Here is a 65821-nt window from a genome sequence, read left to right as displayed (position 1 = left end):
CCCGCACCCGAGCCGGCCCTCCCCCATGGTGAGCTCCCTCCCTCCCTCTCTGTAGCAATTTTTTTGTCAATTTAGTTGTTGTTCATAGTTATCTAATTAGATGGATGGTTAGATAGATGGATGCATTATGTATGATGATAGTTAGATGGTAGATGATTTGATGATAGTTATAAATGTGAGAAATGCAAAAAAATTAGATGATAGATGATGATGTTGATGATGATATATTATGATGTTAATGACGATAGATGATGATGTTGATGATAGATGATAATGCTTTTTTTATGGCTTGATAATTTTTAGATGATGATAATGATAGATTTCCATTTTTTTGCGGAGGAGATGATAAATGATGATGATTGTTGGATCATGGTATATGACGATGATGATGATGATTTTTTTATGCTTCGATGATTGTTACATGATGATAGATGATGAATATATTGTGATGTACTTAATTATTGTCACGGTGTAGGTTCTGTGGTGTTCCATCTCGGTGAAGTGATCGGCGTAGGAGCTGTTGGTCCTCGGTCGTCCGTCTGCTATTCGAATACTTCCTCTACAGCCGAGGGTGAGCTACGAATCATGTGACTAGATTTCATTCTCAAGTCAACTGGCGTAACCTAGGCGTCTCCCGTCCGAAAGGGTTGCATCGCTAAATATGCATTCAATTGCATATTTATCACCGCAGCTCTTTCGGATTGTCCAGCGTTTTCCACGGACAGCCCGAGGATGTGTAGATTGGGTATGTTCTACCCCGTTCTGAGACAGGATTTCGGCGGCGCCTCCCCATTGTTCTCCGGAGCACATTCTCTCGGCTATTTGCCGAGACGTGTATCTGGAGAACAGCGGGGAGGTGCTGTCGAAATTTTTTCTCGGAACGGGGTAGAATGGAGAATGTACTCAATCTACACATCCTCGGGTGGGATTAGGACCCATCTTTACCTATTAGAGATGTAGGTGGATTAAACGCGATAGAAACTGAAAATTTGATGTGATTAATTTAAATGAATCCTTAATTATGTTCTGTGGCTTGCAAAAAAGCAAAGGATGGCAGATAATCAGTGGATGTACAGTGGTTTTATCCGTCGGAATCAAGTAACATCAGAGTGGATCGCGAAAACCGATGTCTATTTGAAGGAGATATTCCGTCGTCCAATGAGAATTATCCCACCATGCCCCTGTGCGAGATGTGCCAGACGTCACCGTAGAAATCAGACGGACATGAGTGAGCACCTTCGCACGCACGGATATATGCCAAACTTTGACATGGCGCCGATAAACATAGCCGAGCAGGACCGTGGTAGAGAGGAGGTGATGCGACAACGCATCGATGGATATGAGGACGATAGGGTCAGGGACATGCTAGATGATGTCATTGTTGCAGAAAAGGGAAATGCGACACCTTCAGAGAATGAACCGAAGGAGCCGGAGGCAACCGCAAAGGCCTTCTTGGAGGTCTTGGCCTCGTCGAAGAAACCTCTTTATGCGGGGGCGAAAATATCTTAGCTGGATGCCATCTCGCAACTGATTGCAGTCAAGGCTGAGTACGGCTGTAGCCAGAAATGCTTCGAAGCATTCTTGGGAGTATGGGCTAACAGCCTCCCTGAGGGTCATGAACTGCCGAAAAGCATGTACGATACAAAGAAAATCATGAAGGCACTCTCTATGGATTATGAGAAAATAGATGTTTGCCCGAAGAATTGCCTTTTGTTTAGGCACGAGTATGCGGATGACAAGTACTGTAGGCAGTGCGGTTCGTCTCGGTACATTGAGGTGGTCGGTGAGGATGGTGAGAAAAAGCAGCTAACCATCCCCGTTAAGGTTCTTCGGTATCTTGATTTTATAAAAAGATTGCGGCGCCTTTTCATCACGAAGGAGTCTGCCAAAATGATGAAGTGGCACAAGGAAGGTATAAGGTACAATCCAAAAAAAATCGTACATCCATCGGAAGGGGAAGCATGGAAGTCGTTCGATGAAGAATACCCCGAGGAAGCAGCCGAGGCTGGGAATGTCAGAATAGCCATATCAGGTGAATCCATATGGTATGTCGTCCAATCCATACAGCTGCTGGTCCGTGTTTGTAATTCCGCTCAATCTTCCTCCCGGTGCCCTAATGCAACGCAAGACCATGTTCTTGTCGCTCATCATTCCGGGGCCTGATTATCCCGGGAAGCAATTGGGTGTGTTTATGTAGCCGCTGGTGGATGCTTTGCACCATTCTTGGTACATTCCGACGTTGACATACGACCGGGATCTGCAGAGAAATTTCTTGATGAAAGTTTGGTTGCACTATTGCATGCATGACTTTCCCGGCTATGCTCTATTCTGCGGATGGTGTACAGGTGGGAAGATGCCATGCCCAGTGTGCATGCAGGCTCTGCGAATGATTTGGCTGAGTAAGGGTGGCAAGTATGTAGCCTTTGACCTGCATCGACAGTTCCTCCCTCCAGACAGGGAAGACAAGAAGAACTTCACGAAAGGCCGGGTTGTTCATGAAGTAACCGAGATTCCAACATTTTCGGGAGCAGATGTTCTTGCTCAGCTAAAAGCTCTCCAGCCTAAAGTCAAAGGCAAAGGCAAAGCCAAAGCCAAAGGCTTCGAGGGATATGGTGAGACGCACAACTGGACTCACATTACCCCCTTCTCACAGCTTCCCTATTTCAAGGACCTCAAACTTCCTTACAATATCGATGTGATGCACACCGAAAAGAATGTGGCAGAGTCCCTTTTCCACATGATCCTCAATATTCCTGATAAGACGAAGGATAACGTTGAAGCTAGAGCCGATCAACAGAGAATTTGTGATAGACCACGTCTGAACATGAAGCTCCCACAGGCGGTCGAAAAAACTGGTTCAAGCCAGATGCTGACTTTGTCCTTAAACCGCCAGAAAAAAAGGAAGTACTTATCTGGCTGAAACACATTTTGAAGTTCACCGATGGTTATGCATCGAATATAAGTAAGGGAGTCAATCTTTCAACGGGCAAAGTGACCGGCCTGAAGAGTCATGACTACCATGTATGGATTGAGCGGATAATGCCGGTGATGGTTCGAGGCTATGTCCCCGAGCATGTCTGGCGAGTGCTTGCCGAGCTAAGCCATTTCTTCCGCACGGCCTGTGCTAAAGAAGTAAGTAAAGACGTGATTGAAAAATTGCATAAGAAGGCACCGGAGTAGATAGTCAAGCTAGAGAAGATCTTTCTGCCAGGCTTCTTTACACCAATGACACATCTCATTCCGCACCTCGCGAATGAGGTATTGTTGGGGGGGGGGGGCTGTGCAGAATCGCTGGCAGTACGGCCCTGAGAGACAGAACAAGCATCTCCGACAGAAATGTGGAAACAAAGCTAAGATTGAAGCTTCCATAGCTGAGGCAGTTATCCTAGAGGAGGTGTCAGACCTCAGGACATCATACTATCCAGACCACGTTCCCCATCTGCATAACAAGGTGCCTCGATACAATATAGAAGAGCCGAAGTATCAACCCAAGCTCCATCTATTCAACGCGCAAGGTGGGAGGGCTGGGGCCTCGAAACCTTATAACATGCCACGACAAGAGTGGGAGGACCTCATGTTCTATATCTTGCACAACATCAGGGAAGTTCAGGAAGTGTGGATGAGGTAATACCACTACACCATTCCTTTATGTCTTCCACATCATCATGTTTTATGTTCACTTAGTCCCGGTCTAACACCGGTTTTCTTTTTTTTAGTGATTTCGTTCAAGAGGAATGGACGGGAATGAATCCTCCTACTGAGGCGGAGGCACTTACTCTTCTCCGTCATGGAAACCCTGGAAGTAAAAATTTTGTTGCTTGGTTCATGGAGAAAGTAATTTTCCACACTCCCCTATTAAATACCTAGTTCAACATTTATTAGTTAACTAATGCACGCAACAATTTCAATTATACTTGTAGGGAAAAGATCCGAACATATCTATGGATGATGAATTGAGATGGGTTTCCATGGGTTTTGACCCTGCCGTCATGACATGTAAAAAGTATGATGTGAATGGGTATCGCTTCCATACAGAGGAGCACCAGAACAGCCGGCCTGATCCCAAAACTATAAATACCGGAGTGTACACCCCCGGTCAAAATTCAGTAGACTACTACAGAAGGGTACAAAATATATACGAGATTAAATTCCACCAGGGGCGCGAGACCCTAAGTCTGCTTGTGTTCAAATGTCGATGGTTCGATCCGCGGGAGGGGGTAAAACATACGCCTTCCATTGGTTTGGTCGAAGTTAAACCATCAACCGTCTATGCCGGAGCCGATCTCTTCATTGCGGCTACCCAAGCTACACAAGTATATTATCTGCCTTACCCATGCCAGAAAGAGTACCTAAAGGGTTGGGAAGTTGTGTTCAAGGTGTCGCCACATGGTAAGCTACCGAACCCGAATGAAGACGATTACTACAACATTAACCCCATGACATATGAGGGAGTGTTCTATCAAGAGCAACCTGATGATGATGATGTGGTTAGAAACGATGACGCTAGACCATTGGGTGATGATGATGTGGATCCAAACGACGACGAAGCACGGAATGATGGTGAGACCATTGTCAATGAAAATGACATACTTATGCTAGAAAAGTTAAACGAAGACGCTGATGACGAGGAAGAGCCTCCACCTCCGTCAGACAGCGAAGATGATATGATTGATAGTGATGATGAGACGGACCGAGAAAGAGGTTACAACAGTGATGATTCATATGGTTTCTAGCAGATGTACGTGTCAAGTCTTTTTTTCTATAGTTTAGGAATATGCCTTTTATGCATTTTTATTAATGTGTTTATTATCATGCCTTTTCCTTCATTTCATTAATTTACTAATTGCTTATTCACTTTTCAATGCAGGTTCGTGGAACATGGGCAAGGGGAAGGCCGACGGCGTGGGTTTCCTACGCAAGGTCGTTGGCCTGCCTAGTCGGAGTGGTCGAGCACGTAATCCTCCCCCCGGCTACTTGACGATGACTCCTCACAGGGAGGTCGAGGGAGAGGTGCCCCTAGAGGAGGAGGGTGCGGGGGGAGAGCCCCTAGAGGGCGATGTGGTGGGGGGAGAGCCACTACAGGGGGTCGCGGCCAGAAAGAGCGCACCCTCACCGACTTAGGGGTGTTGTCTTCGAGGCCATCCTCTAGTGAGGTACCCTCCTCTAGTGAGGTACCCTCCTCTGGTGAGGAGGAGGAGGACGAGGACGAGGCAGGCGAGGAGGAGGAGGTTCGGGATGGGGCCGAGGAGGAGGTGGAGGAGGAGGACGAGGAGGAGGAGGATGAGGAGGAGGTTGGGGAGGGGGAGGCAGGCGAGGAGGAGGGTGGTGGCGGGGATGATGGTGCTGGCTGGGAGGTGGTTGACAACAAGGGGTGGCTGTGTGGTAACGCAAAGCTACCAAAGCAGGTTCCTGCTACTGAGGAGCAGAAGTGGCTCATTGAGCCCACGGGGAAAGAGTAAGTGGCACTTTATAATAATTTCATTATTTTGCTTGTCACATGCTCATTCCGGTTGTTATTTATTTTGCTTGTCACATGCTAATAGTTCATTCTTTTGCAGCAACTGGATATATTCTAAAGGGGTCCGTATTCCCAACGGCCTCATCACCGTCTTGCTGAAGTTACACTGGCCGGGGTTGTACTGTCCGGATCCAGTCAGGCACCCGGACAATCGGGTCTTGGCCACGAGCTGGGAGCACTGGGAAGCGGCCCTCCACGCGGACCATGGGACCCATGCCAAGGCCGTGATCACCACTTTCTGGGTGAGTTCTCTTCAGAAGCACAAGTCCATTCTAGTTTCATGAATGATTTAACTCATGGCTTCTTCCATTCTTGTTTCATGCATGATTGTAGAAATTCTATCGAGTTCTTCCGGAGCACAGGGCCAGAACGGACCAGATCGTGTTGCGCCAATGCAAGAAGAAGGCCCGCCAGATGCAGTACGAGGTGCGCTATGTGGCCATCTCGACATACCATCACGACTATCTTGGTGTGAAGATGACCAAGGAAGACGCGCGGAGGATGGGCATTACCTTGGAGAGGGACGAGTTCTTGAAGGTAAGTATAAAAGATTTTTCATTATGCTTTCATTACCTTGTGGTACATTTTACCGTTTCATGTTGACATGCCATTATGCTTTCATTATGTAGGTGTTACCAAATTGGTGTTATGGAAAAGACGAGTCCTGGGCGGCATTGGTGGATCTTTGGTGTGATGAGGCTGGAGCCTGGGCGGCTATGAGAGTCAAAAACAAGGCTAACCGAGGGAAGGAGGGAGTACATGCTCAGGGAAACCGAAACCACTATCTCCACAAGGCAGTTAATGTATGACTAACCCCATTAAACATTCTTCTTCTTCTATTTACCATCACTTTCTTATGTATGACTAACCTCTGTTTGGTGGTGCAGGAGGAGAAACTGAAGCGGACGCTCTCACACATGCAGACATGGGAGATCGCCCATACGCGGAAGGACCCCAAGCCTGGCGAGCCCAAGTACTACGGCAAGAAGACCGCGCATAGGAAGAAGGCCTAGTCCGATGGGTATCTACCGTTACATCCTGACACACCTGACCCCATTGCGGCGGATCTGGACGAAGGGTGGTGGTGGGCATGGGGCCGAAGGAGCACGGTTGGGAGGCGGTTCTCGATGCTGTGATCACTCCTACTATCTCCTACACACAGCTCCGTCGGATTGACCCGACCCTGAGCCAGCGCATGAGCACGCGCATGAGCAGTGCACCGTCACTGTCCCTCTTTCAGGAGCAGCAAACTGTAAGTATTTTCCCTTTTATCTTCATTGCTCCCTTTATTTTCTGCATTTAGTAGTTTTATGAGTCTCATCATGTCATACTGTAGGCCTACATGGAGTACACACGCCGGGAGACCAAGGCGTGGCACGACCGCCTTCATGCATACCATCAGTAGAGGGATCGCGAGATGCAGCACGCTTTTCAGGAAATGGCGGCCGGCAGGTGTCCTCAATGGCCATCAGCAGAGGGTCCTCCAGCACAACCAGTGCTGCTGACCTTTGAGGAGTTTGTGGCACAGAACGCTGGCCCCTCGCCGGTTAGTTCATCCCCAATCAATTCACCCAAAGCATGTCATGCCTTTCAACACAGTCTTATATCCCGTTAATATATCTTTTCAACATCCAGGGAACATGTGCATCTACCGTTGGCGGTGGTCTTCGCAGCACTCCCGAGACACGGAGCCCGACCACTCCGATCCACGGAGACGGAGGCGGACGTGGAGGCGGTCTTGGCGGTAGCGCTGCCGCTAGCAGTGACGACCTGGGCTTCGGCGGTCTTGGCGGTGACGACCTCCGCGGTGCTCGACGTCCTGGCGCTTAAGCCTTTCGGGCACATTGTGGCGGTTCTCGATGCTATGATACTTATATGCTTGTGATGTTTCTTATCTTATTGTTGTTTGTGAGATTCTTATATGCTTGGTGGTGATGATACTTATATGTTTATGCTTTGCGATGCTTCTTATGATGTGTGATGATGAATTTGTTGTGTGATGCTGCTCCTTATTGTTACGTGATGCTGCTTCTTATATATGTTGTTTGTTATATATGCTGTGTATATTCAAATGAATTGAGTTGAAAAGAAACAGAAAAAAGAAAAAAAAAACTGGACAGAAACTATGCCGACGGCTTAGCCGTCGGCATAGGCCTGGCGTGAGCTCCCAGTGGCCGACACGTGGCACGTCTATGCCGACGGCCTAGCTGTCGGCTTCGTCTGAAACTATGCCGACGGCTAGGCCGTCGGCATAGACGTGCCCCAGGAGCGCCCAGTTTCTGACACGTGGCATGTCTATGCCGACGGCTCGGCCTAGCCGTCGGCATAGTTTCAAACTAAGCCGACGGCTAGGCCGTCGGCATAGACATGCCCCATGCTGAACGGCGTCTCGCCACGTGGCGAGAAGCCATTGGGCAGCACTTGACGGCGGCCGCCGTTAGGCGATGACTTTGCCGATGGCCAGGGCCGTCGGCATAGATGTACGGCCACCGTCGGGATAGGGTCTATGCCGACGGCTTTTCTATGCCGACGGTCATCCTGGCTACGCCGACGGATATTTTGCCGACGGCACTATGCCGACGGGTGCCGTCGGCATAGGCCTGCCCCAACGGCTAGTCATGGCTATGCCGACGGCCCTGGCCGTTGGCATAGGGTGCGATTCCGGTAGTGTACAACAGTCTCCTAGGCTTCGTCGTGGCCTACTTCGGATGTCTCTGCACCAAGCAACAGGCCGCCCGCTACCTCTGCTGGACCGACGCCAATCTCAGCCTCGCCGTCATGCTCCTCCAACACGATCTCTACTATGCGGAGGCGGAGGAACTGGACCCTGAATCCGACAGGACGCAGGCCGCCCTTGAGTGGGCAGCCACCATGGCCGCTCACCCTTCCCCTGGCGTTTTGACTAAGCTCATGTCCTCCCGGCTCAAAGAGGACGACTTTAACCTTCTCAAGAAGCAACTCTTTTCAGCAGCAGATGCCCCTCTCAAGGTTGATGATGTCGGATCAATCGACCGCATATTGCGCGTGATGATGAGCCCGCCCTGTCTTGCCACCATAATCCATACCAGAAAAGGGCCGATTCTCCATGTCCGTAAGAACCTCGACGCCGTGTGCTCGACCGCCCCCGCCACTACAGAGGACGCCAGTATCACCTCCACCGCCCGAAAATGTTTTACGGAACCATGGTTCAGCCGAACCTATACTCGACACCATTGATTTCTAGACACTATTCATAAGGATCCATGCATGGTTGATTAAAAAATGCAATTGGCATGCATGTCTATTTATAAGGATCCATGCATAGTTGATTAAAAAATGCAGTTGGCATGCATGTCACAGATCCACATGTAGTATGATGTTAAATCGTACGGCATAGACCATAGGTTCGGGTGAACCATGGTCCTGAATAAAAGCCGACGGAAAACCCATACGTCTCTCCTCCACCGCCCTCTCCTGGGACGGAAAACCCATCTCGTCGCTGCAGTGCGGACTGCCTGACAAGCTGCAACGTTGCCTGGGAAGAGCAGATGGCCTGGAACAATATTTGAAGAAGACCCCGTGCAGCGTTCACGCCTGCGATTACCTGCAAACTCTAAAGATGCGCCTCCAAGGTATGATTCACAACTTCTGCATCAAGGCGATCAACCTGCTGCCCACACCATCCGGCTCGCTCATGCGCGGCTTCCTCATGGCCGGCCACTGCTACGGCTCCATGGACCGTGTCTCCAACATCATCGTCAACTCCATTTGGTACAGCAGCCACGGCTGCCCTCTCCCAGAGTCTGAACGCAGCAAGATTGAGAAATACAATGACATCCTGGACCCCCATTCTCTGCTCCGCACACAGGTTCACTCCCTCAAGGGCCTTATGGAGCTTGCCGCATTCGCCGGACCCCAGTTCTCAACAGAGGCTTGTGCTCTAGAGTTGCTCTGCGGTGCAAGATGTGACATCGTTGACATGTTGCCATCATCCCCAGAGATACTAGAAAAGAACCCATTCCATGAAGCTGCCAAGGCCGCTGGACACCCTCTACCGCTTCAGCTGGGTGAACTGCACTGGCTGCTGCTGCTGATGCCCGATGAGCGAAGCGCGCTGCTCTCCTTGATGACTGAGGCTCGAACTGGCCGTACTGTGTTGCGCCTCGGTGACATGACAAATCGTGTGAGGCACATGTGGCTCAGATGCTCGGCTGCTAAAACTGGTGGCATTGTGCGAGCTCCTGAACTTTTTCCAGAGTCTCGGAAGTTGGTGTCAAGCATAAGACCAAAGTATGAGGAGCGGAGGAGCTGGTTCCGTTCAAAGATTGAACAGGTGCTGAAGGATTACACGACCCAGCATTTTTGGGTAGGTATATCCTTAGCTAGCTGCTACGTACATTTGCTTTAATTACCTTCATTTGGCCTACTCTCTTACTCGACTTGCTTGCTTTGTTGTAGGAACCAAAATATAAACTTGATATTATCTCTGGCGTGGAGGCAATCAACCAGGGCCGCCCCCCCTTGGGTGAGATGTGCTACCTCGTGAACTTCACTGCTACTTCTGATTTGCAGCTTGAGAGGATGCTATTCTTCGCCGAGTTTTTGTTCTCGGGTGGGCCACAGCCAGAGACCTGCTGCCCTCTACCCTATGAGTATGCGGGTAAGCCCCCTCCAGTTTCTCTGCGCCACAGCTAATTGGCTTCTTATTATTGTGTGTTGTAGTAGTCTCACTGAACCATACATGGTCGGCTTTTATTTTGTTGATAGGCCGTTGCTACTATGGCGAGCAAACCGCGAGAAAAATTGTGTATCCTGATAACTCCAAATACATCCCGCATGATATCACCCATTACGGAACCCGCCGCGTGGATGACATGCTAGAGATGGACGTCGTCTACTTCAGTTCTGAGATGGACGTGGAGCTCGCGGAGAAACTCAACAAGATGCATGCCTATTGAAAGCCTCTACGGACGTCGTCTACTTCAGTTCAGATCGTAATGACTAAACCCTAGCTGCCTAGCCTATGAGAATTATGATAGCCTCTACGGACTAAACCCTCCAGTTTATATAACACTAGAGGGACCTAGGGTTACACAGAGTCGGTTTGTAAAAGAAGGAAATAACATGTCTGGACACCAAGCTTGCCTTCCACGCATATGGTAGTCCTACCCGGATACGGCGGAAAACCCTCTGATTTTTATCTTCACGGCCCATCAGTCCAGTCCATATCCCATACACCGGACGCCCGAGGACCCCCTAATCCAGGACTCCCTCAGTGACCTCAAGAACAAAAGTAACTACTCACAAATGATAACAAGATCAGAGGGGTATTAAATAGCATAATTGATCTGAACATATAATCTTTCACCAAATAAACCATATAGTAATCAACTACAAGATGTAATCAACACTATTAGTCACCCACATGTACAAATCTGAGGTTCCAGTACAAAGATTGAACACAAGAGATGAACTAGGGTTTGAGTGGAGATGTTGTTGTGTCTTAGCGGAGATGGTGCTGTTGAATATGTTGATGGAGATGGCCCTCCCAAATATGAGAGGGTTGTTGGTGATGACGATGATGATGATTTCCCCCTCCGGGAGGGAAGTTCCCCAAACGGAATCGCTCCGCCGGAGGACAAAAGTCGTCCTGCCCAAGTTCCGCCTCGAGACGGCGACGCTTCGTCCCGAAAGTAGTCTCCTTATTTTTTTCTAGGTCAAAATGAACTATATACCAGAAGATGGGCATAGGAGGTGGACCGTGGAGGGCACAACCCACCAGGACGCGCCCTGGTGTCTTGTGCCCACCAGTGTGGCCCCTTCCGGTAGTTATTTGCTCTAGTATTTTTCATATGTTCCCAAATAATTCTCCGTAAATTTTCAGCTCATTTTGAGATGTGCAGAATAGGTAACTCTGACGTAGCTTTTTCAGATCCATAATTTCAGCTGCCAGCATTCTCCCTCTATGTGTAAACCTGGCATATTATGATAGAAAAGGCATTAGAATTACTCCATAAAGCATTATTATGTAAAAAACACTCGTTCAACATTTTTAAAATACTTGTTCAACAGTTTTTAAATGCTTGATTAACATTTTTGTATACACCATTAATATTTTTATAAACATGATTACGAAATTTCATCATTTTTTAATACATTATCAACATTTTTTGTATACACATTCAATATTTTGAAAGCATGATTAACATTTTAAAAATATATTATGTGAAGTAAAGCTTTTTAATATATATGTTTAGGATATTTAAATGTGTAAATAGTACTAAAAAGGAATTAAAAACGAAATAAAAACACGAAAAACAGAAAGAAAAGGAGGCAGTGTACACCTACCACGAACTGGGCCGGCTCATATCCTCGTGCGCTGCAGCGAGGAGCCCAAAGCCACCCGTGGGTCGGATTCGTAGATATAGGATTTTCGCCAGTTTTATTACGCCCTTCCCCTTCGTAGCCTCCTCCTGGCCGTCCCCCGCCCCAAAAAACGCTCCGGCCGCCAGATCGCCGCTGATGGCTTCTGGATCCACTTCTTCCGGCTCTGGGAGGAGGGGGCTGGTGTCTTGCGCGCACAGCCTCAACTGCCGCGCCGAGGATGCGCCTCTGCCTCTTTACCCCGACCTCGAAAAGGCCGTCTACGAGCTCATCGTCGGCTTCTACGACCAGGCGTTCGACCGGCTGCCCTGCGACAGGATTCCGGGCCTCCGCGACCTGCTCACCACCGCCGGCACCTGCCTCGGCCTCCTCGACCCCGTCTCCAACATCATCCTCAACACCCTCGCCCTCCTCCCCGAAGGCGCTGCCGCCGCAGCTTCCACCGCTCCACCCGCCACAAAGAAGTCCAAAAGACTAGTGCGCAAGGCCTGGGCCTGGCACGACATTGCAAACAGGTCCTACAACAGTCTCCTGGGCTTCCTCATGGCGTACTTCGGATGTCTCTGCACCAAGGAACAGGTCGCCCGCTACATCTACTGGGCGGGCGCCAATCTCAGCCTCGCCGTCATGCTCGTCGAATACGATCTCTACTATAGGGTGGAGGATACACTGGACCCTGAATCCGGCAGGACGCAGGCCACCCTCGAGTGGGCGGCCACCATCGCAGGTCACCCTTCCCCCACCGTTTTGACTAAGCTCATGTCATCCCAGCTCAAAGACGACGACTTTCACCTTCTGGAGAAGCAACTCTTTTCAGCAGCAGATACCCCTCTCAAGGCTGATGATGTCGGAGAAATCGACAGCATATTGCGCATGATGATGAGCCCGCCCTGTGTTGCCAGCGTAAGCCATACCACAAAAGGGCTGGTTGTCCATGTTCGTCAGAACCTCGACACCGTGTGGTCGACCACCCCCTCCGCTACAGAGGACACCAGGACCACCTCCACCGCTCTCTGCTGGGACGGAAAACCCATCTCGTCGCTGCAGTGCGGACTGCCTGACAAGCTAGAACGTTGCCTGGAAAGAGCAGGTGGCCTGGAACAATATTTGAAGAACCTGTGCAGCAGCGATGCCTGCGATTACCTGCAGACTCTCAAGATGCACCTCCACGGTATGATTCACATGTACTGCGTCAAGGTGCTCAAGCTGCTGCCCAAACCATCCGGCTCGCTCATGCGCGCCTTCCTCATGGCCGGCCACTGCTACGGCTCCATGGACCCCGTCTCCAACATCATCGTCAACTCCATCTGGTACAACAGCCACGGCTGCCCTCTCCCAGAGTCTGAACGTAGCAAGATTGAGCAATACAATGACATCCTGGACCCCCTATCTCTGCTCCGCACACAGGTTCACTCCCTCAAGGGCCTTGTGGAGCTCGCCAAATTCGCCATCCCCCAGTTCTCAACAGAGGGTTGTGCTCTGGGGTTGCTCTGCAGTGCAAGATGCGACGTTTTTGACAGGTTTCCATCATCGGCAGAGACGTTTAAAGAGAAGAACCTCTTCCATGAAGTTGCCAAGGCCGCTGGACACCCTCTACCGCTTCAGCTGGGTGAACTGCACAAGATGCTGATGGTAGCACCCGAGGGAGAAGCGCTGCTCTCCTTGACGTCCGAGGCTCAAAGTCAATGTAGTGTGTTGCGCATCGAGGACATGACAAATCATATAAGTCGCATGTGGCGCGGTTGGGTGGCTGCTAAAACTGGCGGCGTTGTGCAAGCTCCTAAACTTTTTCCAAAGTCCTTGATGTTCGTGTCAAGCATGAGATCAAAGTATGAGGAGCGGAGGAGTTGGTTCCGCTCAAAGATTGAACAGGTGCTGAAGGATTACACGACCCAGCATTTTTGGGTAGGTATCCTTATCTGCTACGTACATTTGCTTTAATTACCTTCATTTGGCCTGCTCTCTTACTCGACTTGCTTGCTTGTTGTAGGAGCAGCAGTATAAACTTGATATTATCTGTGGCGTGGAGGCAATCAACCAAGGTCGCCCCCCCTTGGGTGAGATGTGCTACCGCGTGAACTTCACTGCTACTTCTCATTTGGAGCGTGAGAGGAGGCTATTCTTCGCTGAGTTTTTGTTCTCAGGTGGGCCAAGGCCAGAGACCTGCTGCCCTCTACCCTATGACTATGCAGGTAAGCCCCACTAGTTTCTCTGCGGCACGGCTGATTGACTTCTTATTATCGTGTGTTGTAGTAGTCTCACTGAACCATGCATGGTCGGGTTTTATTTTGTTAGGCCGTTGCTACTATGGCGAGCAAACTGCGAGGAAAATTGTGTATCCTGATGACGCCAAATACATCCCGCACGATATCACCCATCCTGGAACCCGACGCGTGGATGACATGCTAGAGATGGACGTCGTCCACTTCAGTTCCGAGATGGACGTGGAGCTCACGGAGAAACTCAACAAGATGCATGCCAATTGAAGAGTGTCTGAGTGAATCTTCTATCGCAGCGGTCGTGCGTGTGATGCTATCAGCTGTGAAGTCAGACCATAGTACTATATATGCTTCCTGCTGTGTGTTATGATGTCCTAATTAATGCACATTCTGCTATGTATTATCTAGACTGGATGAGATTCTTAATTGAGTAGTACTCTTATGCATGTGTCCGTTCCTAGTTTGCTTGCTTGGCCTGTGTGCAAATCAGGCTGCTATGGTTGTGATGAACTGTGATCTAAGTTGTCCAGAAAACATCATAGGTCATGTCAAATTACTTGACACTCTTGCAGATTGCCCTGGCTAGCTAGTTTTCTTTTCTTACAGGGAATTTTTTAAAAGAAAAGAGATGGACCAAAATGGATCACACGGCAACTGCACATGCACGTTTTAGTCAGCTACTGTAGTTCCAGTTGCAGCGCATTCTAGTGAGTGAACCGATCGAGAGCAGGTAGCTGGCTTTTAAGTGTGTTGATTCCAAAGGCAATCATGGTAAATGTGCATGAAACTCACTAACCATAATGTATGACGGTATGAGTGGAACACGAGTCACTGGCCTGAAGAAATCAAGGTTAGCTGATTCCCTAAACTAAAACAGTACATGCAGCATGTTCAATCATGTGGAACTATAGTGATCTAAATGCTCTTGAGTTTTCGCATAAGATAAAGAATGGTCTAATAAAACGCTACAGAGTGTTTCAACCAGTCAGTAGGCTACTCGTGGCTCCAATGGCAGCAACACACAAGCCCTGTGCTACTATTCAAGGGGGAAAAGAAACTCATGATTAGAGTGATCAATCTATCAAAAGTCGGATCACAGATCAACAGCAGCCGAATCACATTGGATTGCCACAAGATGAGTACGCGTTTGCCAATAATATGATGAGCAGGTTCATATTCCGATGGTGAACTGATTCAACAACATCGATCCATCATAGCAAGATTCTTTCTTTACAAGTTAGAATAAGATGGGGCCCTGAACCTGGAGCATCACAAGAACGATGCTACCACCATGTGCAACGACTACTTGACATTACCAGGACCAAAACATTATATAGGCCACAGCCAAAGCAGCAGCAGCAGCTGCGGCTGCGAGAACTTGGACCCCCAAGCAGCCGGAGGCGATGAGACGCATAGACAGTAGGCGAGCGAGGCATGTCAAGCCCTTGTTCCTTTTAGTCCTCACAACCATCTCATTCTCCAAAAGCACCGACTTGATCCAAAAACGAACCTGTAATAAAACAGTAGCATCACCCGCCAAAAAAAAAAGTAGCATAGCAGATCAAATCTCAATAATCTGGAGATACTCTATCTAGAGATGAACACAAGGAACATTACTGGTTCAGATAAGCACTTGCTGAAGCAATTTGCAGGAGCACAAACGCTACCAGGCTGATGGATTTAAAGCTGTTTACATGCCAACGTGGCACCATAAACAAACTAGCTAGCTAGATAAATAAGCAGCAGCACATACATTTCAAACAGCCAACACCAGAAATTTATTGTGTTGAATCGCAAAAGATTAATCACTTTTATCTACTAGACCAACAAGTGCAACCAGTAAATAGAAGCTCAACACTAAATAGAAATCTGGTTTAAGAAACAAGTCAAGCTCCAGATTCAGCCCACATTGAATACAAGCCAGGTTTAAGGTTGAGGTTGATTAAGTCGACCAAACCAAGCACACAAGTTAACTTGAAAGACACATCTTACAATCTATTTCAGCCCTCAAAGCCAACGCTCAGCACATAGCCCAGCCGAGACAAAAACCCAATGGGCATACCAAAAATAAAGCAACATGTGGATAACATTGACTAAGAAGTGACAGCTAGTATAAACACCAAGTAAATCAGAAACCAGCATCAAGAACCATATCCTGGCCACATGATCAAGTCATAGAATCAGATTGCATAGACAATGTAAATCACTTAACTACTTGTTCATTTAATTTAAAGGTCAAGTTTAGGGTTGGTTTCAGTGGTGATACACAGTTCCCAAGTCAGGCAACAAGTAGGCAATGGTTTAGAGCACTACAAAAAAAAAAAGGAAATGCATCTTTCGATAAGCATCAGCATATGCATCTCATACAAGGCAACAGAGCAGAATTCTTCTTAGCCAGCATTGTGTCGAATCACAAAAGAGCTTACAGCAACACCAAAATCAGCTAATAGAAGTGCAACCGGCCACAACCTTACAGCAACACCAAAATCTTTATACTAATATATTGGAGTTGGTGATGGTGGTACGTCGTCGTTCAACACTCAACACTTATCATCGGACGCATTCAGACCGTTCGATCTACATCCAATGTCACAGGTCCCATCACACAAAAATGGTAAGGTCCAAACCTAACCACCGCACAAACACAAAAATTGGGGAATTGCACAATTAATACGATAATTAATTACCCTTTCCTACCCAACATTACAGAAGGCAATAAAAAAATCCGGATACATTTCAATTAAATGCTCCCAATTAGCACCGTCCTTTTAAATTTTATAGACCAAATCTGGATTTAAAAGGTTGCCTATTATGGCACGTTACTTGTGCCTCAGCATATGGTAGCCCACGGAAGGCACCAATCAATTAGCTAGGGCTGATTAGCCTCGGAAGAAAAAGCTAGATACAATGCTGTTTTTAAATTAAGAAAGCTAGCTAAGTGGCCCTAAAAGAATGTCATGGTGATCAGCTATGCTGCAGATTCTAAAAGAATAACTAAGCTGCTCTAACAAAATCTAGATACACGTACCTAAGAAAATCTAGCTATACCTATACAACGAGTTCTTTGATACTCCTACGATATGATTTTTAACATTCATAAAAATCCAGTGTGTATCTACATAAATAAAATTGAATTCACAGAATTAGAGTGAACAAAAGTTTTGGGGATGGGAATGTTTTTTAGCAACAGATGAACAATTATGTGACCAACAGTGAACAAACTTTTTCTTAGGCAATGTGAATATGTTTTAGAAGTATTTGAATAAATATAGCAACCTTTACTATCAGTTTTTTTTTTCAAAAGAGGAATAGCGTGATAAAGATAAATTAATACCATGAATATCATTCTTGGCAATGTGAGCAATTTTGCACAAAAATGAACATTTTTAGAGATTACTTAGAAATGAGAAAAGGATATTTTTATAAACAATTCCCCTTGATAGAACAATTTTATGAGCAGCATTGAAGAAAAATGATTTCTTAGTTTATGAATAATGAACAAAGTAAAAAGTATAAGAAATAAATCCATGGCTAAAGAAATAAATCTCAGGAGGGAAAATAAACGAATTAACACATGTAAGTTTCCATGTCAAAAAAAGCCGGCCGAGTAATGCTATGATGTAAGGGATACCACCATATTGTCGACTTTAAACGTTTAGTACCATATGAATTTTTTTCTGTATTGAAATTTGTATACCAGTGAAATTGATGTTGGTGGCTATTTCGTACCACGCTTCTTGAAAAGCACATGTGCCCAGACTGGGACGAGTGTGCCATAGGATCGCAACAGTCGAAGGCTGTGGGTGAAGACGACTATGTGAACTTCGACATAGATATAACCGCCAACAATCATTTTTTGCAACAGCTAAGAGTTGGGAGAACAAAAGACGAACACCCTAGGTGGAAAATGGGGATGGCAAGAAATCAAAAAAATGGAGAGGCAGAAGGTCATGTGTTGGTTGCCGACAAAGAAGTTATCGGAGAAAGAACACCAACCATTATCTTGATAGTCGAGAACTACATATATCACGTTTCACGCGCATCTTCATGAAGTGAAATTGTTTGTTTTTCCGTAGCAGCGCACGGGTATTTAGGTAGTACTATTAAATATGAAGGACTCAATCTCCAGGTTAAGCCACATTAAATGAAATTCTGGTTAAGGTTGGGATTAATAAACTCAACCAAAACCAGAGCCATATAGTCAAGCACATGATCAATATGCAGTCAAGTTTGAGCAAAATGACCATCGACTAACTCAAAACCTACCAAGGACCGGTATTTGAGAAAATCATCATGTTATGCTACCAATTGATCAGTTCAGCCTACCAATGATTCTAATAAATAAATAAAAATAAAACAGTAGCCAATCACCGGTAGAGAAAGAGGCTTCCATACGCCCCCATTAGTCTCCAAAACAATCGAACCGCGACCAAAGGGGTCTTTAGTCGCGGTTCGGGAGGAGACCCGCGACCATATATCTGGGCCCAGCGCGCTCGGTCGACAGCTGGCGGACGGGAGGGGCTTTAGTCCCGGTTGGCCTGGCCAACCGGGACTAAAGGTCCCCGAAGGCCTTTAGTCGCGGTTGGCCAGGCCAACCGGGACTAAAGGCCCATCCAGCTGGCGGACGGGAGGGGCTTTAGTCCCGGTTGGCCTGGCCAACCGCGAATAAAGGTCCCCGAAGGCCTTTAGTTGCGGTTGGCCAGGCCAACCAGGACTAAAGGCCCATCCCTATATATAGGACTCAGCTCACTTCACTTCACTCAGCTCACTTCACAATTTTCAGAAGGGGGTGGTGGGTTTGCTTTTGGTTCCTCCTATGCACACAAGGTGTTTGATGAAATGCCCGAGAGACTGAAACAAACATGATATGAAGTGTCCGAGCCACACTTGAGCTTTCTCATTTATTTTTCCTCCGCGATCGCGGTTAGCAACTTGAACCTTTCATGTGTCATTGATAAAATATGCATGTGTGTAGTTCATTGTTTAATTTGTATTATTTCTAGCTAGTTAGTTTAACAAATGCATGATGGTTAATTATATACTTTATATAATAATAATGCAGATGAATCGGCAATGGATGTACGGTCCCCGACTCTCCGGCGAGTTCACTACGGGTTTGAAAGATTTCCTCGTAGTGGCAAATGCGAACAAGCAGCAAGGTTTTATTATTTGTCCATGTGTTGTCTGTAAGAATCAGAAGGGTTACTCCTCCTCAAGAGACGTTCACATGCACCTGCTTCGGCACGGTTTCATGCCAAGCTATAATTGTTGGACCAAGCATGGAGAAAGAGGGGTTAGAATGGAAGAAGATGAAGAAGGGGATGATATCGATGACAACTATCATGATCATTTCGGTGATACTTTCATGGAGGATGATGCTGAAGGTGGGGAAGGGTTAGGTGAAGGTGAAGAAGAGGCACATGATGAGCCCGCTGATGATCTTGGTCGGACCATTGCTGATGCACGGAGACGCTGCGAAACCGACAAGGAGAGGGAGAATTTGGATCGCATGTTAGAGGATCACAAAAAGTCGTTGTATCCAGGATGCGATAATAGTCTGAAAAAGCTGGGCTGCACACTGGATTTGCTAAAATGGAAGGCACAGGAAGGTGTAGGTGACTCATCATTTGAAAATTTGTTGAAAATGTTGAAGAATATGTTTCCGAAGAATAACGAGTTGCCCGCCAGTACGTACGAAGCAAAGAAGGTTGTCTGCCCTCTAGGTTTAGAGGTTCTGAAGATACATGCATGCATTAACGACTGCATCCTCTACCGCGGTGAATACGAGAATTTGAATGAATGCCCTGTATGCACTGCATTGCGTTATAAGATGAGAGGCGATGACCCTGGTGACGATGTTGAGGGCGAGAAACCCAGGAAGAGGGTTCCCGCCAAGGTGATGTGGTATGCTCCTATAATACCACGGTTGAAACGTCTGTTCATGAACAAAAAGCATGCCAAGTCGTTGCGATGGCACAAAGAGGACCGTAAGTCCGACGGGGAGTTGAGACACCCCGCTGATGGAACACAATGGAGAAAGATCGACAGAGTGTTCAAAGATTTTGCAGCTGACGCAAGGAACATAAGATTTGGTCTAAGTACTGATGGCATGAATCCTTTTGGCGAGCAGAGCTCCAGCCATAGCACCTGGCCCGTGACTCTATGCATCTACAACCTTTCTCCTTGGTTGTGCATGAAGCGGAAGTTCATTATGATGCCAATTCTCATCCAAGGCCCTAAGCAACCCGGCAACGACATCGATGTGTACCTAAGGCCATTAGTTGAAGAACTTTTACAGTTGTGGGCCAGACCTGGTGTACGTGTCTGGGATGAGCACAAAGGAGAGGAATTTGACCTACGAGCGTTGCTTTTTGTAACCATCAACGATTGGCCTGCTCTCAGTAACCTTTCGGGACAGACAAATAAGGGATACAATGCATGCACGCACTGCTTACATCAGACTGAAAGTGTACGTTTGGTTAATTGTAAGAAGAACGTGTACCTGGGTCATCGTCGATTTCTTCCCTGAAATCATAACGTAAGAAAGAAAGGCAAGCATTTCAACGGCAAGGCAGATCACCGGCCGAAGCCTGTGGAACGTACTGGTGCTGAGATATTTGATATGGTCAAGGATTTGAAAGTCATCTTTGGAAAGGGTCCTGGCGGACAATCAGTTCCGTGGGGAGTTGACGGGCACGCACCCATGTGGAAGAAGAAATCTATATTTTGGGAGATAGAATATTGGAAAGTCCTAGATGTCCGCTCTGCAATCGACGTGATGCATGTTACGAAGAATATTTGCGTGAACCTGCTAAGCTTCTTGGGCGTGTATGGGAAGACAAATGATACAAAGGAAGCACGGCAGGACCAGCAACTTTTGAAAGACCCAGATGACCGGCATCCGGAATGGTTTCAAGGTCGTGCCAGCTACGCTCTTACCAAAGAAGAGAAGGTCATTTTTTTTGAATGCCTGAGCAGTATGAAGGTCCCGTCTGGCTTCTCGTCGAATATAAAGGGAATAATAAACATGGCGGAGAAAAAGTTCCAAAACCTGAAGTCTCACGACTGCCACGTGATTATGACGCAATTGCTTCCGATTGCTTTGAGGGGGCTCCTACCGGAAAATGTTCGAGTAGCCATTGTGAAGCTATGTGCATTCCTCAATGCAATCTCTCAGAAGGTAATCAATCCAGAAGATCTACCACGGTTACAGAACGATGTGGTCCAATGCCTTGTCAGTTTCGAGTTGGTGTTCCCACCATCCTTCTTCGATATTATGACGCACCTCCTGGTCCACCTAGTCGAAGAGATTTCCATTCTCGGTCCTGTATTTCTACACAATATGTTCCCCTTTGAGAGGTTCATGGCAGTATTAAAGAAATATGTTCGTAACCGTGCTAGGCCAGAAGGAAGCATCGTCAAGGGCTATGGAAATGAGGAGGTAATTGAGTTCTGTATTGACTATGTTCCTGACCTTAAGCCGATTGGTATTCCTCAATCGCGGCACGAGGGGAGACTAAGTGGAAAAGGCAAGATCGGAAGGGAATCCACGATATGTATGGACGGTCATTCTATGACTGAAGCACACCACACAGTTCTGCAAAATTCCAGCTTGGTGGCTCCGTACTTCGAGCAACACAAGAATATTTTACGCTCGGACAACCCGGGGAAGCCTGAATCCTGGATTAGAAAGGCCCACATGGAGACTTTCGGCAGTTGGTTGCGAAAACATTTAATGAATGACAATGATGTTGGAGATCAGCTGTACATGTTGGCCAAGAAACCATCTTCGACTATAACGACTTTCCAAGGGTACGAGATAAATGGGAATACATTTTACACCATCGCCCAAGATAAAAAAAGCACCAACCAAAACAGTGGTGTCCGCTTTGATGCAGCAACCGAGAATGGGCAAAAGGTCACATATTATGGTTACATAGAGGAGATATGGGAACTTGACTATGGACCCTCCTTTAAGGTCCCTTTGTTCCGGTGCAAATGGTTCAAGCTAACAGGAGGTGGGGTAAAGGTGGACGAGCAATACGGAATGACAATGGTGGATTTCAACAATCTTGGTTACCTTGACGAACCATTCGTCCTTGCCAAAGATGTCGCTCAGGTTTTTTATTTGAAGGACATGAGTAGCAAACCGAGGAAACGGAAAGATAAGAAAACGATCAGTACATCATGCGATGATCCAAAGCGCCACATTGTTCTTTCAGGGAAAAGAAACATCGTGGGAGTGGAGGACAAGACAGACATGTCAGAAGATTATAATATGTTTGGTGAAATTCCGCCCTTCAAAGTGAACACTGACCCAAGCATTAAGTTAAATGATGAGGATGCTCCATGGATACGGCACAATCGTAAGCAAGCAGGGACACAAGGGAAGAATTGATGTGTAATAATTTATTGTACCAAAGTTTGTATTTGGTCGATGAACTGAATGATGTATCAAACCTTTTGTCAAACCTTCAAGAATAAAACAAGAATAAAATATATAAGTACAAACAGAAGAAAAAAGGAAGAAAAAAGGAAGAAAAAAACAGAAGAAAAACAAGAAGAAAATAAACAGAAGAAAAACAAAATAATATAAACTTTAATAAAATATATAAGTACAAACAGAAAAAAACAGAAAAACAAAACAAGAATAAAATATATAAGTACAAACAGAAAAAAACAGAAGAAAAAAGGAAAAAAAAAACAGAAGAAAAACAAGAATAAAATAAACAGAAGAAAAACAAAATAATATAAACTTTAATAAAATATATAAGTACAAACAGAAAAAAATAGAAAAACAAAACAAGAATAAAATATATAAGTACAAACAGAAAAAAACAGAAGAAAAAAGGAAGAAAAAACAGAAGAAAAACAAGAATAAAATAAACAGAAGAAAAACAAAATAATATAAACTTTAATAAAATATATAAGTACAAACAAAATAAAATAAATTTTAATAAAATAAATAAATAAGTAATTAGAAACTTTAATAGCAAAAATAATTATCATAAAGTAAAATAAATAAGTAATTAGAAACAAAATAAATAAAGCAAAAAAGAAAACAAAAAACAGGCAAAAAATAAAAAATATGCCACCTACTGGGCCACCACGGCCTGAATACGACTAGAAACCCATTAATGGGCCAGGATTCAGGCCCGCAGAAGGCCCAGTAGGCCCACAGGCACATAGTGACAGAATAGGCCCGTAAGCCTGCATTTGAGAGGAGCTCGAAGTGGTGAGCGCAGCCGCGCTTATAAACCACTGTCGAAGCCTCTCGGCTAGCGAGGTGGGACTAAACATCCCACCGCACCACGCCAGTTCCAGCACAGACCTTTAGTCCCGGTTGGGGAGGCGGACCGCGACTAAAGGGTACCCTTTAGTCGCGGTTGTTGTCCCCAACCGCGACTACAGGGTCTTTCTGCGCGGGAGCGAAAGCGGCGCCAAAACCCTTTAGTCCCGGTTGGGGAGGCGGACCGCGACTAAAGGGTACCCTTTAGTCGCGGTTGGTGTTACTAAAGGGTACCTTTAGTCGCGGTCCTCCTCCCCAACCGCGACTAAAGGTGCGTCTATAAATACTGCACTTAGCAGTTTCGCCATTTCCCATTCTCCTCTCTCTCGACGCCGAAGCGCTGCCCCGACGCCGATCGACGCCGAAGCCCTGCCCCGACGCCGACGCCGAAGTCCTGCGCGCCGCCGCTTCCGTCCCCAGTGAGCGCCGCCTCCGCCCGTGCCCTGCCCTTGCCCGCCGCCCGTGCCCTGCCCTTGCCCGCCCGCCGCCGCCCGCCGCCCGACGCCCTGCCGCCCGCCGCCCGACGCCCTGCCGCCCGCCGCCCGCTGGCCCTGCCTGCCGTCCTCCGCGCGCCGGCAGAAGAAGAAGAAGGAAGAAGAAAAAGGAAGAAGAAGAAGAAAGAAAAAGGAAAAAGGAAGAAGAAGAAAGAAAGAAGAAAAAAAAGGAAGAAGAAAAAAAGAAAGAAGAAAGAAAGAAGAAAAAGGAAGAAGAAAAAAAGAAAGAAGAAAAACAAAGGAGGAAGAAAAACAAAGGAAGAAGAAAAACAAAGGAAGAAGAAAAACAAAGGAAGAAGAAAAAAAGAAAGAAGAAAAAAAGGAAGAAGAAAAAAGAAAGAAGAAAGAAAGAAGAAAAAGGAAGAAGAAAAAAGAAAGAAAAAAGAAAAAGGAAGAAGAAGAAAGAAAGAAGAAAGGAAGAAGAAGAAAGGAAGAAGAAGAAAGAAAGAAGAAGAAAGGAAGAAGAAGAAAGAGGAAGAAGAAAGGAAAAAGAAGAAAAAAAGAAAGAAGAAAGAAAGAAGAAAGAAAAAGGAAGAAGAAAAACAAGAAAGAAAAGGAAGAAGAAAACAAAGGAAGAAGAAAAAAGAAAGAAGAAAAAGGAAGAAGAAAAAAAGAAAGAAGAAAGAAAAGGAAGAAGAAAAACAAGAAAGAAAAGGAAGAAGAAAAAAATGAAAACCAAATGAAAGAAGAAAGAAAAAGGAAGAAGAAAAAAAGAAGAAGAAAGGAAGAAGAAGAAAGAAAGAAAAAACAAAAAGGAAGAAGAAGAAAGAAAGAAGAAAGGAAGAAGAAGAAAGGAAGAAGAAGAAAGAAAGAAGAAGAAAGGAAGAAGAAGAAAGAAAGAAGAAGAAAGGAAAAAGGAAGAAGAAGAAAGGAAGAAGAAGAAAGAGGAAGAAGAAAGGAAGAAGAAGAAAAAAAGAATTTTTACTTAAAGAATCTTATTTTTTAATTCCTCCTCCTCTATGTCCCCTTAATCTTATTTTTTAATTCCTTTATACTTAATGAATTTTTACTACATGCAGGAGTGACATATGGCGGACGATAGAACCGAGCCGCTTAGGGATCCGGAGGCTGAACGTTATTTAATGGACATCATCAACAACGAGATTCCTTATGTGCCGGGCTCAGAATATGAGCAACAAGAGGATGTAGTCTCTTCTTATCTGAACCTTGACGGTGGAACAGAGATTGTCGATGATCAAGAAGGTGAAGGAACGGACATTGTCGACGGAGGTCAACCGTCAACAACCGACGATCTCGAATTGCAAGTAGCAACCACCTCCGGCGAGGTATATATATACATTGAGCCTCTCGTGATACAAACTTACTGAAATGTGAATACATATGTATTAACGCGCGCGACTCTCTTTCTTTTTTTAGCCCACCGGATCGAGTACGACAAAGCGTGGCAAATCCAAGGCGATGAAAACAGGAGAAACATATGCCATTGAGTTTGTCAGTGAAACCGGCAAGCCCCTACAGCACACCTCAAAGTTTATCAACCAATGCGGAGTCGTTGTTAGACACAACGTCCCGATCACCGTCCAGGAATGGAAGGAGCCAAAGAAGGCACGTCTTGGTTTCAGTTTTGTCGACAAGAGAACGAAAAAGGATTGCTGGAGAAAGCTTATGGAACATTTCATTCTACCTCCGGAATACAACAAAGTCGATGAATTCGGTAACGAGGTTCCGGGTGGACGTCAGAGGAGGAGGCTAGTTAAAGAGTTCGCTCTTCAGAAGATGGGCGAAGCATTCCGGAACTTCAAGAAAAATTTAACCCGTGACTATGTCAACAAGGGCAAGACTCCGGATTTCAATGGACAACATGAGAAACTGAAAGATGATTGGCCAGAATTTGTGAGGCAAAAGCAATCGGAGCATTTCAAGGAAATATCGAAAAAAAATAAGGATAATGCGAGTAAGAAAAAGTTCCATCATATTATGGGGCCAGGAGGATACCGCCTTTCGGAGCCTAGGTGGCAGAAGATGGAGGAGGACCTGAGGGTGCGAGGAATCCCTCTAGGTACAGAGGGATGGGACCCAAGGGCCAAAAGCTGGTGGTACAGGCATGGGGGATCGCTAGACCCGGAGACAGGGGTGTGTGTTCACCGGCAGAGACAGTTTGCTCCCACCCAAGCCCTTATTGACGCAATGACCCAAGCTCAAGAGGGCTTGATCAAGTTCAACAGAGAGAAAGACGCACTGACAACAGCCCTCGGGAATGATGAACACGGAGGACGTGTACGAGGCAAAGGCAAAGTTCCGTGGAAAGTAGGGTTTTCCCAGGACAATGACCCGTACTGTTACAGAAGCCGTAAGAGAAAGACGGACCGGGATGCAGATCTTATGACGAAGTTTGCATCGGAACTCCATGAGTTGAAGCAGACCGTGCATGAACTAGTGAAAGAAAAATCGGCTGCAGGGCCGCATGAAGATCATGAAGCGGATCGCGGAAGCCAGCAGCGGAGAAGCAGCGTGGCTTCCACGGATGCCCCGCCTGCTGCTAGTGCACCGATGATCGAGATTCGTGCACCGGAGCCTCACTACCCCGTGGATGATGTAAAGGAGATGAAAGAATGTGATCTGCATTATCCCGTGGGGAACGTTTCCACGAAGGTAGCTAGCGGCAGTGCTTTACCCTGTACACCTGGAGCACTCCACCACAACAACCCCATTGCATATGGCTATGCTCGTGTCACGGTGGAAGACATAGTCCAAGGGTTTGAGGACCTGGAGATTGACAAACCTACACCCGAAGGGGAGAGAAGACTTGGAGATGTCAAGCGCCAGTTCATTCTATGGAAAAAGAAGTACATAGTGTTTCCAGGCGAGGCGCCAAGGCTAGCAAGTCCACCCCCCTCCGATGGTGGTGGCGGTGGTGGTGGTCGTGGTGGTTCACCTACACCTCCTTCACGCCATTCGACGCCGTCCCCCGATCCACAACCTCCGGCGGGTACGACGCCCCCCAATCCTCCTCCGGCGGGTACGACGCCCCCCAATCCACCTCCGGCGAAGAAGCAGAAGCAGGCGGACAGCAAGGAAACCCGCTCCTGGACTATTAACCCGGACCCTTATGTACCTAAGACCACAAGGGTACCGGAGCCATCACTGAAGCCTCTCCTCCCAAGGCCTGGGGAACTTAGTGAAGCTGAAACCAAATTGGCCGCGTCTGCTGATTATGAGAAATGGAAGGCGGATATGAAGGCGAAAAAAGAGCCTGAGCCCAAGCAAGTATTCACTGAGAAGCAAAAGAAGTGGGCTAAGGATTTTTTGACCACACCGTCCCAAGCCGAGCTGAATATGCCTGACGACTATGGACATGAACTTCGTAGGCAAGCAAAAATATTGAAGGAGGAGAAAGAAGAAAGTAAAAAAAGCGGGAAACAAGTTGACCAGCTCGGGATGCAGAAGAAACAGTCGATCCCCCCGCTCATAGTGAAAGCCGGTCCGGAAGAGGACCCCGAGATCATAGCAGCTGCGGCAGCACTTGGATTGACTGTAGCGAGTGCCATGAAACAAGCATCCGAGATGGGTTTGACTCTTCGTGCCTTCTTAGGCCTTGAGGATGCGCCAGTATGTGAGATAGCATTACAATATGTGCGGAATGGGCCTCTCGTCGAGCCTGCGCGGGAAAAGAGTCTACCACCACAAATGCGAAATCTGCTACGTTGGTACAAGCAATTCATAACATGGGCCGACAAAGAATATATTTATGCGGATGTTACAGATGAGCATCACACCAAACGGTACTCTGTAGAAGTTCATATGAGTGAATTGTTCCAGCTATTCAATCTGCGCGACCTCGACAAATCTATGCTGAGTTGCTACGTTCTGTAAGTGATTTATTTCTACCTCATCTCGTTCTTCATTGCCTGCACTATATATATATATATTGTCCTAACTATATTGTTGCGTACGCTATTATGCAGATTGAAGATTTGGGAATGCAAAATAAGAAACATCCATGATGTTGGGTTCATTGACCCACATATCGTTAATGGACATGTGTTACAACATCACCCCGAAGACGTGGAGAAAGACTTGTACAAGTTTCTTAGAAAGCATCAACTCAAAAGTCATATTCTATTTCCTTACCATTTTGGGTGAGTGTTTCTCTCTTGTGCCCATTCTCTTTTGTTTACTCCATGCATGGTATGTCTAATCGATGAGTTATGCATGACTGTGCATGTAACGTGTCCGCAGGTTTCACTGGATTCTGCTAAATATTGAACTTCACACCTCCAGAGTTCTAATCATGGACTCTATGGATTCGGATCCAAAGCGTTGGGCCGACATGAGAAAAATGCTGCAAAAGTAATTATTTTCAATCATTTGAGCTCTATATCGATCGGTCTCTTTCGTTCATTTCCTAATATCAAGTAACTAATAACTCCCTTCTTCATTTAATTTTCTTTGCCCTGTAGGGTTTGGAGACGGTTCTCAGAAGAAATTGTCGGTGAATTCAAACATGAGCTAGATTTCAGAAGGTTAGTTAATGTGGATAAGCAGCCACCGGGGACCAATCTATGTGGATACTATGTTTGTGAGAACATCCGGAGACACACCTCTGAGCGGAAGGCATCGGATAGCGTGCGGAACGCGACGGATAACTTGCGGAGGAGGCTTAGTCCAGAAGCTCGCTTCCGACCAATTCAAGAAGAATTAGCAGGATTTTTCATGAGGGAAGTCATCAATCCTAAAGGAGAACACTATACCGAGGACGAAGAAATTTATATGCATACCCGAGATTGAAACTTGTACGAAGTTGTATATAGTCATCCATCCTAATTGTGTATGCAAACTTGTTCGAAGTTGTATATGGTCACCCGAGATTGAATATATATTATATATTCCTCTTGAATTCTTCTTGTTTGAAATTTCATATGCATGTATATAGTAGCGTAGAATATGTGTACTGAAACTTTATCAAAATTAAAATAAAACACAAAATATAATATAAAAGAAATAAAACACTCCAAACTAAAAAGAAACCAGGTTTAGGGGGGCTAAAACCCTAAACCTGCGGAGGAGCCCTTTAGTCCCGGGTGGCCACGAGAACCGGGACTAAAGGTCCTCCGCCCCGACGGACCACGGGCGTCCACGTGGACGGGCCTTTAGTCCCGGTCAGCCACAAGAACCGGGACTAAAGCCTTTAGTCGCGGTCCGTAAGAGGCGCGACTAAGGGGGGGGGGTCTTTAGTCGCGCATATTTAGTCCCGGTTGCACAGCCGGGACTAAAGGCTGTTGCGAATCGGGACTAAAGGGCTTTTTTCTACCAGTGAATCTACTTGATCGAGCACCTAATCAAGCCAAGTAGAGCAAAACAAAGCAAGGACTTACTAAACTGCAACAATTACTAGAACCAAATTAACCAAGACCAGTGACTAGTGAACCAGATCAATCAAGACATGCCTATCAAGAGTAAACAAGGGATGTAGCATTGTTTTGCTCTGGAAATCATTCCAGCAAAACACATACGTACAACAAAGACTACATATTCACATGTTCATCATCGCCTAGGGATCAAACGTCAACTCCACTGCTTACTACTCCCTCCGTCCAAAAAAGCTTGTCTAAGTTTGTTTCTCAAATGGATGTATCTAGCACCAACTTGATGCTAGATACATCCATTTGAGGGACAAGTTTTTTTGGACGGAGGGAATACTTATTTAATCCTCAAAGTAGAGAAAGTGTCACGGGCTGGGGTTGGATTAGACCGGAGGTTGTAGTCGTGGGAGGTCGGAGGGCAAGGGCGGAACTCTCGTCGGCCTATGGTTGGAGGAAGAGGTGAGGAGGGGGCGCCAAGGCGCAGGTGCACGAGGTGAGAAGATAGATTATTTTCTGGTTGTTCTCATTGATCGCAGGGTGGCTATAAGTAGCCTATTACAATGACGTGACAGACTCCAACTCTAGTTGGGTGTTGGCAGGGTAACCTTCTTCGGGACTAAACCTTTCCAACTAAGACCCAGACTCTTTAACCTAAATCTAGAAGGACTCTATAATTAAACTGGGACAGAACTAGGGTGGACAGGGCCCTTGCGCCTATAAATCTGGCCCCACATGACAGAAAGGCTTAAGTTTCAGTGCAGATGAATGATCTACAATGGTGCATATGTATATCAAGACTATTGTGTACCGCAACAAACTGGAAAAACAGCCAAGTACATTGGTATACAATTCTGGTATCTCCTCATAGTCAATCAATTTATCTTCTTAGCAAAACAACTATTTTTTTTGGTGGACAGCACATACCAAATACCAATATGTATGATGCAACCAGAAAACACTTGAATCTTCATAGGAGATCGAACACCTTTACATCACAGCAAGGTAGTAAACAAAATCGAACCACATTTCTACACAAAAATACATACAAGTTGCAGTTCAAGGAAAATAGGGAGTAATCGAGAGAGAATGAGAGACCTTCTGTGGCACGCCGGTGGGGAGACAGTGCTGTAGGAGAGGTCCCAGTCGAAGAAGGCAGGGGCAGCATGTCATAGTCGACGCCAGCAGCAGCAGCTCAGCGGCACGGACGCCGGCAGCACCAGCAGGAGATCCGGTGGACAGCACCACCACCACAGCACCCCTGGAGGTCAGCACCACCACTGGAGGACCCACCACAACCACAACATCACCGAGACCTGAGCAAAATCGAGTCAAAGCACACATTGATAGACTACAAATCTACAGTAGTATTACACACTAGTATGGCTGTTGGTGAATCCCTATTTGCACTTTAGCAGGACTGCTAAATATGGCTATTCTCAAGTCACAAAACAGGGGAAAACTTCTACACACGAGATGAGCAAGACATGGACCTGGCATTCATGTCGCGACGCGGTAGTGGCTCAATCCGCAGCAGCCTGTCCCTGGTTGAAATTGGAGAAGCATGAGTAGATCGGCCTGGTTGTCGCCGCTTAGGCAGAGCATCTACAAATGGTGCTTCTCCCAGAAGGCAAGCCATGCCGCATATACAGCCAGTCAGAGATGAAGCCGCGCCAGGAAGCCTGCACCAGACCAAGATGATGAGATCGTCATCACAATTCAAGATCAAACCCCTCTCTACTACAAACAGGTCATATATTACAACAATGCATAGATTGATACTAGCAAAGAGCATACTTATGCATCAGCGTGCTCTATGTAAGTTTGTGCCAATATGACACAGCAGGAAAAAATATAAGTCTCGCAAATGTTCTGCATGCTTCCTTCAGCCAAGCAATATTACTAATCACTATAACGCCAAGGCGCAACCAGCGAAGATGTGCAGAACATGAAAAAACAACCTGAGGGTAGAAAATCCTATGCTATCAGAAAAAAGCAGAAACAAAAAAAAAGGTGATGCCACACAGTAAAGATAATGCGCATGTGCATGGCTGCAAATGCTCCAGATTTGGTTTGTCAGCACAATTATCAAAATTTTACAAGAGCAATGAATCAACGTGGATTTAAATTACTATCTTAGCGGTAAACTCATTAAACACGGTAAATAAATAAAAGGTTGGGATCCCCACTTACTTATATTGTTCCGGTAAGACAAAATACGTTACTTATATTGTTCCAATCTACATCGACACCCACACTGCCCAAACCTTACAGCAAGAGAGAAATCACAGTAGATTTACACAGAATTACCAAACAAACAAATCAAATTACTAAACAAAATGACACCTGTTTGATATTATACATAAGAACTAACTAAACGAATCACAATTAGCAGAACAATCTTTGTTTCTCACATGCACTAGATCTACACAATAACTAACTGACAATCTATATTTTTCTGAAATCAAAGTTGCAGCTAGGATGAGTTAGAACAGGAACACTACCTTGATGACGTCGGCAGTGACGGAGCTGAACAAGGTGCGGCAGGAGCTCCGGTGGACAGCACCACAACCACAGGAAAACCACCGTGACCTGACCAAAATCAGCAGCCGGCCCACAGCATTGTCGTCGGAGAAGAGCGGAAGCAGGAGCTCCGATGGACAAACCACCACCGGAAAGCACCACCACCACTCACCCCGCCAACGGAAAACCACCGTGACCTGACCAAAACCAAAGGACGCATTCAACGCGGATACGTTGCAAGCAGGCGTATACAAGACGGAATCGAGGTTAGGCGGGACGAGAAAGAGAGAAAGCTGCTGCCTTTAAGGCGGAGCTTGGGGTCGTCAAAGCAGCGAGGTCGCCGGGCGGGAGAGAGAGCACGGTCACCGGACGGTGCAGGAGGGAGGCGGAGGCGAGCACCTGGTCATGGAACTGCGCCATGAGGCCCCGCGACGGCTGCGGCTGCAGCTCCGCTAGGGTTTCGGGTTCGGGGGCGCACTAGGTCGGCGGGGAGGACAGCCGGCTTTGGGGAAGTCTGCCGGCCGTGGAGGGGAGGGGGTGGCCGGCGAGGCTGAGCTAGGGTGAGGCTGGTCGGCGGCTCGATGTGGATCGGGGTGGAGAGCGGCGCACGGTAGAGAAAGGGGGCGGTGGGGAGAGAGGGGTGGTGGGCTGCGGGAGAGAGGGTAGGGCGGCGGTGGCCGGAGGTGGGGAAGACGGGTGGCCGGCCGGCGGCGCGAGAGGGGAGCGAGGCGTTGTGGTGGAGGGGAACGAGGGAGCGTCACGAGGGACAGTGACGGTCTGTTGGTGTTCGATGCGCTGGATGATGGGTCTTGGCCAAATTTTCGTCTCGGGCGGGCTAGTAGCATGTCAGGTGAGGTTGGAACAAGAGTTTTCATATAAAAAGAATGATTCTTTGATGGAATTATTATGAATGGGTTATGGGTGCGCCTCTTGTGGATTTCTTCGATTCTACTCCTCCGCCTCAAAGTACTCAACTTTGTACTAACTTTAATATAAAGTTGAGTCACTTATTTTGGGACCGAGGGAGTATGAATGAAGAGGGAAGTATGAGAGCATCTCTAGCAAACCACTTATATCGCGGACCCTTACAGTGAGTATAATGACCACGGAAAACGTGTTTTGAGTATTCTGTTTTACAGTTCAGTCTTGTGGGTCTGTTCGGCTGCAGCCCGCGCTAGCCCTCAAACCGAAAAAACATATATATTAGACAATTTGACCGCAATTCCAACAAATGGCTACAAATTAGAACATAGTTTGCGCGGAAATTAAACATAGTTTCCATCCATGGTCCAAAAGAACCTTATGCAAAAGCCACTACCACCTCCGTGACCATCATGACCATCATCATCATTGTCCACCACCCGTCGTCTCTTGGTTCCTTCTCTCCAAGATCTCCCTCCTTACGATATCATGCCATTCTTTGGTAAGGTCATCCATGTCATTGCGGTTCATCGTCATGATATTATTCTCCTACGCAAGAAGCTTGGCCAAGGCCTTGTTCTCCTCGGCAAGGGCACTTTTCTCCTCAATGGCGGCCTTGCGCAACCCCTCTCCTTGAGGAATTGCCCCTTTTCTTGCTTCTCTTGCGCCTTCTTGTTGGCCAACTCCTTCTTTGCCTCCAATATCTTGGCCATCATCAACTCATCTGATTGCACCATGGCATCTATCTTTTGCCTCAAGCTTGATGCCTCCGCTTCTCTCTTGATCTTGTCCTTGACCTTTTTGTTTCCATCGGGCTTGTTTTTGTTTCTTGGGCCATCATCATCTTCATCATCATCATCCAACTTGGTGAGTTAACCTCTCTTCGGCGGGGTATTTTTGTCAATCAAGTACCACTTGTGATATTTTGAAGAATTTTCCAACAACGCTCTACTATAAATGACTTGTCACTGGAAGTTTTCATGTCCTTTTATCTTTCTTGCGCAATTTTGGGCTACAAAATGAAGACAATGTCAAAGTATGTCACATGCAACCACTCGCATAATCATTTGCACTACTTGGAACGTGAAAACAAACTCACATAATCGGCTTCAACAGTACCACTTGGAGGTGCATTGCGGATTTGCTCCAAGCAAGCACTCCAACGGCTATAAATCGGCTTGATCACATCCCAACGACCTTGGAGTGACCTATAGGTGTGTGGCGTCCTCGAGGGATACTTTGTCATCATTCGGAAGAAACTGGTCCTCTATCCTTTGCCAATATTGTTTGGCGGCTTGGTCAGTGTCGGTGCACGCATCAAGATTCTCCTTCCAGAATTTGGTTTGTTGCGTATTGGGACATATTGCACCCATGGTTGAGGGCATCTCCAACGACAACCAGCAAATTTCCTGGATAGAGGTACCAGTCCGCGGATACTAATGCCGGTGACTGCCATCTGACAGTGCTCACATACATTTCAACAACAATTGGAACCAACAGGACAAAAAATGTGCAAACACGGCCGAATTCATTCAAGTTCGATTATAATTTACATAAAAAGGTCGATATTTCAACCGTTTAACAAAAACTAGAAAAAACCTAAACCCTATATCGAACAACCACCTTGTACATGTGGCCATCCTGCCCTGCCGTACCGCCGTCATCGTCCATGTCATTGTCATCGTTGTGGTCTCTCCAGCGGTGGAACATCGTCGGAGGGTCACAGCGGCCTTGTCCGACGGCTGCCTGCTGCTCGTGGAGGAGCTGCTCCGCCTCCTATTATGTCGTGCGGAGTGCCGCCACGGCCACTACTGACATTGCCTTCGGAGCCCTGGCGGCGGCCTAGCTGTGACCACTCCTCGCCAATCTTGGCGAGCTCGCCATCAAAGTGGTGGCGGCGCCTAGCGGCCATCTCTGCGGTGGTCACGGAGCAGTCGAGCGCCGCTCGTTATTACTATCACATACAATTTTTTATATTTACACTATGTTCCCGTTAGAGCACACAATTCCCAGCACACAATCGTATGCGGTATCACGTGTTTACATAAAGAACCATATGTATAACTTTTAAATCATCACCCACGAGTATTCGCACAACTCATCATGTGTGATGCTCCTAACCATCGCAAACCATTAGTTTATACAAAGTGTTTGCCAATAAACACACACGCTTCTAACAATGCCCCCTGCGCATTACGATTACATATCACACACATAATGTTTGGTCTAAATGTCTGCTCTCTATCACACGCGGTCTACATATTATCATCGTGCCTGATGGATGGGCGGTCGCACACGTTTTGTTTTCTGGCACACGTATATATTTTATTATCGTTTGTGATTCGTGTATCACACACAGTTTGGTCGAATGGTCTCCTATACATGTGTCGTCTTAGGACCTTCCTACATTAGTGTACTGCGCTTGTATCACTGCTGGTTTTTGTTGGGTCTCTGTAACTCCCCTACATTTAGCGGTAATACCGCTCCCTTGAGCGGTAGTACCGCTTGAGCTTTTCCAGAACATAATGGTTGGATCCTCCTATGGCGGACACAGGTGGTGCATGGTTGTCGTCAACTCATGCCGTAAGGTGTTGGGTTAAGTCTCGCAACGAGCGCAACCCCCGTGTTTAGTTGCCACTATGAGTTTGGAACCCTGAACAGACCACCGGTGTTAAGCCGGAGGAAGGAGAGGATGAGGCGAAGTCATCATGCCCCTTATGCCCTGGGCGACACACGTGCTACAATGGGCGGGACAAAGGGCCGTGATCTCGCGAGGGTGAGCTAACTCCAAAAACCCGTCCTCAATTCGGATTCCAGGTCGTAACTCACCTACATGAAGCAGGAATCGCTAGTACTCGCCGGTCACGTTGGGCTAGTAATCGCTAGTAATTATACGATAGGCCTTTAACAGGCCCAAAGTCACGTTGGGCTGAACTGTTGCCACCTTTATCACGGGTCCTTAGTGGGCTGGATGTCGCGTCGGACCATATATGGCCCTTGGGCAGCACGGGCCATTCCCAGGCCAAAAGACACACCGGGCTGAAATGGGCCCATGTCTACATCGGGCCTCTAACAGGCCGAAATTCACTGGGCTGTAATTGGGTCCAAATATTCGGCGAACAATTAACGGGCCAGATCTGGTTTCGGGCCGTAAATGGGCCTTTATTAAATAGGTTGTTATTGGGCCGGCCCACTAGTACCTGAGTAAGTACTACGGGCCTTTGACTGGGCCGACCTTTTTAACCTATATGGGCCTCTGTTGGGCCCTGCCACGTGTCGACGTATCATAGACATGTCTCCTCCAATGGACGGGCGACATACAGCCCACCGAGGAGCAGACACGTGTTTCCTCCGGCCAATGAGAATTTTACACGTGGAAAATCACCATTGGTCCAAGCTGTTAACGGGTTATCGGATCCAAAACCGGACCCGATAGCTTAATGGCGAGCCGTTATGGTGGATGCCACGTATCGGTCACCCTTGACGAAAGCACTTATATGACGCGCGATTTATCGTCATGGAAGTGGACACTTCTGTGATGATAATTTTGGTAATGTCATGGAACACTTCTACAACAGCACAGGTATGACTATCTTGATTCTGTCATAAATTTGTCGTGGATGTACATGCATGACAGAAAACGTGACCTACTGTGACAAGCACGTACCATCACGGAAGTGTCTTTTTTTGTAGTGTTTCCTTTATCCACCGGAGGGAAAAGGAAGGAGAGGGAGAGGGAGAGGGAAAGGGAAAGGGGGGCGCCGCCCCCTCCCCCTAGTCCAATTCGGACTGCCATGGGGGAGGCGCGCGGATACCCCTTGCAGCCCTCCTCTCTCTCCACTAAGGCCCACTAAGGCCCAACGTTCCCCCGGGGGCTCCGGTAACCCCTCGGTACTCCGGAAAAATACCCGAATATTTACCTCTCGACCATTTCGAGACTCCTCGTCATGCCCGCGATCTCATCCGGGACTCCGAAAAAACTTCGGTCACCAAAACATGTAACTCATAATACAAATCGTCATCGAACGTTAAGCGTGCGGACCCTACGGGTTCGAGAACTATGTAGACAAGACCGAGACACATCTCCGGTCAATAACCAATAGAGGAACTTGGATGCTCATATTGGTTCCCACATATTCTACGAAGATCTTTATCGGTCAAACCGCATGACAACATATATCATTCCCTTTGTCATTGGTATGTTACTTGCCCGAGATTCGATCGACGGTATCTTCATACCTAGTTCAATCTCGTTACTGGCAAGTCTTTTTACTCGTTCCGTAATGCATCATCCCACAACTAACTCATTATTCACATTGCTTGCAAGGCTTAGTATGATGTGCATTACAGAGAGGGCCCAGAGATACCTCTCTGATACTTGGAGTGACAAATCCTAATCTTGATCTATGCCAGCCCAACAAACACCTTCGGAGATACCTGTAGAGCATCTTTATAATCACCTAGTTATGTTGTGACGTTTGATAGTACACAAGGCATTCCTCCGGTATCCAGGAGTTGCATAATCTCATAGTCGAAGGAATATGTATTTGACATGAAGAAAGCAATATCAATAAGCTGAACGATCATTATGCTAAGCTAATAGATGGGTCTTTTCCATCACATCATTCTCCTAATGATGTGATCCCATTCATCAAATGACAACACATGTCTATGGTTAGGAAACTTAACCATCTTTGATTAACGAGCTAGTCTAGAAGAGGCTTACTAGGGACACAGTGTTTTGTCTATGTATACACACATGTATCAAGTTTCCGGTTAATACAATTCTAGCATGAATAATAAACATTTATCATGATATAAGGAAATATAAAATAACAACTTTATTATTGCCTCTAGGGCATATTTCCTTCAGTCTCCCACTTGCACTAGAGTCCATAATCTAGTTCACATCGCCATGTGATTTAACACCAATAATTCACATCTTTATGTGATTAACACCCATAGTTCACATCGCCATGTGACCAACACTCAAAGGATTTACTAGAGTCAATAATCTAGTTCACATCGCTATGTGTTTAACACCCAAAAAGTACTAAGGTGTGATCGTGTTTTTCTTGTGAGAGAAGTTTAGTCAATAGGTCTGCCACATTCAGATCCGTATGTATTTTGCAAATTTCTATGTCTACAATGCTCTGCATGGAGCTACTCTAGCTAATTGCTCCCACTTTAAATATGTATCCAGATTGAGACTAAGAGTCATCCGGATCAGTGTCAAAGCTTGTATCGATGTAACCCTTTACGACGAACTCTTTGTCACCTCCATAACTGAGAAACATTTCCTTAGTCCTCTTTAGTTACCTAAGGATAATTTTGACCACTGTCCAGTGATCTACTCCTGGGCTACTATTGTATCCCCTTGCTAAACTCATGGCAAGGTACACAATAGGTCTGGTATACAACATGGCATACTTTATAAAACCTATGGCTGAGGCATAGGGAATGACTTTCATTCTCTCTCTATCTTCTGCCGTGGTCAAGTTTTGAGTCTTACTCAACTTTATACCTTACAAATCAGGTAAGAACTCCTTCTTTGACTGATACATTTTGAACTCCTTCAAAATCTTATCAAGGTATGTACTCATCGAAAGTCTTATCAAGCGTCTTGATCTATCTCTATAGATCTTGATGCCCAATATGTAAGTAGCTTCACCGAGGTCTTTCTTTGAAAAACTCGTTTCAAACACTCCTTTATGCTTTCCAAAAAATTCTACATTATTTCCGATCAACAATATGTCATTCACATATACTTATCAGAAAGGTTGTAGTGCTCCCACTCACTTTCTTATAAATACAGGCTTCACTTCAAGTCTGTATAAAACTATATGCTTTGACCAACTTATCAAAGCGTATATTCCAACTCCGAGATTCTTGCACCAGTCCATAGATGGATCGCTGGAGTTTGCACACTTTGTTAGCATCTTTAGGATCGACAAAACCTTTTGGTTGCATCATATACAACTCTTCTTTAAGAAATCCATTAAGGAATATAGTTTTGACATCCATTTGCTAGATTTCATAAAATGCGGCAATTGCTAACATGATTCGGACAGACTTAAGCATCGCTACGAGTGAGAAAATCTCATCGTAGTCAACACCTTGAACTTGTCAAAAACCTTTCCCAACAAGTCGAGCTTTGTAGACAGTAATATTACCATCAGCGTCAGTCTTCTTCTTGAAGATCCATTTATTTTCTATGTCTTGCCGATCATCAGGCAAGTCAACCAAAGTCCACACTTTGTTCTCATACATGGATCCCATCTCAGATTTCATGGCCTCAAGCCATTTTGCGGAATCTGGGATCATCATCGCTTCCTCATAGTTCGTAGGTTCGTCATTGTCTAGTAACATGACTTCCAGAACAGGATTACCGTACCACTCTGGAGAGGAATGTGCTCTGGTTGACCTACGAGGTTTGGTAGTAACTTGATCTGAAGTTTCATGATCATTATCATTAGCTTCCTCTCTAGTTGGTGTAGGCATCACGGGAATGGTTTTCTGTGATGAGCTACTTTCCAATTCGAGAGAAGGTACAATTACCTCATCAAGTTCCACTTTCCTCCCACTCACTTCTTTTGAGAGAAACTCCTTCTCTAGAAAGGATCCATTCTTAGCAACAAAGATCTTGCCTTCGGATCTGTGATAGAAGGTGTACCCAACAGTTTATTTTGGGTATCCTATGAAGACACACTTCTCCGATTTGGGTTCAAGCTTATCAGGCTGAAGCCTTTTGACATAAGTGTCGCAACCCCAAACTTTAAGAAACGACAGCTTAGGTTTCTTGCCAAACCACAGTTCATATGGTGTCATCTCAACGGATTTAGACGGTGCCCTATTTAACGTGAATGCAGTTGTCTCTAATGCATAAACCCAAAAGATAGTGGTAAATCGGTAAGAGACATCATAGATCACACCATATCTAATAAAGTACGGTTACGATGTTCGGACACACCATTACGCTGTAGTGTTCCAGGTGGGGTGAGTTGTGAAACCATTCCACATTGTTCTAAATGAAGGCCAAACTCGTAACTCAAATATTAACCTCCGCGATCAGACCGTAGAAACTTTATTTTCTTGTTACGATGGTTCTCCACTTGACTCTGAAATTCCTTGAACTTTCCAAATGTTTCAGATTTGTGTTTCATTCAGTAGATATACCCATATCTGCTCAAATCATCTGTGAAGGTCAGAAAATAACGATACCTGCCGCGTGCCTCAACACTCATCGGACCGCATACATCAGTATGTATTATTTCCAATAAGTCATTGGCTCACTCCATTGTTCCGGAGAACGGAGTTTTAGTCATGTTTCCCATGAGGCATGGTTCGCAAGTATCAAGTGATTCCAAAAATCAATCTGTATGGAGTTTCTTCATGCGCTTTACACCAATATGACCTAAACGGCAGTGCCACAAGTATGTTGCACTATCATCATGAACTTTGCATCTTTTGGCATCAATATTATGAATATGTGTATTACTACGATCGAGATTCAATAAACCATTTATGTTGGGTGTATGACCATAGAAGGTTTTATTCATGTAAACAGAACAACAATTATTCTCTGACTTAAATGAATAACCGTATTGCAATAAACATGATCCAATCATATTCATGCTCACCGCAAACACCAAATAACATTTATTTAGGTTCAACACTAATCCCAAAGGTAGAAGGAGTATGCGATGGTGATCTTATCAACCTTGGAATCACTTCCAACACACATCATTACCTTGCCATTAACTAGTCTCTATTCATTTCGCAACTCCTGTTTCGAGTTACTAATCTTAGCAACTGAATCGGCATCAAATACCCTGGGGTTACTATGAACACTAGTAAAGTACACATCAATAACATGTATATCAAATATACCTTTGTTCACTTTGCCATCCTTAATATTCGCCAATTATTTGGGATAGTTCCACTTCCAGTGACCATTCCCTTTGCAGTAGAAGCACTCAGTTTCAGGCTTAGGTCTAGCTTTGGGCTTCTTCACGGGAGTGGCAACTTGCTTGTTATTCTTCTTGAAGTTCCCTTTCTTTTCCTTTGCCCTTTTTCTTGAAACTAGTGGTCTTGTTAACCATCAACACTTGATGCTCTTTCTTAATTTCTACCTTCGCCGATTTTAGCATCGCGAAGAGCTCGGGAATCGTTTTCGTCATCCTTTGCATATTATAGTTCATCACGAAGTTCCAGTAACTTGGTGATAGTGAGTAGAGAACTTTGTCAATCACTATCTTATCTTGAAGATTAACTCCCACTTGATTCAAGCGATTGTAGTACTAAGACATTCTGAGCACATTCTCACTGGTTGAGCTATTCTCCTCCATCTTGTAGGCAAAGTACTTGTCAGAGGTCTCATACCTCTCGACTCGGGCATGAGTCTGAAATACCAATTTCAGCTCTTGGAAAATCTTATATGCTCCGTGGAGTTCAAAACGTTTTTGAAGTCCCGGTTCTAAGCCGTAAAGCATGGCGCACTAAACTATCAAATAGTCATCATACTGAGATTGCCAAACGTTCATAACGTCTGCATCTGCTTCTGCAATAGGTCCGTCACCTAGCGGTGCATCAAGGACATAATTCTTCTGTGCAGCAATGAGGATAATCCTCAGATCACGGACTCAGTCCGCATCATTGCTACTATCATCTTTCAACTTATTTTTCTCTAGGAACATATCAAAAATTAACGGGGAGCTACATCGCAAGCTATTTATCTACAACATAGATATGCAAATACTATCAGGACTAAGTTCATGATAAATTAAGTTCAATTAATCATATTACTTAAGAACTCCCACTTAATAGACATCCCTCGAGTCATCTAAATGATCACGTGATCCAAATCAACTAAACCATGTCCGATCATCACGTGAGATGGAGTAGTCTTCAATGGTGAAGATCTCTATGTTGATCATATCTACTATATGATTCACGTTTGACCTTTCGGTCTCCAGTGTTCCGAGGCCATGTCTGTACGTGCTAGGCTCGTCAAGTTTCATCCGAGTATTCCACATGTGCAAAACGGTCTTGCACCCGTTGTATGTGAACATAGAGCCTATCACACCCGATCATCACGTGGTGTCTCAGCACGAAGAACTTTCGCAACGGTGCATACTCAGGGAGAACACTTATACCTTGAAATTTTGTTAAGGGACCATCTTATAATGCTACCGCCATACTAAGCAAAATAAGATGCATAAAAGATAAACATCACCTGCAATCAAAATATGTGACATGATATGGCCATCATCATCTTGTGCCTTTGATCTCCATATCCAAAGCACTGTCATGATCTCCATCGTCACTGGCTTGACACCTTGATCTCCATCATAGCGTCGTGGTCGTCTCGCCAACTATTGCTTCTACAACTATCGCTAACGCATAGTGATAAAGTAAAGCAATTACATGGCGTTTGCATGTCATACAATAAAGCGACAACCATAAGGCTCCTGCTAGTTGCCAATAACTTTTACAAAACATGATCATCTCATACAACAACTTATATCACATCATGTCTTGACCATATCACACCACAACATGCCCTGCAAAAACAAGTTAGACATCCTCTACTTTGTTGTTGCAAGTTTTACGTGGCTGCTATGGGCTTCTAGCAAGAACCGTTCTTACCTACGCAACAAAACCACAATGGTGATTTATCAAGTTTGATGTTTTAACCTTCAACAAGGACTGGCCGTAGTCAAATTCGATTCAACTAAAGTAGGAGAAACAGACACCTGCCAGCCACCTTTATGCAAATCTAGTTGCATGTCTGTCGGTGGAACCGGTCTCATGAACGTGGTAATGTAAGGTTGGTCTGGGCCGCTTCATCCAACAATACCGCCGAATCAAAATAAGACATTGGTGGTAAGCAGTATGACCATCACCGCCCACAAATCTTTGTGTTTTACTTGTGCATATCATCTACGCATAGACCTGGCTCGGATGGCACTGTTGGGGAACGTAGCGTGCAATTTCAAAAAAAAATCCTACGATCACGCAAGATCTATCTAGGAGATGCATAGCAACAAGAGGGGGAGAGTGTGTCCATGTACCCTGGTAGACCAAAAGCGGAAGCGTTAGGTTAACGCGGTTGATATAGTCGAACGTCTTCACGATCCAACCGATGCAAGTACCGAACGTACGGCACCTCCGTGTTCAGCACACGTTCAGCTCGATGACGTCCCTCAAACTCTTGATCCAGCAGAGGGTCGAGGGAGAGTTCTGTCAGCACGATGGCGTGGTGACAGTGATGGTGATGTGATTCGCGCAGGGCTTCGCCTATGCACTACGACGCTATGACTGGAGGCGTAAAGTGTGGAGGGGGGCACCACACACGGCTAAGAGAACAATTGATGTGCCTTTGGGGTGCCCCCCGCCCCCGTATATAAATGAGGGGAGAGGAGGCCGGCGGCCAGGAGGGGCGTGCCATGGGGGAGTCCTACTAGGACTCCACTTCTAGTAGGATTTGGCCCCCCCTTTTCCTTTCTCCACCGGAGGGAAAAGTAGGGAGAGGGAAAGGGAGAGGGAAAGGGAAAGGGGGGCGCCGCCCCTCCCCCTAGTCGAATTCGGACTGCCATGGGGGGGGGCGGCCACCCCTTGCGGCCCTCCTCTCTCTCCACTAAGGCCCAATATTTCCCCCGGGGGGTTCCGGTAACCCTCGATACTCTGGTAAAATACTCGAACCACTCGAAACCATTCCGATGTCTGAATACTACCTTCCAATATATGATTCTTTACCTCTCGACCATTTCGAAACTCCTCGTCATGTCCGTGATCTCATCCGGGACTCCGAACAAACTTCGGTCACCAAAACATATAACTCATAATACAAATCGTCATCGAACTTTAAGCGTGCGGACCCTATGGGTTCGAGAACTATGTAGACATGACCGAGATACATCTGCGGTCAATAACCAATAGAGGAACCTGGATGCTTATATTGGTTCTCACATATTCTACGAAGATCTTTAACGGTCAAACCGCATGACAACATACGTCATTCCCTTTGTCATCGGTATGTTACTTGCCCGAGATTCGATCGTCGGTATCTTCATTCCTAGTTCAATCTCGTTACCGGCAAGCACTACTAGGAAAACCCTTACCAGTAGCGCTGTTTTTTTGCTATTAGTAGCGCGAGAAGGCGCGCTACTGCTACGACGCTACAGCTATTTTTTAGCAGTAGCGCCTGTTTGGCCCAGCGCTACTGGTATCTGAAGCTAGCTGTAGCGCGCATCCCCCCAGCGCTACTGATAGATATCTATAGCGCGGGCAAGTAGCCAGCGCTACTGTTACTTGAGTGCTACAGGTAATCTTTACCCCCACGCCACTGCTAACTTTTGTATTTTTGTGTGTGTTTTTGGCTGTGTACACAATTAAACAGATCCACCGTTTTTATAATAACATGCATATTCATTGAAAAGCAAGTGAGTCATCGATGAGCCAAAGTTATTAGAAGTCTCGACATGTCTCAAGTATCTCATCATCATCAATCATGGTCGAACACATGTCTCGAAATAGCATTACAAGTCATTACAAGTTCTCAATACATGCAACTACATGGTCACATACTCATGTTTCATCATCTATGTAGACTATGATATGACCGCATAGAAGATAAGAGCGATCACGATGATCAAAAGCGGTATTATGTAGTAGTTTTTGCAGCGGCGCTTGTTCTGAATCCCCTGTTGTGCTATGAATCTCAAGTAACTAGCTTCGGCTTCCGCTCTGCTATGAAACCCTTTCTGGCTTCCGCCAGAAAAGCCAGAGACTTGGGCCTGACACTCTGGCCAATCATCATACACACCCGGAACATTCCCTACATACACGGCATACCACTTCCTCGCCATCGTTGATCTATATACCTGTCAGAGATGCACATATATATATATGAAATAGAAGCAACATATATAGTAAACATAGTTAACAAATTTCATTGTACCGAAAGTAATTAACTAGAGCGCGGCACCATACGTCTAATAGTTTTGTCGTACACTGAGAAATTTGAAGTTTCGTCGTACAGAAAGTAACAAGTAACTAAACAAACAAATTGTTTTTAAGCTATGCACTCTTCCCATCTGTCCATATCCGGAAGGGTGGACCCAAGCTTAGTGAAAGGCGTCATGTCCTGACGCTAGGCAATGCGGGTTTGGACGTCAGCTCGTGATATTGGGCCACCATAGAACATCCCATTCTCTTCGAGGACATCTTTCATGATGACGGACGCAATTTCCTACTAGATCCGGTAGAAATCATTTCGAAGTTGATTATCCGGCACGGCTCCAAAGGCTTCGGCCCATCTCTAGATATGGGTATTGGATGAAGATTTCATGCAAAGTGATTGCACATCCCTACTGTACTCCATCATTAGAGGGATGACATAGAATCCATCATTGTCACTTCTTGCCGGTTACTGGATGCAACAGAAGTCAGTCTTGTGGCCGAAACAAAGCCCGGCCTTATTTCTTTTTTTGCATTGGATGTAGCCACCCCGCATGCTGAAGCCCAGCATAGCTATGTCCAGAACATACTTTATGTGTGTGTAATCTTTCTTGTGTATGTTCTTCGACGGGTCCAAATATAGAGCGCGGGAGTAACGCGGGTAAAGAACGATGAGAACGGCACGACACCCCCCGCTGCGCAAAATACACGATCAAGTTAGCCTCCATGCGTGCAAAGTAACTATTGAAATGCACGTATGTGTTCTAGTGCTATCCGCGGAGGACTTACCTAGGATGATAAGGTAGGAGAATCGTTTCTTTGTCCTTATTGCTGACCAAGAATTCTTCGATGTACTTACTCGCATATTGACGGTTGGCGTCGTTCATTGACAAGAAGCCCGCATGCATGTAGTATGGGTCCGCGACCGCAAGACCGGTGACTTGCTCTCTCCTGATGATGTAGTTCATGTGCAGCGCATACAGGCGGACAAACGTAAAATCGAGTGTCCTCAGTTGAAACATCTGGAAGATGTAATCAAACCTCAGGAAGAAGAGTGGACATACATCTTGCAACTGCTCGGCACATGAACCGTATAAAGTGGGTATCCTGGATCATCCGAGGCGAGGAGGCTTCTCTCTGTCGAAAGCACATGGTCATGGAGTCTCCTGAGATCCCCTGCTATGGCAGCTAGTGCATTCGCCGGTACCATTGGCTCTCCGGCGACATGGATTAATGGCGCATGTTTCATCGGTACACGGTCAACCTTGGTCTAAGGCGGCTGGCTGCTAGAACCAACATTGCCAGCTTTATTGGATTTTCTCGCCGCCGGTCTCTTCCTCTGCTTCTTCTTGGTGGGCTCAGGTGCTGGTGGGTCTGTCAGACCCTCCCTGAGCACCACCCCTAGTCGAGGATTGCATGAACAAAGACTTCTTGCACTCCCGAGGACGTTCCGGCTCTGGTACATGCATCTCATATTCATATGGTTGACTCATTGATACTTTGTTGTCAAAGGCAGTATTGAAATACTGGTTAGGGTCATCGGCCTCCTCCATGTCATGATCCGTATCCTCTTCCATGGGGCAGATGGCATCATCCGCCGGAACGGTTGGCCCTCCTTCCTCATGTCTCTCGATCTCAGCAAGCAGCACAGACGATGGTTGTACTTGTGTAGGTGGTGTTGTGGTCATACCTTCCTGAGGTCCCGTTGGTGTGCTCCCGGCCACCTCGCCACGAAGAAGATTTTTCGGCCACAAGATCGGCCAATTTTTGCATTGGCCAAGCTGCGTGGGGGTCTCGTCATCCTCTCCATTGGTTTGTATCGGACGAGGGAAACCCTCGTAGCCCGCTTTCACACTCGCCATGGAGACCCTTAAGGCGTTATCAGGCATCTGCTGGCGGTGAAACAATCGATCCTTAGGCTTGACTATAGTACCCTTCCCCACATCCACCAACCCGTGGTAAAGGAGGGTGCACGGATTGGATTCGGCCTACAAAGACATATACGTGCAGCGTCAGAAATCCAAAAAGAACGGCAATTGAAGATTAAATAATTAGTTGAGTTGATGAAGGTGCGACGCATATTTACTGTGAGGGTGTCAAGCTCAGCCAATGTTGACGGCCCGACATTCAAGCCAGAGACAGAGCTAGGGCTGTTGTGAGAGCTGGGTGCAGGAGCAGGTGCTGGAGGAGGTGCGGGTGCGGTTGCCATAGTAGGTACGGGTATGGGTGCGGTGTTCATTGAGTTGCTCCCGGTGAAGCTGGGCGTGGGAAAATCACTTGGTGGCGCGTTTGGATTTTGTTGCACCCATGTGACCACTGTTGGAATCTAGCTTGTAAAGGCAGCCACCATGTCATGTCTACAGGCAGCGATTATCTCAGCTTTGGTCTCAGCTTTTGCTTTCTCCATCGCCCGCGCCACCTTCTCGTCGATAGTCACTTGACTGGACTTCTTTCTCTGTCTTTTGGCCTCGGGATCCTCATTATAATAGTACTTCCACGTGACGCCATCCCCGGCGCCGTGCACACGTCCATATTGCGGTCGCTCGCCGGGCGGGTGTCCCATCATTATGTTCATGGCCCGGTTGCAAGGAGTGTCCCACTTGTACTTCGCCGACGACTGAGTCGACGAGTCACTTTCGGCCGCAAGCTTGTGTTGCTCTCTCTGCAAAATGGACCGTGAATCATTTACGAATGTGACTAGAATGTAGTAGATTTCATTGATTAGAAGCTAATATGTAAGGTGGTAAAAGGATAATTACCAGTATTCTCATGAATTTCCTAGTCGGCCCGTCGGTGAAGAAAATCTTTTTTGGGGGTCCCAAGAGAATCGGGCCCTGATGAAGTCGTGCTCCTGCTGGTCGGTGAACTCAGCCAATGGGTCTGGGATCCCCTGCCATTCACGTTCTGCGTCCTCCTTAGCCCACACAGGACTCTTTCCCGTGTAACCACGACTTCCAAGGCGGTGGTTCCCCATGTTCTTTGCCTGCAGCTACTTGCCTCTCTCCGACCTGGCCTTGGCAGCTTCTTCATTGCAAGTCTCCTTGAACTTTTCAAAGTCCTCTATCGTAATTTTCGAATTGTCTGCAACAATCTCGGCGTAGGTTTCATAGTCTACTTCAATCGCCTTTTTCACCCTAGTTTTCCAAGCGCTCAATGCGTTGTTGAACTTCCGTAGGGCTTTGTTGTTGATTTTTTTCATGGCATCATCATCCCATGGGTCGACATCGTCATTCCGACCGGGGAACAGGAATCTTGCGTGCAACCTAGTTAGGAGCAGCTTCTTCAAATTTTGATTCTTCCATATTTTTGTGGTGTTGATGTTAGCTGTATCCCGTAGGATGCATGCTAGTTGGTTGCCGTAACACGCTGCCACTTCCCGCAGCTCTATTGGATCGAACTCGCCAGGGTGCACCGCCGTGACCACCAGTCTTCCGGTGCCGAGCTCATTTGGGCGTCGTGTCCTCTTTTCCTTCTTTCCCTCACTGGCTTGGGAGGTCCCACCTTCCGTGTTGTAGTTAGGAACATCATCAGCGCCATTCTCAGTGCCGGTGTCGTTGGTGGCATCAGTGTCGGCGCCAGCGCCACCACCGTGGTCATCCGTCATGACAAGGGGGTCCGGACACCTAGCTTGCTGTCTCTCCCGATCTTCCAGAAAGTCGAGGTAGGCGTGTGCTCGACCTAATTGGGACTGAGAACCTCCGGCCTCATCGGTGTCGGTCATGTTTCCTAGGGTTCAATGTCGTAGTCGTTTAATTATCGAGCTTTATATAATAAAGTGAATAATGAAAAAAAGTGACCTTTGGTTTGCCGGAAATGTCGTTTCATTCCCGTCGCGACAAATCTCGAGCACTCGATATGTCCAACTTTCTAGCACAAGTCATGCCGAAATTCACGGAAAATTTCGGCATGACCTTTGCTAGAAAGTGCACATATAGAGCACCTGAAATTTGCCAGAATGGAAATGAATCAACATTTCCGGCAAAACATAGGTTACTCGCAATCGGGAAATGAGTCAACAACCAAATTTATCGCTGTCGTGGTAGCAACAGAGCAGTCATAATCAAAGCAGCATGATCATGCACACTTGTCTTTGGCCAATCTAGGTACCACACAGCCACTAGTTATGTCACTGTCAGTGCGAGAAGTTAACTAGTGATGCTACTTTAGCATTTCTTAAGAGGATTTAACAGTAGCATTCCTTAAGAGGATTTAACAGTAGCATTTCCTAAGAGGAGCAAAGCAAGTGTAATGAAGCAATGAAGCAAGTGTAGAAGATGCAATATGTACAGAAGATGCAATATTGATGATGATGGCATCCAGATCTTGAGGTAGAGGGGGGCGGGAGAGGGATGCACCTTGCTGCCAGAGGAGCCAAGCACCTTGCGTCCGGCGTCCTTCTCCTCCTTGCCGAGCACCTTGCTTCCGGAGGAGCCAAACCTGCTGCAGAGAACACGTACGGCCGGTAAGAGAGAGAGAGAGAGAGAGAGAGAGAGAGAGAGAGAGAGAGAGAAAGAGAGAGAGAGAGAGAGAGAGAGAGAGAGAGAGAGAGTGCTGGGGGGAGGGGCGCCGGCCGGTGGAGGGGAGAACTCGGGGGAGAGGGGCGACACGGGGGGAGGGGCCGGGCCGGCGGGTGGACCTATGGGGACGGGGCGGCAAGGGGGGAGGGAGTGTCGGGGCAGCGCGCGTCGACAGCAGCGTGGGCGGGCGCGGCGTCAGGGTCTGGTGCGGCGTCGGCGGCGGGGGAGGGGCGACACAGAGAAAGGGGATCGATCGGATCGAGCAAGAGTGAGACAAAGGAAAGAGATGGGTGCAGTGGCTCTGTATACGCAACTTAGCTATAGCGCGTCTTGGCAAAACGCGCTATAGCTAACTTAGCTATAGCACAGCTCTAGCAAAAACACGCTACTGCTAACTTTTTATTTTTATTTTTTCTTTTTTCTTTTTCTTAGCTATAGCGCTGCCCTAGAGAAAACGCGCTACTGCTAACTTTTTCTTTTTATTTTTTTGTTCTTTTTCATATTCCACAAACTTTCTTCCTTTTTATTTTATTTATATTTCTCTTTTTATTTTTATTATTCTTTTTCTTTTTCTTTTTCATATTCCACAAACTTCCTTTTTCTTTTTCTTTTTCTTTTTCTTTCATTTGCACTTTTCTTTTTCTTATCTTTCATTTGCATTTGTACAAAGTTTGTATAGAAGGGGTATATATAGCTCTAGCTAGCTAGGGTTTAATTTGGTCTGTCGTTGGAGCAATACCACTGTTACCCTCCGAATAATCATTAGTATAATATATATTACATCATTCACTATTAGAAAAAGGCTTACTAGTGGCGCACCAGTTTTGCCTACTAATGGCGCACTACTGGTGCGCCACTAGCATCACGCCACTAGTAATTTTTACTAATGGCGCACCGCTGGTGCGTCATTAGTATCTGGTACTCTAATGGCGCACCGGGCAGTGCGCCATTAGTATAGGCCACGGTGCGCCATTAATATGCCTCCCAGGGGGCCATATATACCCATGTGCTTTGCCATACTAATGGCGCACTGCAGTGTGATGCGCCATTAGTATCCTTCGGCATACTAATGGCGCACTGCTGGGTGATGTGCCATTAGTACCCTCTGGCATACTAATGGCGCACTGCTCTGAGATGCGCCATTAGTATCCTTTGGCATACTAATGGTGCACGTTGGTGTGATGCGCCATTAGTATGTATATTAGGGATTTTTTTCCAGCAAACTCAAGGGCCTCTCGGGGTACCTGCAAATTCATCACGACACAATGGTCGGAGACAAAACCCAGCAAACTAGCAAAGTTACTGACGTGTTTACAGAAATTGTTTTCTGTAAAAGATGATCATCATCTTTGCAAGTCTTTATCAATGTGATCACAAGTAATTCAGAGGCATCACAATAAAGCAACACCCTGCACTAGCCTAAAAACAAGTGAAGTTTCACCCATATAAGAACAACTTTATAAAATCAGAGAAGTTGCTAAATTTTTTGTATCCTTCATATACACTGGAGTACAATGCTTTATGATGTTCCATCATCATTATAGAAATCCAAGAAACACATGGTCTTGAGGATATTCTTTATGACTGATTATTTCAATTTTACATGCAGATTTTGACCAAAAAACACATGGTCTTTTTAACAGTTTTCAGTTTGGACAGAATACTGAAAACTACAGTTTGGACAGAATTCCAAACACTTTGGTCTTCTAGTTACAAAACAAAACCGACATAATTCTAGATGCCATAACTGAATTTTTTTACAGTAGCTCAAGTTTTTGACAGTAGCTCCTCACTGTCTGTCGCCTGCAACACTTTTTATGCTAGCAGCTCAAGTTTGTGCCATTGGAGCAAATAAGTGGCCAGATGTATATGATTGCACCACTTGATCTGCACTTCTCTATATTATATGATGTACTGAAGAACTTGAGCAAAAAAATTTGTATATGATGATTCTAAGAAAAGGGAAAAGGAGTATCAAGAATAGATTCACATGTCTGGCTGTTAGCCATTACAAACTTAAATTTATCTATTTCTGTATCTCACAAACTATCATAAATGAATAATAGTATTATAGTTCAGCTATTCCATGGAATAATGGGCTTAAGATTAATGAACCAACAGATGCCCTAATGGAAGTAATAACAACATGACAGCAAACAACCAACAAACATGATGGGCAGGCCAAATACTCATGTCACTTCCATTAGGGCATCATCTTCCTACAACTACTCATCTTCAGCAGCACAGGGTAATTCATGGTTTCAACTAACAGTTCTACTGCCTGTGTGTGTGCGTGTACTAAATTAAATTAAATCAGTAGTAAACACTCGTGTGAGCTTTATGGTTGGTTGGTTGGTGCTTTTTACCTTGGTGGAATTACTGGCGGAGTGCTTTCTTTCGGACCGATGCTTCTGCTCCTTCTCCAGCAAGCACAGCAGCCTCTTGTTTGCTTCGTCGAGGGCTCTGTTCTCCTCAAACAGCAACTTAACCTTTAATGGAAACACGCAAGAAACTTCTAACTGTCAGAACCACGCTAGTTTCGCACAAATCTATTGACATTCACTGAGAAGGCGATAAAAATCACAGGTGCAAAACATGTTTGCAGTTGCAAGGACGAGAGAGGTTCGGTATGTATCGTACCTCCTCCTCTGCTTTGTTCAGGTTGGTCTTGAGTATCTCCTTGTCCCTCTGCAGCGCTTGCACTTGTTCAGTAAGCTGCGCGTGAGTAAGTAAGATGAATGTTGGAGGATCAGTCAGGTTGGTTAAACAACAGCACTGCACTAGTAATTACAAAGCAGCCACCGCAGTAGCACATAGGAGTATCATGCAAGCAAGCAGAGTGTTGAATGATGGTGACAGAGCTCTAGAGTTCACATGACACTTCCATTAGTTTGAATCTCCTTTAGCTAGTTTGAATCCATGGACTACCCTGTCAGATGACCTACACTGCCACGGTCGAGGGGGGGGGGGAGGGAGGGAAGGGGGAATGGTGGAGAGAGGGAGGAAGGAGGAAGTAGGAGAGGTACCTGGTCGCCGGAGGGGTCGGGGTCGGGGTCGGCGAAGGGGTCGCGGTCGGGGTCCGAGCTCGTCCGGGTCCTCGCTCGCCGCGGTCGAAGGAGAGCAGGGGCCGGTGGCGAAGGACGGCAGGGGCAGGCGAGATGGGCGCGTCGGGGCCGCGCTCGCCGGCTGCTGCAGGGGCCGGAGGAGGCCCTCGCTCGTAGGAGGGAGGAGGAGAGGAGAGGAGCGGGCGGCACGCACTCGGCCGATCCCGTTCGGGGGGCGCGGGGGCGGCGGGGGTCGAGTCCCGCGGGGGTCGGGGCGGCGGCGTCGAGGCAGCGCAAGACCACAGCGGCGGACGACGTGCAGGCGCGGCGGACGGAGGGGGCGGAGCAAGGGGGCGGCGGCGTACGGTTGGGGTCGAGTGGGGGATCTGGCGAGGGAGGGAGGGAGGCCACAGTGCGAGGGGAACAAGTACGTCGATTCTAATGGCGCACCTCCCCCTCGTGCGCCATAAGTACGTCGATTCTAATGGCGCACCTCCCCCTGGTGCGCCATTAGAATTTTGTTTTACTTACTAGCCCGACTGGTCAGGTTATATTCCACCTAACCCTATCTCCATCAGAACAGGCCCACTAGCCCGACTGGTCAGCACGCAGCACACACACTAGGAGGTCCCGGGCTCGATTCCCAGGCTCCCCAAATTTTGTTTTTATGCATTTAAAATGTTGTTTGATATTTATTTGTGTTTAAATATGTTCAAACTTGTTTAAATCATAACTGTAATATTTTTTTATAAAAACAGTAATGCTTTTTTAAAAAATATCATCAAATTTGTTATTTGAAAATATAATCAAATTTGCTTTTTTTTTTTGCAAATTTAGTTGCATTCATTTGTGACGGTGGAGCGGGCCGGGGAGGGTGGCGGGGAGAGGGTGTGGGGGGTCGTCGGCAACGGCCGGTGGAGCGGGGGAGGGTGCGGTGGGTCGTCGGCGACGGTGGAGTGGGGGAGGGTGCGGGCCGGGGGTCGGCGGCGGCAGCCGGTGGAGCGGGGGAGGGTGCTGTGGGTCGGCGGCGGCGGTGGAGTGGGGGAGGGTGCGGGGGGTCGGCGGCGGCGGCCGGTGGAGCGGGGGAGATGGTGCCCATGAAATACAATCGAGAAATGAAGGCTACAATTTAAATACAATCGATCTTAGCTAGCTATCTGTTCACAATCTTCTTGCCCTTATTTTTCGTAAATGGAGTTCTTCTCTTGAACGGACGTCCTTTAGGTAGGGTGGTCCTGCTTCTTCTTGTGGTGTATGCTAATACTTCATCGTCGTCGTCATGTTCCATCTTCGGGTCGCCGTACTTGTCGAAGTCTTGCTCATTGGCGACTCCATCCATTCCGATGATCTTCCTTTTGCCTCTCCTCACGACAACACAACTGGGCTTTGATGGGTCGGTAATGAAGAAGCATTGGTCCACTTGGGAAGCCAGTACCCATGGCTCATTTTTCGCGGTGACGTTCGCGCCTGCGGTCTTGGATTTGGCTTCGGGTATAACCATGGTGGTGAAATACCGGTCTTCTTTTATGACGCTCTTGGCCCATCTGACACGGAACATCGAGACCTTCTCTCCAGCGTAGCTCAGCTCCCAGATCTCCTCGATCCTTCCGTAGTATCTATCCTTGTCGTTACCGGTGTAGGATTCCATCGTTACCCCGGAGTTCTGATAACCATCGCTCTTCATGTCCTTGTCCTCGGTGTAGAATGTGTAGCCGTTGATATCGTACGCCTCATACGTCATCAGGTTGTGCTCGGCGCCCTGTGACAAGGCGAATATGAGTTGTTCTTCCGCGGAAGAATCCTCATGTAAAGGGTACGACAGAAGCTTCTACTTGAACCAATGCGTGAAACATGAGTTGTGCTCTTTGATTATATCTCCGTCTGTCCTCTGTTGGCCTCGGTCATTGTACGTCTTCTCAATAAACGTTTTGTGCTCTACCACCCAAGGATCGACCACGTCTATGTGTTGTAGCGCGACTAGGTTTGCTCTTTCAAAGTCGGTGAGTCGACCATCGAAGTCGACATGCATTTCGCGGCGACCCTCACGGTGACCCCATCCAGCGAGCCTGCCGAGGTGACTGTTGACGGGCAGACCAACGGGGTTCTCGATGCCTAGATAATTCGTGCAGTAGGAGATGCACTCTTCAGTCAGAAAGCCCCTGGCTATGCTTCCCTCTGGACGTGACATGTTGCGAACGTATCCTTTGATGACACCATTCATCCTTTCGAACGGCATCATGATCCCACGGATTGCAACTGGAAGTATCTGCGTCATCAGCACGTGACAGTCGTGAGACTTCATCCCGCTGAACTTCTGCTTCACTGAGTCTAGGTATCTGCTTATCTTCCCCGCGTAACCGTAAGGAAGTTTTACTCCTACGAGGCAGGTGAAAAACTGATCGATCTCCTCCTGACTTAGAGTGAAGCACGCGGGAGGGAAGTCATTTCCGGTCTTCTTGGCCTTTTTGCCTTTGCGACGACTTTCCGTGTCCTGCTTCGCCTCATCATCATCATCATTAGCGTGAAGCTCCTCCCTGATGCCCATTGATTTCAAGTCTGCCCTTGCTTTCGGCCCATCTTTGGTCCTCTCTGGCATGTTGAGCAGGGTACCAAGCAGACTCTCGCACACGTTCTTCGTGATATGCATGACATCAAGGCTGTGAGGCACACGGTGGATCTTCCAGTACGGCAAGTCCCAGAAAACAGACCTCGTTTTCCATACCTTCAGCAGTGGCTCTGGCGCCTTTCACTTCTTTCCCGGCTCTGGCGCCTTTTGCTTCTTTCCCGGCAGTGGGCAATCTTTCCAATTTTTCAATAGCTCGTCTATTTCCTCGCCGCTCCTCGTACGCGGGCGTCTTCGGGGTTCGGTTTCACCATCGAACAGATCCTTGCGTTTCCTCCACGGGTCATCGTCGCGAAGCCACCTTCGATGTCCCATGAACACGGTTTTCGAAGACCCGGGATCTCTATCTAGCTGGCGATACGTTGTGTCATCCATGCACCTGACACATCCAGAAAATCCGTGGACCACCTGCCCCGCGAGATATCCGAAACCGAGATAGTCGTGCACCGTCGTGAGCAGTGCGGCTCTCATAGGGAAATATTCTTTCTCTGCGGCGTCCCACGTATTGGCTGGCGTTTTCCACAGCGTGTCTAGCTCCTCTTCCAGCAGCCACAGATATAGATTGATGTCGTTCCCTGGTTGTTTCAGCTCTTCAATTAGCATACTCATGTGAATGTACTTCCTCTTCATGCACAACCAGGGGGAAGGTTGTACATCCACACAAACACAGGCCAGGTGCTATGTGTGCTTCTCTGGCTGCCAAACGGATTGACTCCATCGGTGCTCGCGCCCAGCACGATGTTCCTTGGACCGTTCCCAAATTCTGGGTGTTCGAAGTTCAACGCTTGCCACTGGCTCCCATCCTTAGGGTGACTCAGCATCTTGTCTTTTTTATTTATCTCCGGATCATTTGCGTCATCTTCTCGCTTCTTCTCCTCCCTATCCGCGTGCCAACGTAGGAGCTTTGCTACCTTAGGGTCCGCAAAATACCGCTGCAGACGAGGAGTGATCGGAAAGTACCACACCACTTTTCGAGGAGCTTTCTTCCTCTTCTTGTATCGAGTGACGCCGCACACTGGACATATGGTAGACTCCGTGTGCTCGTCCCGATAAATGATGCAATTGTTCATGCACACATGGTATTTCACGTGCGGTAAATCTAGAGGACACACGATTTTCTTCGCCTCCTCGAAACTGGTCGGGCACTTGTTCCCCTTGGGAAGACGTTCGTGCCAGAATGACATGTTCTCGTCGAAGCATGCGTCGGTCATTTTGTGTTTTACCTTCGTCTCCAGAGCCATGACCGTTACTTTCAGGCAGGTATCCTCGGTCCTGCATCCTTCATACAATGGAGTAACCGCGTCTATCTCCAGTTGATCCAGCTTGGCTTTCTCTCGGGCGGCAGCTCTTGCGTTATCCGTCTGCTTGAGAAGCAGCTCTTGAATATGAGGGTCCTGCACCCAGCCCATCGACGGTCCATCGTCGTCTGCTCCGCCGGCATCTTCATGTTCATGATCATGCCCTTCGTCTGCTCCCGCATCTTCCTCATCATCATGTCCGGCATCTTCTACATGATGACTGTGTACAGCTTCACCGTCGTGATCATGTCCTGGAGATTCTTCGTCTTCTCGCCCGCCCGAGCCGCGGTGGTTGTCTTGCTGCCCATCCTCATTTCTTGCCCGACCCCCATGGACGACTTCATAGTCATCTTCATCACCTTGCCACCGCTAGCCATCCATGAAACCACGCAAGAGCAGGTGGTCCCGCACCTGCCCGGAATCCGGGTCCGCAATAAGGCTCTTCAGCTTGCATCTTCGACACGGACATCTTATCACCGTCTCGTTCTTTTCAAGCATCTCGGCCTTCGCGGAGCTCAAAAACCTATTCACGATGCCTTCGGTCATCGTGCGGACCATGGTCACCTGCGGGGTAGAGCAAAACGATATTTTAGAACCAAAAAAAATTTCGGCATGACTTTCCCTAAAAATAGGACCAAAAAGAATGCATAGTGCCAAAATTCTCGCCGAAATGGAAATGAATCAACATTCCGGCAAAATATTGGCAACTATCGCATTTCAAATACCGGTACCTGCAAACACAAACATATATGCAACACCACAAACATATGCAACACCACAAACATACATAGATCTAGCTAGGAGATAAAAAGTGCATGTGCACGTTGTTGGAGGGAGAACAACATAAAGATAGCTTCCCCCTTACTTACCTATCAAAAAAGGGGCTTTAACCACGTAATTTGGATGAATTTATGGTGCAAATGAGGTGAGGAGGAGGAGGCAGCCGAGACAAGCTTGGAGGAGGGAGAGAATGAAGTGGGGAAAGTGAGTGGGTAGGTGTGGCTGTCCAAGATATCTAGCTCGTCCCAGGTTACTAATGGCGCACCACCACATAATGCGCCATTAGTAACCCTGGTTACTAATGGCGCACCTGCTGGTGGTGCGCCATTAGTAGTTTTGCAAAAAAACACTAATGGCGCACGAGGGAGCAGTGCGCCATTACTAGCTTAAACTAGTAATGGCGCACTGCCCTAGGTGCGCCATTAGCAGTTTTGCAAAAAAGTAAAAATAAAAAAAATATTTAGTGGCGCACTATGTTGCTGGTGCACCATTACTAGTTACAACTAGTAATGGCGCACTATGTCCTGGTGCGCCATTAGTATGTCTGGCAAAATAAAAAAATAATTTTTTTTACTAATGGCGCACCGTGTGTCTGGTGCGCCATTAGTGTATTTCACACTAATGGCGCAACAGCACATGGTGCGCCACTGCTACATAGCAATGGCGCACCACATGTCTGGTGCGCCATTAGTGGCCATTCCATCTATAGCCCTTTTCCTAGTAGTGATTTGACCGGCCGCTATCGGCGGTATACAAAATAGCTAGACACACACAAAATTTGTGGATTAGTTTGTCAGCTTGGGCGACGACGATGCTTCATACTGATCTTCTTCCCTCTTTTGTTCGTTGTCGAATAATTGAGCCCATGGTCGTGACTTTTCCTTCTCCAGGGATTACGATCTTTCGTAGGTAATGTAGTCTTCATTATTCTTTTGACGTATGTTTCATCATCATCAGCATCATCTTCCCTCATCGGATCACCGTACTGGTCGTAGTCTTCCTCGTTGGCGATTCCATCCATTCCGGCGATGCTCCTTTTGCTTCTCCTCACAATAACACGGCTGGGATTGATCGGATCAGTTATGAAGAAACATTGTGTCACCTGTTTAGCGTGTACCATGGCTCATTTTTTGCGATGGCGTTGACGGTACCGCTATCGGAGTCGGGTATACACATGGTAGTGAAATGTCGGTTTTCTCTCTGTACATTCTTAGCCCATCTGACACAGAACATCGTCGCGCTATGAAATCCAGAGTAGTTAAGCTCCCATATCTCTTCGACCCTTCCGTAATATCTTTCAATTACATTCCCGGTCAGGGCTACTATCGTCACCCCTGAGTTTTGGTCATCACTCTTTATATCTTTCTCCTCCGTGTAGAACGTGTATCCGTTGATATCGTATGCTTGATAAGTCGCGAGGTTGGTCGAGGGGCCATGTGCTAAGGTGTATATGAGCGTTCCGTTCGGACAACCCTCTTCCGGGGGATTAGCTAGAACTCGCTCTGTGAACCAACGCAAGAAAGTGGAGTTGTGCTCTCTAATAACTTCAGCGTCCGTCCTGTGCACCCCACGGTCACGGTACTTCTTTGCGATGGTCTCTTTGTGCAGTGTCACAAAATCTTCTAGCACATCTAGGTCTTGTAGCACTACTAAGTTTGCCCTGTCAAGGTCATTTTGTCGGCCTGAGCGTAACACATTCACATCCCTATGACTGTTGGTGTGACCTTCGCCTTCGAGCCTTCCACGGTGCTTGTTGACGGGCAAACCAACAACAGGGTCTTCGGTGCCTACTAGATAACTCTCACAGAAAGAGATGCACTCTTTGGTCAGATATCCCTGGGCTATGCTTCCATATGGCCGGGACATGTTACGAACGAATCCTTTGATGACGCCATTCATCCTCTCGAACGGCATCATGTTGTGCAGGAATGTCGGCCCTAGGTCGATGATGTCGTCCACGATGTGGACACATAGATGCACCATGACATCAAAGAACGCGGGCGGGAAGTGCATCTCTAGCTCATTCAGTATGACAACGATCTCTTCCTGTAGCCTATGGAGTTGCTTCACACTGATCGGCTTTCGAGAGATAGCATCAAAAAAGTGGCATAGGTCAGTAAGCGTCTCACGCCCATGTGTGTCCATAATCCCTCTAAGTGCAACCGGGAGTAACTGCGTCATCATCACATGACAGCCGTGAGACTTCATCCCACTGAACCTTTTTTTCTTAGTGTCTAGATATCTGCTTATCTTCCCACAGTATCTAGAACTAACTTTGATTCCGGCAAGGCACTTGAACAATTGATCGACCTCCTTCGGATCTAAGGTGAAGCAAGAGGGGGGGTATTGTTCTTCCATCTTGTTTACTTTTTTGCCCCTATCTTCCGTCTCCGACTCCGTCTCGGTCTCCTCTGATGACCTTTTACCGAGCATTTGGAGATCTTTCCTGATATTAAAAAATTCCAAGTCTTTTCTTGCCTTCGGCCCTTCCATGGTCCTCTCGGCATGTTCATCAATGTTCCAAGCAAACTCTCAAGGATTTTTTTTGTGATATGCATTTGATCAAGGCTATGAGGCATGTCGAGTATGGGCCAGTATTCCAAGTCCCAGAAAACAGATCTCGTCTTCCATACCTTTAGCAGGGGCTCCGGCGCCTTTTTCTTCATCTTTCCCGGCGAGGGGCACTCTTCCCAGTTCTTCAATAACTTATATATTTCTGCACCACTACGCTTACGTGGAGGAGCTCAATGCTCAACCTTACCATTGAATAGATCTCCACGCTTTCTCCACGGGTCATCCTTCTCGAGTCATCTTCGATGCCCCATGTAAACGATTTTCGAAGACCCGCCATCTTTCGATAGCTGCAGAGAAGTTGTATCATCCATGCACCTCGTGCATCCACAATATCCATGGCACACCTGGCCGGAGAGATAGCCGTAACCGAGGTAGTCCTGCACCATTGTGATCAGCGCGGCTCTCATGTAGAAATACTCTCCTTTGCTTGCATCCCATGTCTTAGCCGGCGTTGTCCATAAGGTATGTAGCTCCTCTTTCAGTAACCCGGGATACAAATTTATATCATTTCCTGGTTGTCTCGGCCCTTGAATAAGCATAGCCATGTGTATGTATTTTTCCTTCATGCACAACCAGGGGGGAGGTTGTACATCCATACAAACACGGGCCATGTGCTATGATTGGTGTTCTGGTTGCCAAATGGATTCATGCCATCACTACTAGCGCCAAGCACGACGTTCCTTGGATCATTTGCGAAAAAAATCAAATTCAGCATTTAATGCTCTCCGCTGGCTTGCATCTGCGAGGTGTCTCAGCTTCGACTCATCTCCGTCATCTGGCTTCACCCTCTCCGCGTGCCAGTGCATAAGCTTTGCTTCCTTAGGATCTACGAAATAGCATTGTAGACGCGGAGTGATCGGAAAGTACCATACAACTTTCTGTGGAGCTTTCTTTCCGGCCTTTTTATATTGTGAAGCATTGCACTTTGGACAGATGGTTTTTTCCGCGTGCTCGTTCCGATAGATGATGCAATCATTGATGCATGTGTGATATCTAATGTGTGGCAGATCAAGAGGGCACATGATTTTCTTTGCCTCCTCGACACTAGTAGGACACAGGCTTCCCATGGGAAGAACCTTCTTTAGATACTTTAGAAGCTCATCCAGGATTGTATCTGTCCATTTGTTTTTTGCCTTGGTCTTTAGAAGTTCTAGTGTGAAACTCAAGCGGGTCACCTTGGGATTGCAACCATCATACAAAGGAGTCATCGAGTCTACCTCCAGTTGCGCCAGGTTGGCCTCCTCTCTAGAAGCAGCTCTATCGCTAGTCGTCTTCTTGCAAAGCAGGTCTCGAACATGCGGGTCCCGCATGGCTGAACTTAGTAGCGACGAAGACGGCGGCGTGTCCGCGTCATCTCCGCCTTGAACTGCCTCTTCGCCATCGACATTTCCGAGGCCGTCTTCCTCTTCGGGCACATAATCGGTCATCTCTTCGTCTGGTGGCCCCATGTCGTTATTTCCTGCCCCGTCGACATCCTCATCATCATCATCATCTTCACTTATCCACCGAGTATGGCCATGCATGAAACCATGCATGAGCAGGTGCGCCTTGAATGTGCCACCCTCAAAGGGGGCGAGCCTGACTATTCCTTTGCATTTTCGACACGGACATAAAACATCCTTCAGTCTTTTTTCATACACGTTGTCCACAGCGGATTGCTAGTATCTTTCCACCATCCTTCCATTGACCTTCATGATCACTTGCGCGCGGAGCAAATATTACAACCACGTATATATGCATGCATGGATCAAATTCATACAAAAATTCGGCATGACCTTCCCTAAACATAGGACATATTGAGTTTGCCCGAAATTCGCCGAAACGGAATTGAATCGACATTTCGGCAAAACATAGGCAACTCATGTCACCCACATTATTTCACCAAATACACAATGTAGGCGACTCAAATTATGCCACACACAATTCGGTATATATATTCTCATATTGCCCATATATATATAGTTGTGGTCCTATCCACACAAACACCTTTTTTTGCTCACCTATGTGTTGAGAGTGATATCAAGCACCCTTCTTCTTAATTACCTAGTAGCTCTAGATATATAGCTCTAACTAGCTAGCTAGCTAGCTAGGGAGAGAGAGAGAGAGCTAGCTAGGGAGATAGTGGGAGAGGAGAGGGAGAGAAGAGGGAAGGCATTAAAGGAAGGGGGTGGAGGGCAAAGAAGAGGGGGAGGGAGGCATTAATGGAGGGGGTGGAGGGCAAAGAAGAGGGGGAGGGAGGGCATTAATGGAGGGGGTGGTGGTGGAGGCACAAAGAAGAGGGGGTGGTGGAGGGCAAAGAAGAGCAGGAGGGAGGGCTCTAATGGAGGGGGTGGTGGAGGGCAAAGAAGAGGGGGGTGGTGGAGGGCAAAGAAGAGGGGGAGAGAGGCCTCTAATGGAGGGGTGGTGGAGGGGGAGCATTGAAAGGAACAATTAAGCAAGGTGCAAGGAAAGAGGGAGAAAGGAAGGGGGAGAGGAAGAAGAAAGGGGAGGAAGGAGGGGAAAGGTGGTAGGTGGCTGGCGACCATAGCAGTAGCGCGGGGTGCCAAAGCACACTACTGCTATGTGTGCCAGCCAAAATATCTACTAGTACGTAAAACTAGCTATAGCGCTTGTACAAAAACAACGCTACTGGTATAAGTTTACCCATAGAAGAAATAGCAGTAGCGCGTCTAGGTGCACAGGCGCTACAGCTACTTTATTAACAGTAGCGCTTGTTTGACTACAAATGCTGCTAATATTTTTTGGTCGGGTGGTGTGCTGTGGCAAACTTACCAGTAGCGTGGCCTCCAGAAACCCACGCTGCTACTATGTTGTACCAGTAGCGCGCTTTATAACAGACGCTACTGGTAATTATCAGTAGCGTGGGGTCCATAACACATGCTACTGGTAAACTTCTATGTATAAGCCTTTTCCTTGTAGTGAAGTCTCTTTACTCGTTCCGTAATACATCATCCCGCAACTAACTCATTAGTCACATTGCTTGCAAGGCTTATTAGGATGTGCATTACCGAGAGGGCCCTGAGATACCTCTCCGATACTCGGAGTGACAAATCCTAATCTTGATCTATGCCAACCCAACAAACACCTTCGGAGATACCTGTAGAGCATCTTTATAATCACCCAGTTACGTTGTGACGTTTTATAGCACACAAGGCATTCCTTCGGTATCCGGGAGTTGCATAATCTCATAGTCGAAGGAATATGTATTTGACATGAAGAAAGCAATAGCAATAAACTGAAGGATCATTATGCTAAGCTAACGGATGGGTCTTGTCCATCACACCATTCTCCTAATGATGTGATCCCATTCATCAAATGACGACACATGTCTATGGTTAGGAACCTTAACCATCTTTGATGAACGAGCTAGTCTAGTAGAGGCTTACTAGGGACACGGTGTTTTGTCTATGTATCCACACATGTATCAAGTTTCTGGTTAATACAATTCTAGCATGAATAATAAACATTTATCATGATATAAGGAAATATAAAATAACAACTTTATTATTGCCTCTAGGGCATATTTCCTTTAGTACTACCGTGGGTCACTGCGGTACTACTGCTCCCCTGAGCAGTACTACCGCACGCCACAGAACAGTAGCACTTGGAGGCCTTCATCTTCGCAAAGACAAGGGAAAACGACCGGTGCTCCAATGAAGCGAAGGAAAGGTGGTGCAAAGGAACATATGTGTACGTGTTGATTCCACCCTAATGCTACCTCTTGAGCATGCGTTGGTTTTCCTTTGAAGAGGAAAGGGTGATGCAACAAAGTAGCGTAAGTATTTCCCTCAGTTTTTGAGAACCACGGTATCAATCCAGTAGGAGGCCACACTCAAGTCCCTCGTACCTACACAAACAAATAAGAACCTTGCAACCAACGCGATAAAGGGGTTGTCAATCCCTTCACGGCCACTTGCAAAAGTGAGATCTGATAGAGATGATAGGGTAATATTTTTGGTATTTTTATGATAAAGATTAAAAGTAAAGAACGCAAAGTAAAATAGATGTAAACTTATATGATAGAGAATAGACCCGGGGGCCATAGGTTTCACTAGTGGCTTCTCTCAAGATAGCAAAAGTACTACGGTGGGTGCAGATGAACAGTATCCCGTGGAGTCCCGTTTTGTGGTACGCCACACCCCTCCCGATGAACAGGACCCCTATTTCGACCATAGCGCTCCAACACAAGTCCGTTTCCACCGTTTTGCGGTACACCACACCCCTCCCGATCAACAGGACCCCCGTTCCGTAGGAGGTCCGTTACCTCCGTTTTGCGGTACGCCAGACCCCTCCCGATGAACAGGATCCCGTTTCGACCATGGCCGGTCGAACATAAGGCCGTTTCCTCCGTTCTGCAGTACGCCAGGCCTCGTTTCCATTGGCTGTTCCGTCCAAGCCGGTTGGCTCCCACGCGTTCCGTTGCCTCCCGATGAACACGACGCATTTCGTTGCCTCCCCATGAACACGACGACGATGCAGTTTCTCCGTTTTGACCCAGCCATGTACACGAGCCCTGACCGTACGTATGCGCGAGTAGGCATTCGAGACCCCGCCCGTATGTACGTACGTGGTCGTATTTTCTTTCTTGCACACTGGCCGCTGTACGTACGTGTACATGCTACATGCACGCCTCAACTACGACACGTGCACGCTCTACATCGACCAGTATGTACGTACACGTTCACGACCAGAATGACAACGCTATGTACGCTTCGACCAGGTGGGTCCCGACTGTCAGGCACTTCCTTGCGTGCGAAGATATAGCTGGTGGGTCCCAACAGTCAGGGGGGCGAATCATTTTTTTCGGACGCACTTCCTTGCGTGCGAAGATGTAGCTGGTCGGTCCCAGCAGTTAGGGGGGAAACGTTTTTTTCGCGAAATACGGTGGCCCATCCGATGGGTCCCCGCTGTCAGGTGTAGGAATAATTATTTTGCGAGTAATAAGGAGGCACTTCTTTGCGGCTGCCGTGGACCCAGCTGTCAGCCTCTCCACGTACAGTAGTCTTCCGATGGAAGTCGGTCATTGACCACATTGACCACACCGCGCCGAGAGCACCAAGGCGGTGGACGACGGCGAGGCCTAGGAAGGGGACAAAACGGAGCCAGGAAAGACGCGGCAGTGGATGCCCACTGTCGGTGTTAAAACTGGCGGATCTCAGGTAGGGGGTCCCGAACTATGCGTCTAGGATCGATGGTAACAGGAGACGGGGGACACGATGTTTAGCCAGGTTCGGGCCCTCTCTATGGAGGTAATACGCTACTTCCTGCTTGATTGATCTTGATGAACATGAGTGTTACAAGAGTTGATCTACCACGAGATCGTAATGGCTAAATCCTAGAAGTCTAGCCTATGTGAATATGGTAATGAATTTGTCCCTTTTCTGGACTACTCCCTCCGGTTTATATAGACATCGGGGAGATCTAGGGTTTACATAGAGTAGGTTACATAGGAGGGAATCTTCATAGTTGATCGCCAAGCTTGCCTTCCACGCCAGGAAAAGTCCTATCCAGACACGGGTACGGTCTTTGGTCTTTGTGTCTTCGCAGCCCATCAGTCCGGCCCATAGGTAATAGGTCGGACGCCCGAGGACCCCTTAGTCCAGGACTCCCTCAGTAGCCACTGAACCTGGCTCCAATGACGAGGAGTCCGGCGCGCAGATTGTCTTCGACATTGCAAGGCGGGTTCCCCTTGTTCTGAACTCCAAGATAGTCTTCGGATGCGATGATTGTATCCAGACCTGTTACACACACCATACACAACCGCAGAGAGAATATATGTATATTTTACACGAGTTCCATCCGCTGACAGCTTTCTGCAGCGTAGCATCAGGCCCGTCCGGTCATAATTTCGAACCGTTTTTCTTCTGCCATCCCACGTTTCAAGACGCAGTTGCTATTGGCATGTCTTTTCGAAGCAGAGATCGTGTCCCCTTATTGTGGGATTCTCATCGATGCGGGTATGGGTAACCCAACCGTGCCGTTTATATAGCCCTTGGGAATAGGCGAGTTTAAGGCGAGTGGGGAGGTGCTTGGCATTCATGGCCTTTATAAGGGGGATAAGGATTCCCCTTCTTTACCTGCACCTTGGTTTCTCCTCAACCCTTCCGTCCCTGAGCTCCAGCGCCCAAGCTTTAGCCCTTCCCTCCTTCGAGAAAGCACTCCAAAGATGTCCGGATCCGGAGCTGGAGGCAAGTGGGTGGCTTCTTCCGTCAAGAAGAAGGATATCAAGGAGCTCCGGGAGGCTGGATATCTGGCCATGGAGATCACTCATCGACTCCCAGCCAAGGGACAGATCGTTCCTACTCCCGAGCCCCACGGGAGGGTAGTGTTTATTACACATTTCGTCCGCGGGCTGGGGTTCCTCTTCACCCATTCG

General features: G+C 47.0%; 2 protein-coding genes across 3 annotated transcripts; one reads left to right on the top strand and one right to left on the bottom strand.

The window, feature by feature from the left end:
* The first annotated feature begins 11968 nt into the window (after positions 1 to 11968).
* Positions 11969 to 14616, top strand: LOC123166481 (uncharacterized). Its single transcript, XM_044584287.1, has 3 exons — positions 11969 to 13786; positions 13872 to 14073; positions 14177 to 14616. The coding sequence occupies exons 1-3, from the start codon at positions 12020 to 12022 to the stop codon at positions 14365 to 14367; spliced, it is 2160 nt and encodes a 719-aa protein (XP_044440222.1). The 5' UTR covers positions 11969 to 12019; the 3' UTR covers positions 14368 to 14616.
* Positions 14617 to 15214: 598 nt separating this feature from the next.
* On the bottom strand, positions 15215 to 32560 carry LOC123168935 (uncharacterized). Of its 2 annotated transcripts, none has more exons than XM_044586798.1 (4): positions 31709 to 32560; positions 30698 to 30886; positions 30303 to 30520; positions 15215 to 15610 (listed from the first exon to the last, which is right to left on the bottom strand). In XM_044586798.1, exons 2-4 carry the CDS (start codon positions 30702 to 30704, stop codon positions 15413 to 15415), a joined length of 423 nt encoding a protein of 140 aa, XP_044442733.1. In that variant the 5' UTR covers positions 30705 to 30886; positions 31709 to 32560; the 3' UTR covers positions 15215 to 15412. The 2 variants fall into 2 exon arrangements, 1 of the variants encoding a protein (XP_044442733.1); XR_006484568.1 differs by lacking the exon at positions 15215 to 15610 and having other exon boundaries at positions 30026 to 30520; positions 31709 to 31924; positions 32127 to 32560.
* Positions 32561 to 65821: the final 33261 nt, after the last annotated feature.

The sequence above is a fragment of the Triticum aestivum genome, chromosome 7D (assembly GCF_018294505.1).
Source record: "Triticum aestivum cultivar Chinese Spring chromosome 7D, IWGSC CS RefSeq v2.1, whole genome shotgun sequence".
Classification (NCBI taxonomy): Eukaryota; Viridiplantae; Streptophyta; class Magnoliopsida; order Poales; family Poaceae; genus Triticum; species Triticum aestivum.
Note: the sequence above shows the minus strand (reverse complement) of the source record. Positions and strands in the feature narration are given on the sequence as shown.

Excerpts from the sequence above, each read along its gene's own strand:
- LOC123166481 (XM_044584287.1), top strand. The coding sequence starts at position 12,020 with ATGGCTTCTGGATCCACTTCTTCCGGCTCTGGGAGGAGGGGGCTGGTG. Across the intron at positions 13,787-13,871 it reads ACACGACCCAGCATTTTTGG|GAGCAGCAGTATAAACTTGA; the intron begins GTAGGTATCCTT and ends TGCTTGTTGTAG. Across the intron at positions 14,074-14,176 it reads TCTACCCTATGACTATGCAG|GCCGTTGCTACTATGGCGAG; the intron begins GTAAGCCCCACT and ends TTATTTTGTTAG.
- LOC123168935 (XM_044586798.1), bottom strand. Across the intron at positions 15,611-30,302 it reads CCACCGGCGTGCCACAGAAG|GTTCGTTTTTGGATCAAGTC; the intron begins GTCTCTCATTCT and ends GTTTTATTACAG.